This window comes from Mesocricetus auratus, unplaced genomic scaffold (assembly GCF_017639785.1).
Source record: "Mesocricetus auratus isolate SY011 unplaced genomic scaffold, BCM_Maur_2.0 Super-Scaffold_100006, whole genome shotgun sequence".
NCBI lineage: Eukaryota > Metazoa > Chordata > Mammalia > Rodentia > Cricetidae > Mesocricetus > Mesocricetus auratus.
Genome location: NW_024429190.1, coordinates 98959285 through 99009999, shown reverse-complemented (window position 1 = coordinate 99009999; position 50715 = coordinate 98959285). Strand labels below are relative to the sequence as shown.

The 50715-nt window shown below is 50.2% G+C and overlaps 1 protein-coding gene across 1 annotated transcript; it reads right to left on the bottom strand.

The window, feature by feature from the left end:
- Positions 1-10199: 10199 nt before the first annotated feature.
- Positions 10200-36654, bottom strand: CUNH10orf71 (chromosome unknown C10orf71 homolog). Its single transcript, XM_021231568.2, has 5 exons — positions 36397-36654; positions 36169-36274; positions 19903-19997; positions 19232-19355; positions 10200-15185 (listed from the first exon to the last, which is right to left on the bottom strand). The coding sequence occupies exon 5, from the start codon at positions 15036-15038 to the stop codon at positions 10809-10811; it is 4230 nt and encodes a 1409-aa protein (XP_021087227.1). The 5' UTR covers positions 15039-15185; positions 19232-19355; positions 19903-19997; positions 36169-36274; positions 36397-36654; the 3' UTR covers positions 10200-10808.
- Between the last annotated feature and the right edge of the window lie 14061 nt (positions 36655-50715).

Here is a 50715-nt window from a genome sequence, read left to right as displayed (position 1 = left end):
TGCATATCACAACTTAGTGAAAACTGGAGGAAATGGCTGTGCAGATTTCTAGTGCTTTCTTTCTGTAAAGTCCCCGTCTGTCTAGTATGTTACCTTGGTGATGCTGGTGTTCTTGGCCTCTTAGAACTCTTACCTCTGTGACCACTGACCCAGATTCCCAGATTCTACACTTCTGTTTGGAAACTGCTGCCAGACGATGACTTGGTTCATTCTCTTCAGGACCTCACACTGCCTGGTGTTCAGGGACTAGAGCTATGGATCCTTGTACAGAATGCTGGTTGTTAAGACGAAAGCTATAAGAAGTCTGTTTCCAGAGTGTGTAATTTAGCAGGGGGTGGTAACTAATTTAAGTTACTGGCAAACTCAATTAAGAGTTTGTGCATGGGTGTCTTAGTTAGGGTTTCTATTGCTGTGATAAAACACCACGATCATAAAGCAAGTTGGGGAGGAAAGGGTTTATTTAGCTTACACTTCAGCATTGCTGCTCAACACTGAAGGAAGTCAGGATAGGAATTCAAACAGGGCAGGATCCCTAAGACAGGAACTGATGCAGAAGTCATGGAGAGGAGCTGCTTACTGGCTTGCTCCCATGGCTTGCTCAACCCACCTTCTTATAGAACTTAGGGCCAGCAGCCAAGGGATGACACTACCCACTGTGGGCTAGACCCGCCCCATTGATGATTAAATGAGAAAATGCCTTACAGCTGGATTTCCTCAAGAAGACATTTCCTCAGCCGAGGCTCCTTCCTCTGATGACTCCAGCTTGTGTCAAGTTGGCACACAAAACCACCCAGTACAATGGGCTATCGTAAAATTATTTATAAGCATTTTTCCTTTGATAATGAGTGTCCCCTAACAGTCCAGAAAGCTTTGGTTTACTCAGAATAGAGTGAATGGATGGACTTACAGGTGCCATTAGTTTAGTCACATTTCATCTGCTGTGCTGGAATCATTGCCTGAATGACAGGAAGGAAGAGTCTCACTCAGTTACACTGGACCTGATAATTCTTCTCTAAGGCCATCTACACAGTGCTGGGATTTTTTTAAGAAGATACATATTTAGCATCTTCTACCAACAGCCTTCAGGAATTAGATTAGATGAAAATGCGATGATATATTTTTGGAGGTTGATTTCTTCTCTCCTTTCTTCTCTCCTTCCCTTCCTTTCCCTGGTTTTGGTGGCTTTTACCCTACCTTCCTGTGTAAAGAGTGGATGGGGCAAAGGTCTTTCCTGGGGCTTTCAGGAAAGATAAAATGCTGTAGGGTGACAGCATGGTCAGGGCCCTTTTAACAAATGTGCCCATTTGTGTCAACTGGTTTCAAGTGGTTGGAACCCTGAGAACATGTTGTAAGTATTTCAGTACATACTTGAAACCTAGTCCTTAGGAAGCTGGGGTGGAAAGACTGTAGTACAAAGGAAACCTGGGATACATTTTCAGAAAAACAAACAAACAAACAAACAAACAAACAAACAAACAGGAACAAGGAAACATGCTCAAAGGAAGCTTCCGGACCTTTCAGGACATCTGGATAATCTCCCAGTGCTGCTTTGAGTTCCTAGCAACCTTCAGAAGCACACGTCTCAAAAGCTCAGAAAAGTGGCCTAGGACGTTGGGATGGCGGCATTGTAAAGGTTCTCTGGGCTCTCCTAGAGCTCCCCTGTGCCCGATAGTGCGCCAACACTACCCCGGTTTAATTCTAGAGCTCCCCTGTGCCCGACAGTGCTCCAACACTACCCCGGTTTAATTCTAGAGCTCCCCTGTGCCCGACAGTGCTCCAACACTACCCCGGTTTAATTCTAGAGCTCCCCTGTGCCCGACAGTGCTCCAACACTACCCAGTTTAATTCTGGATGTGTGGGGAGGGTGTGACTTACCTTTTAGAACCATCCACATCTGTGGATCTTCTTAGGTGACATGAAAGTTGAAACTCACCTGCATTAACTGGCCTCCAAATGCTTGGCAACCAAATGCAAGAAATACTTTAGAAGACCGACTTCTGATGCAGAGGTCTCCCATGGTAATAAACACAAAACTCAGGCACATTTAACACTTTCACATAATGCAATTTGCCTAATGTCCTCATTAGTCCACTACCACAAAGCCAAATAATTATTTGGTTGTAATTTGGGTTTTGGATGTCATCTGGTTGCTGGGCAGGCTTTCTGGATTCCTTTCATTGGCTTGTATAGATTTCTCATCTAAGACCATTAGCAAAGTGTGAGTGCTTACAGGTTACATTGTGGAACATCTGTTCACGGACTTCGGGTCACTGAGACACCATTTCTGGGGTACAGGATGTATTGCTTGCTTTGTCATGGGCCTAGGGTTTATCTATATGATGCCAATGGACACTTTTCTAAAGGATTCTTTTCCTAGCTTCAACCCAACAATTTAAAAGAAGAATAGCACTAACTTCAGTGAGTTTTCCTGACAGGCTCCTTGTGGCAGATGAATCTGTCCCCGGGAGATGAAGCAGTAATGTGACAGTTTCCTCCCTTCAAAATTGACCACTGAGTAGGCAGTGTAAACACTTAACTTCCGAGATCAGAAGAGATCAGGCGTGTTTAGGATGGTATGGCCATAGATGTAGTGTAAACACTTATTACACACATCATTACAGTATTTGTGATGTGTGGGAAGTACATATTGCCTGCAGACCCAGGACATTAGGTATGGCTAGGAATTAGGCATCTGACAGGTTAAGGGATGCCTAATTCTTTAGGATGCCTAGGAAGGAGGTAAGAAAACGCTGGGAACTTAGGACACATAGGAAGCTGACAGGAAGTGGCTGTAGGATCAGGATCTGTAGGAATCTGGCAAGCAAGAACTGTAAGGTTAAGATCTATAGAAATATGTAAGAAAAGGTTTATATGCCAAGGCCACAGACAGCAGGAGGCAGTAATGGCGGGACACACAGGAAGCAGGCAGGGAGAAGCTTTGAGGATAGGACACACAGAAAGCAGATAGGAGGAGGCTACAATAAGCTAACTACGGGGTGTGTTTATAAGGACGGGACCCAGAGGAAGCAGACAGGGAGCTGGTATAGGTTATAACTCACAGGAAAGTGAGGTTAGACTCACAGGAAGTGGGCAGAAGCCTGGCAGGGAGAGGGTGAAGGCACAAAGGGAAGGCGGATTGGGAGAGAAGGCCTGCTCACCTGCTCTGTGTAACAACATTCCAAACCCCAGGGCCTTAAAAACAACATCACTCCCCAGGGGCTGGGGAGAAGGCTCAGCGGTTCAGAGCATTACTGCTCTTGCACTGGGCCTGGGTTCAGTTCCTAACGCCCACATTGGATCCTGACCACCTGTAAGTCCTGTTCCTGGAGACCCTCTTCTGGCCTCCTTCGGCACCGGCGAGTATGTGGTGCGCATTCATTTACGAAGGTACACACACATACACACACACAGAAAACTAATGAACAAACAAATCTCTGGAAAAAATAAGAATTCTTTAAGACCACATCACGTTATTATCTCTCATGGTTTTGTGACTGTGGACTCTGAGGAGGACCTGACCACCTCTACATGGAACTTGGCAGGAGGGTTAGCTCTTTTCCCTCTTTCACGATATGGTCTCAGGGTCTCTCAAGGCCATTTCTCCACAGAGGCTGCTGGACTTCTCTATAGGTGGGTGGCCTTGGACTGCGGACTGTCTTTGTGGCAGCCGAAAAGGTCCTGAGGGCCCCGGGAGTGGTATGGCGCTTTCCCCTTTCTCATAGAATGGGCCAAAAATGCAGGGACACGTATTAACATTTCAACAGGAAGAATTCTGCATATGGTCAGTCCAAAGAAGCTCAGGGAAGCTGGCATCTTGGATAGCCACAGGGACAGAGAGGTGTCAAGACTTGCATTCTTTCTTGAGGTAAGCATGAACATTCTGGAATTTTGGGGATCAGAGAACTGTGCTAGTTGGGACCTTGGGCTACCCTGTGGAACGTTTTAGAAGGCACACATTTTGAGTAGGGGCAGCGAGGAGTCCCAGCAGCTGGAGGAAGGAGTAGCTGTAAAGTTCAGATGATGAATGAAGATATTTATAGGCAGAAGGGATAGGTCTGGGGCTGGATTGGGCTGGGAGTGCCGGGAGGACCCCAGAAAGTGCAGCTGCTGAACATGGGGGCCAGGAAGAGGAAGACCTGGTGTGGAAGAGGGCCTTCTTCCTGTGTGTGCTCTGTGGAGTTAGGCCAGTCACCTCACTGTCACAAGAATGTGGCACTGAGCAGGCTCTCCCTCCTTATCTTCGCCTCAGAGACCTGAGTCTAGGCCTGCTCTGGCAACTTGCACTGCTCTTGGGAAGAAGTGGAGACAAGTTGGGGAAGGGGAGACTGTTTCTTTGAGGCTCTAGCCTGTGCTGGGGTGTTTCACATGAGTGAATGGAAAGCATTACAAAGGGCAAAAGACTTTATGCATGCGCATGGGTGTGTGTGTGTGTGTGTGTCTGCCTGTCTGTGTGTGTGTACATGTGTGTGTGTGTGTCTGCCTGTCTGTGTGTGTGTACATGTGTGTGTGTGTTGTTATTGTTCTTAACACAATGTTAAATATATAATCTAAGTTTTACTGTTTTATCATATTTTAGTGCAAATTAGATACCATTAACTACATCCACCCTTCTCTGTGCACATTTCTCATCTTCCCTAACGACATTATCTGCCTGTTAAGCAACTTTCATCTACTTTCTCTCCTGGTCCCTGGCAAACATCATTCTGTTTTCCCTATCTGTGAGTGTCACTGTCTTGGGTCTCCCATGTAAGTGGAATCTCACCCATTTGTCCCTTTGTGGCTGATTGGTTTCACAGGTCAGAAGGTTTTTGAGGTTGATGCATTTTATAGTCTGTATCAGGATTTCTTCCATTATGCAGGTTTAGTACTATTCTACTGCATGAGCAAACCATATTTTTTTGTCTACTCATTAACCAATGGATACTTGAATTGCTTTTGTCTTTTGCCAACAATACAGTAGTAAACATGAGTGGCCAAACATCTGTCTGTGTCCATTTTATTTGCCTGTGTAGACAGCCAACAGTGGAACTGCTGCACCATCTGGAAACCATGTACTCAAACTTCAGAGGAACAAGCATACTGTCCTGCCTAGTGGTCTCACTATTTGTGTTTTTCAGCTGTGTGTCGCTGTGATGGAATACGTGAGAGAAACAAGACCAACGGAGGAAAAGTTTACTTTGGCTCATGGTTTTAGAGGTGTCTACCCATGGTCACCCAACCTCAATGTTTTCAAAGCTATGGTAAGGCAGATCACGGTGGTAGGAGTGGGTGACAAAGGAAACTGCTCATGTCATGGGGGTCAGGATGAGGGGAGAGAGAGGTGGGAGGAGGACTTGGTCCCAACAGCTCCCTCAGTGTCGCCACCCCACACGGCAACCGATTTCTTCCAACCTATTTCTTCCAGGGTATTTAGTCTCATATCCTAAAGACTGAACAACCTCTTACCTTCACCACAGGCTAGAAACCAATAGCCTTTACCAGGTGGCCTTGGGGAACTTTTGTGACCACACACTGTTTCATATTCCCCCTGTGGAGCACAAGATCTCCAAGCCCTCCTCTTTCTGATGTTGTCTTGGTGGTAACTAAGACGGTGGGTAGGAGGGAGTATTTCCTTGTTGTTTTGACTTGCATTTTCTGATGATTAGTGATGATGAACACCGGTCAAAAGAAAATTATCCATCTTTTATAAAATCAGCATACTAGACAATGCCAGTATGATAACTGTGGGGGAGGGAGGGGCAGAGTTCCATTGAGTTCATATTGCCCTGTGCAGTGATTCCTTCCTAGTGAAATACCTAGCGGGGCCAGATGTGTTTAAGTGAGAACAGCCATGGCTCCTACTTGAGCAACCTTGGCTGGAATCCTATGGGACTCTGACTATTGGGGTGACTCTGGACTGGCCTGCTGATACTCTTAGTTTTATTCATGGAGGAACAGAGGGCTGTTAAAAAGCACAGAGATACATACCAAAGTCACTCAGAACACTCTGGGGGGTTAGAAATGAGAAAGAAGAGGTTTGGTGTAATGTTTCTAAATTCAGAAGAAAATAGAGCCATGGGCACAGAGGCAGAAAGGCAGGTGGGCAGGGGTCATCAAGGCCTCTAGAGAGTCTTCTGTAGGGTATAGAAGGAATGTAACACAAAGGGGGGATGAATATGAAAGACGGGAGTCAGATCCGAGAGGACCAATAACATAAAAACAAGGATAGTGTTGACAGTGCCACCTAAACTGGGAAATGTGCTGAGATAGTAAAACAATACAGGGTGAACTACATTTTAGCAAAGTAGAAACAATGCTTGGTGCGGCTTTTCCCCCATAGAATCACGTGCTTGAAGTCCTCATGGTGGGACTGAGATAACGGGACCTTTAAGAAGCGGACCTAAGAGGGGACGGTTAGGCCACCAGGGCAGCACACCCACTGAGGGCTTAATGCTGGTCTTGCAAGGGCATGCTAGTTTTGTCCCGAAGAATTGTTATAGAAGATGTGGCCCCTTGTTCTCTTATGCGACGGTTAATCTTGACTGTTGACTTCGTGGAACTTACATCACCATGGAAATAAATCTCTGGTGTGTCTTTGAGGGTGTTTCCAAAAAGGTTTAACCGAAGACCTGCCTTGAATGCAAGTGGCCCTTGGGTCCTGGACTTAATACAAGGGAAAATGTGAGTAGAGCAGCAGCTGGCATCTCTCTTTGCGTCCTGATTGCAGACGCAACGTGACCACCCGCCTCGTGCTCTTGCCGTCATGCCTTCCCTGACATGATGGACTGTACCTCCAAACTGTGAGCCAGAATTCACCCTCCCTTCCTCATGCTGCTCTTACCAAGCGTTTGGTCACAGCGGCAAGAGAGCTAAGTCATGCTTCGTGCCTCATGCACAGGCCTCTTCTGCATGCAGCCAGTTTCCAATGCCTCTCCCCTGGTTCTCCACCATGCTGTCAGTCAGGGATTCTCACGGGAACACTGTCTGGACAAACAGAACTCTTTGCTTTGTAAGGCACACAGCCTCAGGCTCTTCCTAAGGCATCGTGAGAATGAATGACTACACAGCCCTGCCTGGATGTGAGGTTAGTGGAATCCTTTCTTCTTCAAGCATCTGCTTGTGTTGGCCAGAATCTTGGGAAGGATTCTAACCCTGCCCCCAAGACACCTGGAAGAATGAAGGGAGGAGCCCTCTACTCAGAGGCCTCTGTAAATGTGAGGAGGCTTAAGTGGAGCTGAATGGTGACAAGCTCTGGTGGTGTGGCCCAGACTTGTCTGCTCAGCTGTTTCATACCTGCATGTTGCTGATGACCTACATGACAGTTGTGCTCAATTGCATGATCCTGAATGGGCTGAAATACCTTCTACACATAAACAATTCAGACTTTCCTTGAGATCTCTTTTATATGCAAACGATCCCCCATTATTTGCACAAGTCACTCTGCTTAGACTTTAGCTCCTTACAGATAGCTTGTGCTATGGAAAGCTTTAAGTAGGGTCCTTGTGAGATCCTGATCCATCCTTGTTCTAGCAAAGAGATTCTTGGCCTCTGTTGTCCGTCGCAGCCATAAGGAACCAATGATCCCAGCTGCTCATGTTAAGTAGGGGCAGCTCAGGTTGTTAGAGATGATGTTGTCCCACTGAGTGTAAACCAGCCTCACTGCCACTCTCTCACCAGGCTGGAGGCCAGTAAGCAGCCCTCTCTGTGCACCTGACTGGAAGGCAGCCCCCAATCCCCACTCTGTCCAGGATCATTAGGGGTTGCAGGCTTCTCAGAACTCATTGTGCAGATAAGCCATTGTCACCCAGGCTAGGGACGGTGCAAACTGGAATTCTAGGGTTCAGGTCAGCTCCCTGGTGAGGTACTGCTGGCAATTATGGGGACTACATTTACAGAAGTACCAATCAGGTGACAAGGATGTCCACCGAGAGATGAGAGAGGTTCAAGCCCTTGGCACAGGCCCTCCCTAGTGCCTCTGAGACTGTTTGCATTGTAGTAAAGTGAAGCCATTGAGGTGCCTTTTGGGGGACTGAGAGCAGGCTCAGAGGGGAGGACACACTACACCATGTAAACTCTTGGCCATTCTAGTCTAAACAGCCCTACGGTTTTCAGAGGTGCCTTGAGAGGTCTTCTCTATTTAGACTCTCTCTCAGGGGACTCCAGGAGCTCCAGCTCATAGAAGATGGCCATCCTTCTAAATAGGAGATGAGGCCACACCTGCAGTCTCCATAAACTACACCGCTTGTATTTCTCTCCACTTTCTTGTTAGAGAGTGGCAGAAGGAGGGGTATTTTGGGGCAACCAAGTGAGTGAAGTATCTGTTGCAAAGCTGGAGGATTATCCTATAGGTCTATCCCATGAGGCTATGACTTCAGCTCTTGCTCTGATTAGAAATAATAATGAATAATTAGCTAAGTCAATGTACTTTGATATGGTATGACAAATCTCTTAGTATTTGATCAGTGTCATCTTTGCTAAACAAATGCTGGTGGCGGCCTTCTGTCTTCATGGGCCGATGCGATACCTTGGGTGTCTTGACTTGGCTCAGATGCCATCTGCCCAAGGAAGCCCCCTTTCCTGCTGTGCTGAGCTAGGTGCTCCTCAGAGCTACCTCCAAATTACTGAACATACGGGATGGTAATTGTCTTCCTCGTCTGTTATGCTGGAACTCCAAGTGTGCAGAGACCAGATCTTACCGTGGTAATTTCGGTGTCCTATTGGAGTGTTTGTCATAGTGCAAAGGTTTGTAAAAAGGAAGGAGGGAGAGAAGAGAAGAAGGGAGGAAAGCAGGAGGAGAAGGAGGGATACAGGAAGGAAAGGGAGACAAAGTAAGCAACAAAAACAAGGAGAGCTTTGTCACTGACTGGCCAGTGAGTTGTTCTCATTGGGCGGGAACTTACCTTTTGTTCTCTGAGCTAGCCTCTGAATGTAGGACCACTGATGCTTTGCTTTAAGTGAGGACTGGCTTGTGGGGTCCAGGGACCCATGGCATCCTTGCTCCTCAATGTGAGTAGATGCCACCATCTGTGTGAAGCCTAGGTCCTCTGCTACATCCAGGAAGAGTTGACCCTGACCTCCAAACACCCTCCTGATGAGCTTTCTGTCTCTGTTTATGACCCTGCCAATATTACCTCCAAGACTTCTTTCCCAAACAAACTGCCCCAGGTATTTCCCCTTGTGGGAACAACATTTCTCTAACTACGGTAACTATTGAGCCTCAGAGCTCAACTTCCGTTAGGTATTTCTATTCTAGGGGCATCGAGACTTTCAAGATGAGATGATTTTTCATATTCTAGTCAGATAGCGGAGAGGACCCTGGGGTTGGTTTGGTAGCATCATAGGGACACAACCCCTGCCTTGTCTCTTGTCAGTGACTTGGAGGAGCCATATTTGTGGGACAAGTGACTTGAACTCCTGACCGGTTATCATCTGGCTGACAAGTGCAGCCAGATCAAGTGGCTTGGAGGGAATAGAGGTCTGTGGGGTATTTCCACTATGAAACCCAGGTGTGGCTTTACGTGCTAGGGACATAATTAGACGCACAGTCCTGAATTCAAATCCTGACTCAGAGTATGGCTCGGAGCCTGTTTTCAGACACGATGAGCTGTGCACACATCTCCCATCTCTAGGGTGGGAACGGCAACCCTGTGACCAGACCGGGGTTGGGGGCGGGGGGGGAGAGTGGAAGACTTGGTGCCTCCCATGCTCCCAGGATGTGGGAACACAATCTTGACAGCTGCTGATATTTTGAACACGAAAGGAGACTGACTTGATCCCCATCTATCCCCAGAATAGGAATTAAGCGCTGGTGGCCAGATGGAAACCCTGGAGCCTGGGCAGGCTTCCTCCTTGGCCTGGCTGCCTGCCGAGGGCGGGCGCTTCTCTCTGACTCACACACCACCCCCAGATCCCTCTGTAGATCAAGTTCCAAATCCCAGGAGGCCGGGGACTAAGGAATCCTCTGAGTTTTGAGTGCAGGACACAGGAGCCAGTACTGATTGGGTCACTGATAATCTGACTTAGTCTCCTCAGGTGGTCTCTTTTGCTGGACTCAGACCTTCATTTACATCCCCTGAAAGAGCAGCAGGCCCGGACTGAGTAGGCGGCGTTGCAGGAGGAAGGAGGTCCTGGCAGCTCTGGGGGTGGGGGAGGGGCTGCAGGGTCCATGACCCTTCACCTCCGGGCTGAGAGAGGGCACAGAAAAAAGACAAGAGTCCAGGGACAGGACCACACTGGCAAACTTGTTTCGCATTTTAAATGGTAGTCTTTGCTTTATCAGAAGGTCTTCAGAGACAACATTCCCGCCGTGAGGAAAAAAAAACACTGTACAGACGATCACTTCTGCAGGATTGCCCTGGGTCTGTCCCTAGCCAGTGCCACCTGAGGGACCTAAAACTTCTGCGACGTGCGTGCTACGCTTGACCCCAGGTTGGATGTAGTGGAGTCCACCAGGTGGGGTGCCTCCCGCCCACCGCAGGACTCAGCATTTCTGGGAACCTTGCTGAGGAAGCCCACCCTTGGGGGTGCCCTGAGCCCAGTAACTCTTAGGATGACTGATGACCCCTGCCGTATGCACCCCACTGTGGTATCAGAGAAGGACAGGGAATGGCTATGGGAGGAGACTGATGAGTCTTGGCTCTAGGGAACCCACAGGGATCTCCACTTCCTTTTGGACTCAAATGGCTAAATACGAGTTGAAGGTGTGTGTGTGTGTGTGTGTGTGTGTGTGTGTGTGTGTGTGTGTGTGTGGACAGAGGCACTGTTGGATAGGATCTGTGACTGTAAGCTTTTCTGATTTGGGGGAATTGGGGGACAGTCTGCTGCAATTCTCAGGAAACGCCCTCTGTGGCAAAGTCCTCTAGGTCGTCGGTGGAGATGATGCTCAGGCTTGGAGCTTCTGCACCCTCTTCCTCTGGGCTATGGGGAGGCCCACGGGGCCTCTGGGCAGAGGCATGCTGGGTGGACTCAGCCAGACTTTCAGGGCGAGGCTGCAGTCTGGCGCCCTGGGAGCTCTGTGGCCTGTGTCCTGGGCCCTGCCTGAGAAAGGTCGGAGCCGCGAGCTGAGAGGAACAACGCAGAGGCATTAAGGATGTTACGGGCACTGGCCGGAAGCCGGGGTACAGCAGGTAGGGAGCAGCCAGGGCATCCTGCACAGGTGGCTCAGAGGCCTCCTCCGAGGACGGGACAGAGACCTTGACATACTTGCCAGTCTCGGGGTCATAGAAAGTCTTGACTTTCACTAGGAGGGGTACATCGAAGACAAAGTATTGCCCTGACTGAGGATCCTGGAGCACCTTCTGGGTGGCGGGGTAAGGAGGTTGGGACGTGGGGGGCTGGAGTCCCCAAGGCCGCCTCCCCGCGGGCTCCCAGCCGCAGGACACCGAGTGGCGGTGCGTGGGCAGGGGTAAGGAGCGGACCGCAGGGAACCTGGGCCGGTGCCCCTTTCCCGGAGACACTGGCCTCCGCTCTGGCTCTGTCCCCTGCGTGTCCTCCGTGAAGGACTTGACTTCCCAGGCCTCGGTGTGCTTCTCGGGCGCCTGATCGCTCTTTCTCCTCTTGCTTGCCAGCTTCTTCGCCCGCCGCAGGGCCTTCTCAGTCTTGGGCGGGACTGCAGGGGGCTTCCCCGCTGCCGCCCTCTCCAGGGGCACAGAGGGCTCCGGTTTCTCCGCAGCGTCTGCCAGCAAGGTGCCTCTTGGAGAGAGGGTCCTGAGATTTGCCAGTCGCTCGAGTTGGGGATCAGAGCCTTCGGCCTCCCATGTGAGGCCGTGTGTCATGTCCTCCCTCCGGGTGAGCCTGGCCCGGCCCGGGCTGGCCCAGGGGCTGGGGCCTGGAGGCTCTTGGTGCAGCCACTGTTCCCCAGCAGCCTGGGAAGCTTCTTCCCAAACACTGCTGGCCACAGGAGAGCATGTGCTGCTCTCATCTAGAGAGCTGGGGTTGGGGGAAGTCGCTGCCTCACTGGGGACCAGCCTTCTTCCTGAAGGTCCTGCTCTGGGTGCAGACAGAAAGTGGCTTTGGAAACCTTGTTCTTCCCAACAGGTGGGGAGTGGCAGGGAGGGGGGCGGGTCTTCTAGGTCATCCGGGGGTAAAGCAATGGTGGGAATGGGCTGTGGGGCAGCCAGCTTCCCTGAGTCTGCAGATCTCTTACCACGCGCGGGCGCTTCGCCTCTTATATCCGGGGGTGGCTTCATCGCTCCCTCCTCTTCCACCAGTGGTGGAAAAGAGAAACTTCCCTTCCGGGCTTGCTGAGAAATTTCAGCAGCGTGGGCCGGGTCCTCTTCCCCGCCCTCGCACACCACACATGTCTGCTGTGTGCCCGGCACGTTGCCGGAAAGTGGGCTGTTACGCATTTCCTGGCTTTCTGAGGCACAGAGGCCACCAGCATCTTCGCCCCACTGTTGCCTTGGTAATTCATTCTCTTTGTGTGCACCACTAAGTGAGTCCTCTGAGGACACCGTCCTCAGGAGAGGCAAAATGATAGGTTTTATCACCGGGGTGGCCCTGAGCGTGTTGTCTTTAATTGGGAACAGTCTGTGCTTGTTGGCGGAGGCTGGCAAGGGAAACAAGTCCTTGCCATGTGGGAGGGCTGTACCCTTATCAGCCCCCACCCAAGAGCCTCTGACATTGACTTCCTCCACGGACGCCTTTCCCCGCCAGCCTTCAGCTGTCCCTTGTGTCTCCTCCTGTCCGAGTCCTTCCACACCCGCGCGCCCACTGCTTAAGGCCCTTTGCTGTGGCTCATCTGTCTCCATCACGGTCTCCTTCTCGTCCTTTTGATCGTCACCTGCACTCACACGACTCTTCCTATCTTCCCGGGGGCCTTCTGTAAACCACATCTTCTGCTGATCGTCAAAAGAAGCAAAGGATTGGTCTGAAGAGCTGGTGCTGAATTTAGGCTTGGTTTGGAGGCACGGGGTAAAATCAGATTGGCTGTCACTGTAAAACACATCCTCCTCCTCAGGGGAAAGGGGCCCTGGGGAGAACTTCTGGCTCAAGGGTAGGTTCTGGAGCCCCATTTCTTGCTCAGGCTCTGTCTCCTGGGAGATGGATCTTGAGAGCCCATTCTCCAGCTGGCGAGGCTTCGTTTTCTCTGTAGCCTGTCCTGTTTCAGACTCCTTGTTGCGGAGTTTCAGGGAGAGATGTTTCCGGGGAAGGTGTTCCCTGGCGTCTGGATGCCAGCCGGACTGGGAAGGACCCTGCTCTGACACTCCACTGGCATCTTCCTTCTCGTTAGGGCTCCTGTCTGCAGCCTCCCCATTGACGCTGAAGTGGGCTTTGGAGCTGGCTGAACCAAGGGCCGGGTGGCTGTCGGTAAAGGACTCACTGGAGTTGATAACAGGATCCCTCTGGGTACTGCTGTGCACGATGCTGGGGGCATCGGCTGGCATCTCCTTCAAAAGCTCGGCGGGGTTTCCTTCAAGCCCATTGGGAAGGGTGACCCCGTTGTTTACAGGCTCTTGCTTGCCGTCAGGGTTACCTCTGGTTTTCTCATCAAAGCTTTTTAAGAGAGGCAAGGGACTGTATGTACTCTTGACACGCTTCCTAACGTCCTTGAGGTTGAACAGCAGGCTGGGTGCTTTGGACTTGTAGCTCTCCTGAGACTGAGCTTCCCTGGCCTCCTTCTCTTGGTATCCATTTAGCTGTCCTGGAGGAGATGGGCTGATCTCCACTGGCTGCGTGTCTGAAGATTCCAGGACATGCTTGGTGGGTATAATTGGGGTGAGGAGTTTACTGATATTAAAGGGGGGGCTGTAATGGCCATTGGGGTCCTCTGGCATGTCCAAAACACCATTTTCTGGAAGTTGACCCTGAGGGTTGAGCTTTGAATACAGAGGTAGGCCTCTCCTGTTGGGCTGTTTCTTGTCTTCCAAAGTATCATGTGGGCCATCTGTTCCTCCTTTGCCAGTTTTTGGCTTCCTCCAGGGGGGCTGGCTCCGATTCGTCTGAGGGTCAATCTGTGAAGCATTTCCCTCCACAGGGAACACCTGGGATCCTGGAGCCCTGGCTCCCCAGGCCCCAGATGTGGATTGAGGACCAGACACTGACCTGGTCTCTTCCTGGGCACAGTTAGCCGGGCCTTGGCAGGGGGAGACTTTGGACTCAGAAGGGTGGGGCTCCTTTGGCAAGGGCATGTCCTCGTAGTGTTTGGGAGCTTTGCTTTCTGGGATTGTCTCAGCAATGTCCTTTCTCTCTGGGAGCTTTGGTTGGTGGCTAGCCCATGATTCAAAAGCACTGTTTTCACTGTGCAGGAAAGTCCCCCTGGGAGCCCACTCCTTGCCTCTTCCCGGCTCAGCTTGGGCTGGCTTGAGGGGGGGAGAGGGAAACCTTGGCTCAAATGAGTCAGTCCCACGGTCGGGCGTCCTGAGGCGGCTGTCTGAGCTGTGGCAGGCTACTTCTGGGTTCTTGGGAGACTCTCGTTCTCCAGGAACCCTGCCAGGCTGGTGGCTGCTCGGATGGGTGTTGGAGGCTTCAGCAGGAACCCTCCTCACCGTCAGAAAGGCAGAATCAAAGCAGAAGTTGACACCACCTTCTGGGGGAGGTGCAAACTTGGGGGGATTTTTGAGAGCCGGGGGCTTGCTGGGAGGAGGCCGGCTGTCACCAGGTTGACTCTCTGTCCTGTCAAAGGATCTGATCAGTGATGAGACCTTGGAGACGGGCTTGCTGCTGCTCCTCAGACCAGAAATGGGCACCTCCAGTCTCCTCTGGGCTGGTGTCGTCGGGGGACTGTTTTTGGGGTACTTTTCCTCCCCCTGAACATATTTGGGTTGCTGTTGGAAGGTGGCCGCCCAGCCAGAATGCTCTGTGCTTTGAGATGGAAGCTGGCTCCAAATCCCACTTTTCCTGTTGGTGTGGCTCACTGTTTCCTGATGAAAAGCCCCAAACCCCTGGCTGGTGATATCTGGGGACAGAGTCGGGTCAGAGTCGTGGAAGGCCTCTGAGATGCACAAACTCCGGAACGCGCGGTCTGTGAGGCTGCTCACCTCCCTGTCTGCGTCGTCCAGCACGCTTCCGATGCTGGAGGTGTCGCTGAACCCATCTGTGCACTTCTTGTTTCCCTGCATAGTCTGTTCGCTTTGGCAGGACTGTCCCCGCCAGCGGTTTGGTGTCTTTTGATGAGATTCTGGCCAGAGGTCAGAGAGACCCGCCTGTCACAAGGTAGATCTTGGAGTTGACCAGTTGCAGTTGCAAAGTGAGGGTTTTTTTTCTCTCTGTAAAAGGAAGAAGAACATGGTGTGAATAGGATACCCAGCTTAGTCAGTCTACGCAAGTCACACCCGAGTCCTAAGTGGTCAATAGTGTCTGTGTGTGGTTAATTTCCTGAGTTAACATGGCTAACCATGGTCACTAGTCTAGAAGCAGCCATGACAACATTTCTTAGATGTGAAGAGCACTAAAATCAGTAGACTTTGGGCAAAGTAGATTATCTTGTGTAATGCAAGTGAATGCTCTCTAGTCAGTTCAAGGTCTTAAGAGAAATATGGTTGAAGTGACAGTTAGCAAAGGCTAACATGACTGAGGGTGACTACAGAGGAAATAACCAACAAAATAAAAAGGCAGCTGTGTATCTCAGCATCTAAAATAGGTAAGGAATGCCTATAACTAAATAGCAAAATCCCAAACCTCAACACCCTAAAAAATGAAACCAAAGAACTAAATTTAAAAATTGGGAAAGATGGTCCACATTTTTAATCCCAGGGCTTGGGAGGCAGAGGCAGGCATATCTCTGTGAGTTCAAGGCCAGCCTGGTCTACATAGTCAGTTCTAGGACATCCTGGGCTATGTAGAGAGATTCTGTCTTACAAAAAAAAAATAAATGAACAAAAGGAAAGTAATTACATAGGTATTTCTTTAAAAGAAGTCATTCAAATAGTGACCAGGTATAAGAGCAGGTGTTCAATATCACTAACTGTCTGGGAAGTACAAATTAAGACTATAGTGAGAAACCAGGTTTGTTAGGTTACCTACTAAAAAACAAACCAACAGAAACAATAGGGTGTTGTGGGGAGATGGTTCAGCAGGTAAAATGACATGTTGACAAGGCTGGCAACCTGAGTTTGGTCCCCAGGGCCCATATGGTGAAAGGAGAGAATGGACTCTCACTAGTTACCCTATGACCACTATACTCAAACCATCACATTAGCATACCAACACACACACAGTACTCAAACAAAATGTAAAAAACTGTGATGGATCCTGAGTGAGGTAACCCAGTCACAAAAAGCAAACATGGTATGTACTTACTTATATATAGATTTTTAGAGATAGAACAAAGGATTACTAGCCTACGATCTTCACCTCTAGAGAAGACAGGAAACAAGGAAGACCCTAAGAGAGACATATATGGTCCCCTGGAGAAGGGGAAAGGGACAAGGTCTCCTGAGAGCCTTCATCCAGTAGCTGATGGAAGCAGATGCAGACACTGGGATGAACTCCTGGAATCCAGTTGCAGAGAGGGAGGAGTAATGAGCAAAGGGATCAAGACCAGGCTGGAGAAATCCACAGAAACAGCTGACCTGAACAAGGGGGAGCTCATGGACCCCAGACTGATAGCTGGGAAACCAGCATGGGGACTGATCCAGACCCCCTGAACATAGATGTCAGTTTGGAGGTCTGGTTAATCTATGGGGCCTCTGGTAGTGGATCAGTATTTATCCCTAGTACATGAATGGACTTTGGGAGCTCACTTCACACAGAGAGATACTCTCTCAACCTAGACACACGGGGGGGGGGGGAGGGAGGAGGTCTAGGATTGCTCCAAATGATATGACAGACTTTGAAGATCCCCCATGGAAGGTCTCACCCTCCCTGGGGAGCAGAAAGGGGATGGGATAGGGAGTTGATGGGGGGCAGGGGAGGGAAAGGGAACTGGGATTGACATGTAAAACAAGCTTGTTTCTAATTTAAATTAAAAAAGGGGAAATTTTGATGGAAAGAAGGAAAGTACACGCACACTGTTGTTAAAAGTGTAAGTCAGGGTCTGGAGAGATGGCTCAGTGGTTAAGAATATAGGTTGCACTAACAATGAACACAACTGCCTGTAACTCCAAATTCTGGGGATCTGATGCCCCTCTTCTGACCTCTGCAGGCACCAGGCAAAACACCCATATGCATAAAATAAGTACATTAAAATGTAAATTAGTCATTACAAGCACTATAACCATTACAATCACTATTATAAAAATTCCTCAACCCAGCCACGTGCATGTAACCAACGCAAGGCAGCCAGACCCTGCAGAGAGACTGCTCTCTGATGTTCTTGGCAGCGCTACTGCCAACAGCCTAAACAGGGAAGCTGCCTAGATCTGCACCGGTGGACGAATAGATAGAGGAAATGTGACGGGCACACAGCAGAATGTCGCTTGCGCTTAAAAACAAAGGAGAGTCCGTTGTTAGTGACACTGATGAATCTGGAGGGCATCGTGCTGAGTGTGATGAATCAGCCACAGAAGAATAAATGGGACGTGATGGCACTTACATGAGGGATCTGAAAGTTAAACCCCTTCCTTGAAAGAGAGGGCAGAAGGATAGGCACCAGGGCTGGGCTAAAGATGGGTAATGAATAACACAGAGAAACCCTGTCCCGTAAAACAAAACAAAACAAAACAAACAAACAAAAAAAAAAAGACGGGTAATGAGAAGGTGATGACAAATAATTCAACGTTTCTATTCTAATGAATTAGTTAATTAATGTGCGTGCGTGTGTGTGTGTGTGTGTGTGTGTGTGTGTGTGTGTGTGTGTGTGTGTGTGTGTGTAAGCGTATAGGTGCCACCGGGAATGTGTGGGGACTCGAGAACAAACTTTCAGTAGTCTTTTCTTTCCTTGTGTCACCTGGGTATGGGGATAAAACTCAGGTTGTCGGTCAGGCTTGGTGGCAAGCACCTTTACCTCCTGAACCATCTCGTCAACCTCCAAAGTTTCGGTTTTTTTCTTGTTAAGGTGAATAAGGAAGGCCTAGAGCTGCCCCATGGAGCACAGCGCCCACAGTAAACCATGCTGTGCTTCAAGACGTGCTGGGGGTAGCTCTCAGCTTGTGTTTCTATCACTTGGAGCCCTATTGCTTCTGTTCTGGAGAGCCCGAGGAATCAGGCAGCAGAAGCTCAGGTGGGTCACGTCCCTGACCTCCCAATGGCATGCTCCTGCTTAGTCTCTTCCCTGTTTCCTGTCCACGTGCTATACTGCATGGAGCTTAGGAGCGCAGGGTTGCCGCTGGTCTCAGAATCCCACCCAGAAGACACTCCTCCCTCCTGCCTCACCCCTGCAGGAGTTCTGACAGCACTGATGCCCTCTGTAACTCTGGCTCCTCCCTGGGCTCCAAAAGCATGGCTTCCCACCGCTGCCAGGAGACTGGCTTCCGTTTATTTTTTTCTGAGTCCACGATCCCTGGCTCTCCCTTATCCTGCCCGCTCCTCCATTAGACCATTGATTGCATTCTCTTCTTTATAAACTGTGGTGAAACATACACAATAGAAGGTCCACTTTTTAGTTGGGCGGCGGTGATGCACGCCTTTAACCCATACTTGGGGGGCAGAGGCAGAGGCAGGGGTAGCTCTGTGAGTTCGAGGCCAGCCTGGTCTACAGAGCTAGTTCTAGAGAGCGAAGACAGAGAAAGCCTCTCCCGGAAAACAGACGAAGTTTGCCATCTCAACCATTTCTAATACACACGTGGCTGTGCAACCCCGTCACTCTCCAGCATGGTTGAGTTATAAAGGGACACTGTCCGTTAAACACCAGCTTTGCGCTCATCTCTCTCCCGCCCCCCCGCCACATCCACCTGAATGCTGGGATTGCAGGAATCCGCCGCCTTTTTATTAGGCCAAGAGCGGTTTACTTTTTGTGGTGCTGGGTATTCAAAGGCAGGGGTTTCACCAGGCTAGGCCAGTGCTCTGCCACCCAGCTGGACTCCCAGCCCTCAGTTCTACTTTGTAGGCTCACAGCATTTGTCCTTTTGTTCCTGAGTTATTTCACTTAGCATGATGCCCTTGGGTTTGACGGTACAGTCAAGGTGACTGCTGAGCTCCTCTGGGGACAGACAAGCATCCATCGTAATTTCTCCTGTAGCTGCTCAGGTGCTAAGATGTGCAAGGGAAAATGCTCCAGGCACTCTCCATGAACCTCAGCCTCCACACTGAGAGCCTTACTCTGATTTTTTGAGACTGGGTCTCATATAGCCCAGGGTGACCATGAACCTCCTGCCTTGACACATTAAGTGCTGGGATTGCAGGTTCTGCTTCCGTGGCTAGCATGTAACCCTACCTGATCTTGGGTTCCGTGTGGTTCCAAACAGACAGGGAGAGATGCTCACTGATGGTCAGAAAATAGCCACATGACTTCTGCTTGCCAGCTTCATTCAGGTCGTTTCTTCAGTTCTGTATGATACCTGGAGTCAAATGGAATGGTCATAACATTAGCTTCATTCAGGTAGTTTCTTCAGTTCTGTATGATACCTGGAGTCAAATGGAATGGCCATAACATTAGCTTCATTCAGGTAGTTTCTTCAGTTCTGTATGATACCTGAAGTCAAATGGAATGGTCATAACATTAGCCTCGCCCTGGCCATCCCCAGTAGTTCCTTTGGCTCATCAATTACAGAAAGTAGTTCTGAATACTGGATTTCCAGTTGGTTCTACTGGGCTCTGGTTAGGGTCTGGGGTGTCCCCCTGAGATCCTCTGGAAGGCTTAGTCCCCAGCATGGAACGACTGGGAGATGTTAGGGACTCACAGAGGCGGGGGCTCTTCCCCAGTTCTTACAGGCTGCCATGAGCATCCGCCTCTACCAGTAACTTCCCCACGATACCCTCCTCCCTACAAGCTAAACCTCTGGGGCCCACTGTGTTTGTCCACTCAGGTGCACCAAAGCAGACCTTTCCCTTCTTGTGTGACCATCTCCGGAGTTGCAGCAATGGAGAGCTGACTTACACACCTACCTGTTGTGGCAGTGGGGGCTGGGGGAGTCTGCCTTTTAGGACCTGTGTTTTTCAAACATTCTTTGATGCTGAGACTTGGCGTCATCACTGCCCATCTATAATGAAGAGGAAAACATGTTTTCAGTGAAACTGGTTGCAGTCTTCAATAGAAAATCTGTCCTCCAATGTCAATAGCACAGTTTGTAAAGTAGCTGGCTGACAATCTCCTTTTCTAAATTCATACTTCAGTGCACTGAAATGCAAGTGTACACACTTTTTGTAAAAGCCAACACAAAGTTAATTTATGTCCTTCCTAATACTCATGAATTTGATGGTGGTCCAGGGAATCTCTCGGTACCCCTGGTAAGCTGGTGGGAGGGATTTCTAACAGGAATAGACCAGAGACAAACTTTTCCTTTCCTAGTAAAGTCTGAGCAAGGGCCCCTTCCTAACTAAATCAGTACCTTAGTTTTTGCGGTAAAGGGACGTGGAATTGGCAGTTCAAGTCCACTCAGCAGACAGCTGTGGTGCTCGAGTTATTGTTGGCAGGAAGTGTGAGTATCTATTTTGACAGCTAAAAGAACCCCAAAGCTGCCCAGGAGGGTTTCCAGAGAGCTCAGGATGAAGGTAAACTAATTAAAATAAAGCCACTACGCAAATCTTAAAGACAGACCCTTGGGGCTTCCTCCAGACCTTCTCCAGATTGTAGCTCCTGGATATTAATCTAGCCTAAGCTGGTTTATTAATATTATTAATAATCACAATAACTCAGATTTGGGAGCGTGTTTCTTTAGAGACTCCGAGAGGAGATTTGTGGCTGCTGCCATACGGCGAGGCCCATCCCGCCTCCCCAGCTGGCTTTGATGGGTCTCCCTCCTGTCCCCACAGCATGCTGCCATTACTTTTCCCAGAGCACACTGCGCTGTGGCAGATCAGATATCAGGGCCCATATGTTCTACAAATTGACGATTGATTCTTTCTCTCACAAGCTCGAAGGCTCCTTGAGCCTGGGAAGAGGGTCTTATGTGTCTGTATGCTGGGCATGTCAACAGTGATGAGGCAATGACTCCAACTGAGAATCTTTGTCATGACTTACACTCCCACCCAAGGCAAAGCAAGGCGCGCTCGCACACACACACACACACACACACACACACACACACACACACACACACACGGTTGGAGGAGCAAGACGAGAGAAAGTCTGGCGACAAAAGGCCCTGACTTTAGGCCTCAGGGTCGTCAGAAAAGTTTAGATCGACTAGTTTGCATCACCAAGTAAGAGGCGTCCCACCTCCAGAGGCTCTCCTGACACACCACAGGAATGGGCACCAGGGCCACTGGTGCCACCCGCAGACACCGCCTAGGTGAGAAGGACATGGTGGCATTTATTTTGAGGATGTTGAGGACCTGCCACTCTGTGCCCACGCCCTCCCCCTATCCACTTGCCTCATAGAGTCGTTGCCATTGCTGCTGGGACGGTCTCCACTGGTCACCTTGGCAACACCTTGCTCACTCCTATGCAGCTAGGCTCCTGAGTCCTCTGTCACACGGCTTAGCTGACAGGACACTTTGTGCAGGACTGAGCCATGTTGGAAACCGCCCTTAGGGTAGGCACTGACCAATGCATGAGCAACGTAAGTGGACATGTAACCAGGGCAGGGTGGGGTACCCCACGAGTCTCTGACCTTCTGAAGCGGCTCTGTTTTCCTGCACGATTCCTGCATATCGTCTTCTCCAGGAGTGCCTAAGCCTCTTGCTTTGCCTTTGGATCTTCTCCATTGCTCCTGGATGAATCTTCCAAGGGACTGGGACTGCTTCTCTGAACTTCTAGCTACAATTAAGACTATTGACCTCTGGACATAGGCTGTAACACACCTGTCTGGCATGGATGAATATATTCTAAGGAGATACATGCTCCCCTCTATGGCTATCAGACTATTGAAAGAATGGACCCCAAGTTTGCCCAGGAGTCTCCTGGAGGAAGAGGAAATGGCTAAGAGCTTGGGGTCAGCCATAGGAGAAGCTTGTCTCGTGGAGATAGATTTTGTCACTTGTCAAATGGACTTGCAGGAGAAACTTGGAGCTAAAGTGATGACAAGTAGGGTCACACCTGGCCACACTGTTCAGTCATGCATGTCTCTTGCTTTGTGCTGAAAGCCTACCTTCATGTCACGACCCCCTAAGATGGACTTGGGGAAGTTGCTGGATTTCTTTGTCACTCTTCCCAACATGCTACATTGAATACAACTCCATTTTCTTCTTTTTTTCACTACTGATGTGGTTCCCTTGATTGGCTTATTGAGGACGGGTGGCTGAGCTTGGCTTGTTGGGACACTGGCTATGACGCTGAACGTTTGGTAACTGTGACTTGACTCACACCTGAGTATCTGCATACCAAGACTGTGTCCAGGCCAGGTTGAGCAGCTGCAGCCCAAGTCTCCAGCCACCCGACATTCAGCTCCATGCTTGTGTCTTCTCCCTGCTTCCAAACTCACATGTTTCCAAAGCACCCAGCGGATGTCTGTAGCCACGGCTGTCTCTGGGGATCCCACTAAAGCTCAGAAACACAGAACACAGGCAACCTCCTTCTCTCCTTCTTCCTGAGTTCCTCATCCCCTCCATTTCTTAGCCTTGAGATTCGTGCGTGCGTGTGTGTGTGTGTGTGTGCGTGTGTGTGTGTGGGTGTGAGTGTGTGTGTGCGTGTGTGTGGGTGTGAGTGTGTGTGTGCGTGTGTGTGTGTGCGCGCGTGCGTGTGTGTGCGTGTGTGTGTGTGCGTGTGTGTGTGGGTGTGAGTGTGTGTGTGGTGTGTGTGTGCGCGTGTGTGTGTGTGTGGTGTGTGTGTGCGTGTGTGTGTGTGTGGTGTGTGTGTGCGTGTGTGTGTGAGTGTGTGTGTGTGAGTGTGTGTGTGTGTGGGTGTGAGTGTGTGTGTGTGGGTGTGGGTGTGTGGTGTGAGTGTGTAGATTTAGGTGTGTGAGAGCAGGTTGTGTGCTTGCCACAGAGCTCATACGGTGACAAGGGAGGACAACCCTAGGAGTCCGTCCGTTCTCACTTCCTGCCTCGTTTGAAGGGGTCTCTTGTTGGCTGCTTGTTCTGTGTGTGCCAGACTGGTCAGTCCCGGAACTCCTGGGGATTATCATGTCGTTACTTTCCCTACAGCAATGTAGGCACACTAGAACCACACCTCATCTTCCGTGGGTTCTGGGAATGTGAACTCAGATTCTCCCTTACCCACTGCGCTGGTTCCTCAACCCCTGAGATTCCTTTCAGAGATCTTCCCCCATTTGCCCTTATCTGTCCCCATGCTGCTACCGGGCTCCAGGTGCTATCATGGCTCTTGTGGGTGACTGCAGGAGAAAACAATAATCCTCCACTCCACCCAGCTTCTAGGGATCAAGTCCGATAGAAGCCTCAGGAGCTACCAAGTTTCCAGGGATTCTCAGGCTGGACTCTCCACCCAGCCCCGCCCTTCCTCAGCTTCCCCACACCATGTGATGCTCTACCCCAAGGGCTTTGAATTACTTTCTTTTCTTCTGGTGCCTGATGCACGTGCCTCAGAGCCCAGTATCCCTTCAACAAGTCAGTGTCATGCCCCACGCTACCCACAGCTGAGACAGGCTCTGTGTGTCTCTGTCACAGCACTATGCAGCTGCTGCCTCTCGTGCCCCGCTGTTTAACTTGTGTCTGTCCTGTCCGTCTGTGCGCTTCACCACTGCTGCCTCTGTCTGGCTTCCCCAGCCGTCACCCTGACATCAACTGCACGGGCCGTCCGCTGAGCAAGCCAGCAGGTTTCCGCTCCCACCACGACTCTGTGTACACTGCCAATCCACTTGCATGGATCTCTCTCAGTGACTCACTGATAATGCTGAAAATCTCCAAAGTCCCACGGGTTCCAGAATAGAGGATTTTTAATCCAAGCGTTTGTTTGTTTGTTTTCACTTCAAGCCTCCAAATGCACAAAGTTTATTTGTGGCCAAAGACAGAACATTAACTGTGTTATTCCTAGAGGTCAGTCACAGGCTGATTGGGTTCCAGGCACCCATTCACAATGTGTAGGTCAGGACTGAGTTAGAAGAAACCCCTGATCTCACCTACTCTCTGCTTCCAGTGCTCCAAGCTGGGGGTAGCTTTGATGTCCTTGGCGTAGCCAGTGTCTGGCAGCTCCCTCTGAATACACGTCACAGTCATCCAGCGATACAGATAAGATGGTGGGACATCTGCCCTGCATGGCACAGCCAACCCTGAAACATTCCACACAATGGGAAAACAGGCACATTGCTGACACACCCCTGGCCAACATGGAGACGGGTGTGCAATGTACCAAGCCTAGATGGTGAGAAGCGCATTCAAGGGTGTAGTTTGTCTTTTCCTTCTGGCGGGTTGTCTCTGAAAAAGAATGTATCAAACAAGCATGCTCTGGACCAGCCTTCTCCGGAGCTGAGCGCCAAGATCCTCTCTGCGGGCACAGTGCACCTTAATTATGGGATGCTCTTCATCTTGTCTCAAGGTGAGTTGTCACCGTACCACTGCGTTCTGAAGACGGGCTTGTGGCCTCCTGCCTCCTCCCTTGCACACTCTGGAAGGACAAGTGTGACTTCCCTCCTATGTGCCTCTGCCTGCCCTGGCCTGCCACCCACAGGCTGAGGAATCTACAGACAACACATGTCTGGGGTGGGTTCCTCTGAGTGCGTGTCCCTCTGCAGAGCATGTCTCTCTTTGTCCCTGGCCACACTGCCTGACATATCCCCATCTGACCTACTCCTTGTAGGATCCATTCTGTTTCTTTAACACACTGACTGCTTTATTCTATATTTTCTGTGTGAATCTGCCCCTCCAGCTGTATTTTGAGATCTTTGGAGTGAGTCCAATTTGCCTACATTCCCTCTTCCCTAGGCCCAGGGCCTGCTCGCCTTGTGCAAAAGCTGTCAGCTGCTGTGGTGGGGAGCATGGCTGGGGCCACAAGGATGTGGTGACAAGTGTACCGGAGTGTGTGGTACACAGATAGGGGGCAGGCTAAGAGCTCAGACACCTCATGCTCTCCCTATGTCCTTAAGGGATCAGGCCAGCTGCTAACTCAGGGCTGAGAGTGCCACACAGCCCAGATCTGTGGTGTGCCCTGATCTCCCTGAATCCCAGATGGGGAACCCAAGAGGTGGCCAGACTTGAGTGTGTCAACCTTGAGTCCCAGAAGCTCCACATGTAGCTAGCCACTCTTTTATCCCCACAACGCAGAGCACCACTGTCCTTCCCATCAGTCGGAGCCCTGATGGGTGACTCTGGGGTGGGATCCCAGCTTGGGCCTTCATCGCTGATAGGAATTATCAGCATCACTTCTGAGATTAGACAGCCTCAGTGAGGCAACACAGACATTCTGTGTCTTCCAGCTGGTGAGAGATAGAGCTAGGCTGGGCACCCAGGCCACGTGACCCTGAGGTCCACACACAGCAGTGGGGATGGGGACGAGGGAGTGCATAGCGGGGAGTCTGACATGCTCAGGTGATGAGCAATGCGGAATGAGCGAATTGAATGCACGGTATGACTGGCGAAATGCGAATTTCTTTCCGTTGGTAAACTCCTTCTAAAGTGTAAGTATATCCGTGTGGGAAATAGTTCTAACAAAAGTTATTCTGAAATTCAAATTCCACTGACCTCTTGTTTTTTCAGTCTGGCAACTTGGGGTCTTACAGCTCTTAGCTCCCAAAGTGGATGACACTCAGAGGAACCAGTGGACGTCAGTCCTAATGACCCAGAGACGACATGGCCCAGTCCTGCCATGTGGGTCTTGGCTCTCTTTGGCACCCATTATCTTGTCTGATTCTTACAACTGTTTTGAGGAGGCTTGAGTAGACCTTGTCACCACTTTTTAGGTGGAGAAAGAAGGATCGGGGAGGTGCAGAACAGAGCTAAGAATAGCACAGCATGTAAAGAAAAGGACGAATTCAGGCTGGGATTCAGCTCCAGACAGCACTGGACTCCTCTGTGTTTTCTACGGTACAGACCTCAGAACATGCGGCCCAGGCTCTTGAGGATTGGATGTATCCTGGGACTTTCCTGATACTCTGGGCTCCTGGGATAGGTAGGACTCACGGAAGAACTGAAGGCGTGGGTGGAGAATGGGGGTGGGATGGGGTGTTCATCTCACTTTCCTGACATTCTCAGCTTTTTATTTTTCTTTTTGTGGAAGCCACAGGAATAGAACTTCTGGTAGGGCTGGGGACACGGGTCCTTCTGTTTGTCTGGAGAAGGCTCGTGCTATGGGTCACTGGTGCGGTACTCTCTGTCCAGCTGGGGCTGGGGCTGACTCCATTGGAGCTGCTATCGTCTGTTCCCCAGGCTTGCTGCTTGCCGCTTACCACAGGAGGCCTCTGGGGTCTGTCCTACCACCAGTCTGACCACTTGCCTGTGGTGTGGTTTTCAAGCCCAACATCTTGGGGAGGATGTAATCGCCTTAATTGAATGGTGTTTTCCGTTCTGAGTAAGGGGAAGCAGGAAGAGAGAAGAGATGACAGGTTGACTTTATCACACCCAGAAGGCCCTAGGAAATTGGAATTGATGCCTCTTGCTGGGCTGTTTTGGAGGTATCCAGTCACACACTCCACAAGGAGCCATTTAGAGAAGTCAACTGTGGCAGTTCCCTCGTCTGTGTCCGGCCCAGAAGCCTCTCTCATTCCAGCCAAAAATGAATGCACAGCTTCCGCCATTCCATCCTGGGCCTGCATTCTGGGCCACGACTATCTGCTCAGCCTTCAGCCAGTCTCTTGGAGTCTCTGTGGGATGCTCGACAGCCCTACTTCTTCAGAGGTCTTTGTCTATGTTCTACATGCTTGGAGGGGACTGTCTTAGTTGGCTTGGCTGTTCTGGTGGGAGCAACACGTGGGTGCTTTAAGGGAAGTTCAGGTTCAGGGTACTGGAAGACATGTCGTCTGGGAAGGTTCCATTCCTGGTTTTTGAATGGGTATCCTCTCACCACGTCTAAACACACAAGGGTGGGGGTGGGGGTGAGAAGGTTGCTATGGTCTCTTTTAAGGGTACCCATATGGACTCTACCCTCCTAACTAAATTATCTCTTGCAGACCTGCCTCTGAATACTAGCCCATAGGGAATTGGGGTTTTAACATACAAACTCTGGGGACGCAAGCATCCAGTCTGTAGCAGAGACTGATAAAAGGACCAAACAGCTTCTTTGGGGTAGGCTCCACTTTGGGTGGGCAAGCAGGGTGCTCACAGGGTGGGAGGTCTAGGGCATCTCGTGTATTCACCAAGTCACTGATAGGCCTCCTTAGGGTGGGCTGCCTCTCCATCTTACGGAGGCTTCCGGGGTTCCTGCTTGTCCCTTGTAAGGCTCCTGAGTTCCGGAGCTGACTAATACCTTGTCTTTAGCCTTGGGGTCTTTCTCTCTGGAGTCATGGTGCTTCTCCTCCACTATCAGCCTAACGTCACAATGGCTGTGTCCTTGTCATCCCTTTCAACCTTTGAAAAGCAGAGGCTTAGGCTCTGCTGAGAGAAGCCATGAATGGGACTTCAAGCTTTCCCACGCATCCATCCCATTCGTGCTGGTTGAGACGTGCTCTGTGCCCCATAACTGGTGCTGGAGACGACGTCTGCGCAGGGCTGATCTGAGATCAGGGTCCTTTCCCTGTGAAACAGGGAATCTTGGGAGGGTTGCTTTCCCTTCAGATGGATTAGACTGGTCTCTGTCTCTCAGGCTCTCTCTCTCTCTCTCTCTCTCTCTCTCTCTCTCTCTCTCTCTCTGGGGTTGTCACTTACATGTGTTAAAAACACAGCTTTGATTGTAGAAGAGTCTTTGTACACCTGGGTTAGCCATTTTGGCTCCCTGGAGCAGACACTTGTTAAATGTGCTGGTTGGTTGTTTTTTGGTTTTTTTGTTTTGTTTTTGTCAACTAAACACACATTTGAGTTGTCTGGGAGGAGGAAACCTCAGTTAAGAAAATGCCTCCATCAGACTGACTTGAATAATGATTTCAGTGGGAGCGTGGGAAGTGCCACCCCTCGGAGGTGGTCCCACGTTGTATAAGGTAGTAGGCTGAACAGCCATTAAGGTGGTCCCGAGTTGCATAAGGTAGTAGGCTGAACAAGCTATTAAGCAGAATCCCTCTATGCTTCAGTTCCAGCCTCCAGGTTCCTACCGTGAATTCACGCTCCGATTTCCCACAGCGATAGACTGTGACCTGAGAGTTGTGAGACGAAACAGTCCCTTTCCTCCCTAAGTTGTTTTTCATTGTGGTGTTTATCACAACAAAATCAGACTAACTACAGTAATCAAGGCCTGGTTTGAGTAGTCCTTAAACTAGGAGACTGGTAGGGAAAGCCAAGCGCTCTCAAACGGCCCCGGGTGGAGTACAGAGCCGCTCTCCCCTGCCCTGGAAGATGTAGTGTTTGCATCAGGTCCCAATGGCGGCGCTGGCTTAGCCGAAGTTTGACTCTTCCGCTCACCACATCGCCCATGAAGGGGGCCAGTTTCCCAGAAACTCCTGATCATTGCCTGGTCCCGAGGCTGAGTCTATGCAGACATTGCAGACACTGGTTCTGGGCATCACAGACCCAAGGAAGGATCCAGCTTCAAGAGAGATGAGAAGTTAGGGGGAAAGAAGGGAGCACTAGGCTGGACTTGAGGGGTTTCCAGCAGCCTGTCCCCTTACAGATCCTGCCCTGGATCCCCGACGACCATGGTGACTATGGCAGGCCTAACGGTGTTTATCAACCGGCCCTCTAGGGTGTATGCATTGGCTCATTTTCTGATGCCAGCCTGATGTCCCCGAGGTAGAGTTGGGACCAGGTGTGCACAGCAGACTTTGCAAGGTGCAGGGGACCCTGAAATACTTCTGAATCCCAACAGGCTCCAGCTGTGCTTGCTTTTGAGCGAAAAATCTCGTATGCAAAAGCTTGCCCTCCAGCTAGCAGCTGCTGTCTTCACGCTGCTCTTGCCCACCCCAGACAGGGCAGCAGCGGACATTACTCCTCCGAGTGCCTAGTAGACTTGGCTAGAGCAGAGTCTCTGTACTCTTCCCGCACTGGGGGAAGGAGGGGCTCATGACTGGCATTGCCAGTGTATCCGCAGTGCACCCCCAGACTTCTCTGCAGATGCAGATGCCGAGCCTGAGGGACGGCCACTCCCTTCAGACCCAGTGGTGCTGTCAACCTTCACAAGAGCGGTGGTGCTAAAACCAGGGGTGGGGCCGAAAGGCTTCTGGACCTTCTGTGACCAGTGCTTTCTCAAGAGGACCCGATCACCTTGCCACTCACCCAAACTGCAGGGCCATGCGTGATGCCAGGGAAGCCAGCAGGGGAGGGCCACACAGCTTCTAAGACACGCGGGCTCCAGGAGTGCAGGCCTCTGCATAAGACCTGGGCTCACACCAAGATCCCATGCTATGCAAGCGTAACTGTGATCAAGAGACGGCAAGCCTTAGAGCAGCCGTTCTCAACCTGTGCGTCGCGGCCCCTTTGGTGCCAGATGACCCTTTCACAGGCGTCGCCTAAGACCATCAGAAAACACAGAAAACTTTTGCATTGTGATTCACAACAGTAGCAAAATCAGAGTTTTGAAGTAGCAATGACATAATTTCATGGTGGGGCGTCACCACAGCGTGAGGTACCGTATTAGAGGGTCGCGGCATGAGGGCGGTTGAGAAGCCCTGCCACAGAGTCTTGGGCTTCTCCCAGGATGGGTGTTGTGGAGGCGTCCCTAGCAGACTCCTGCCACTGCAGACACAGCCAAAGTCCCCTGGGGGTGGTTTCCAGCTCTGCTAATGTATTCATTCCACACTCTTCTACACTTCCCCTTCTCCTTCTCCACAGGCATCCTGCCCCGGACTCAGAAAGTTCAGGAATTGGCGTTAGAAGGAGCTGCAGTTCTTGGCCACAGGAAGAGCTGGAAGCCCGGTTCTATGACAGGGTTATTCTGGACATGTCTCTCAGCTGCCACCGTACAACAGTCCATACCAACCCTGTTTATAGGGATTTTCATAGGAGCGAGGACTAGAAACCCGAGTTCTGAGCCCCATAACTGACAGGGTCAGACACGATTCACTGGGAAGGAGCTGGCTTCCTCTGGCTGGTAGTCAGTCTACAGACGGGTTTGTGTACTCACAGTCCCCACAGTAAATGTGCCAGGACAGGGACAAGGTACTCACTTGTCAATGCAATGAATGGATGATACGTTCCCTAGCATACGATTAACACTTTGTGGCCTAATATCACCAATATTTATTGTCATTTAATACAACAACAGCACAAGGCAGGAACCCCTCTTATTTATGGAGAAGGAATGCGGAGTCTAGGTCTTAGCACCTGGCAGTATGGGGTTTGGACCTGGTATTGCTGAGGCAGAGGCTCCTGCATGTGGACATATTCAGCAGCTTTGGGGATGCCCACTTAGGCCAAGTTCCTTTCCCAAGTGCCCCTCTTAGCTCCATGTTCTGGGTTTCACACTTGAGTCTCCTAGAGCTGATTTTAGGACCTCTGGGCACAGGATGTCCTTCTGTTCCCTGCAAGTACCCTCCAGACTTGAAACTATGGCATGCGATGACCCTGAAGCCCTCTGGCATCCCATACAGACAGCAACGCTACTGGATTACAGTTTCAGAATGCAACGGATTTCGGACAAACTGCTGTTTCGGACAAACTCTAATCCTTATTTGGTGCTGGCTTGCTGGCAGCCCCAGCATCCTGGCGCTCACGGGAAGTACTTGTGACTCTGTAGAGGTTGTACAGAGGGGTCCCACACCCCAGAACCTCGTTCATGCAGGTGCCATTCCCCAGCACAGCCATATGCAAATGGGGATGATCCCTCAGGAGAGGCATGTGGCCGTATTGGGAAATGGCTACTACTCACCAACCATCCTCCCTCCAGCCCCCCAGACAGCAGCCAGACAAGGTGGGGTGGGACCCATGAAAGAACCTGGAGTGTTCCAGGTTGGACAGAAAAGCCAGCTCAGGCAGTGCCTCTTCAGGGAAGCGAAGGGGAGTCAGGCAGTCCTCCATACCCTTCTGGAGAACAATTGCTTTACCCAGAAAATGGTACCCTTGGGCTGGGTGACACAGCAGGGAAGTACAGGTGAGAGAGCCAGCCGCCATTGACCCCCTTACCCCAGGATGCTCCCTGAGCACCTGCCGCCATTGACCACCCTTACCCCAGGATGCTCACTGAGCACCTGCCGCCATTGACCACCCTTACCCCAGGATGCTCACTGAGCACCTGCCGCCATTGACCACCCTTACCCCAGGATGCTCACTGAGCACCTGCCGCCATTGACCACCCTTACCCCAGGATGCTCACTGAGCACCAGCACTCCAAGGGAGCACTTCCAGGCCATCTGTCCTTGAACTTGTCCATTTAGCTCCTGACCTCACCACACACTTTACATATGTGACCTGGCTTGGATTTCCAATGGGAAGGTTAGGTTAGGTTCGGTGTCAACAATTTTGACATGGAGAAATTGAGGCCCGGAGAGGTTGGTTGAACTCCCTGAAGGCCGTGACCAGGAAGTAGAGGGGAAGATGCTGACCCAAAGCTCTGTCTGTGCCTCCATCTCCCAGCCCTGGCAGAACTTGACAAGTTACCCGTCTGCTTCACCTCTCCACTCCAAACCTCTGCCCGGCCAGCTGCAGTGATTGTTAGATCACTGGGAGGTCGTGAGGAGAACGGGGAAACTGGAAGACCACGGGTAGACTTGGGGGAAACTGCAAGAACAAGGATGGCCTTCCATGGAGTGAGGATTCATGGGAATTCTTACCACGGACACAACCATGGCCTGCATGTGCATCTCAAGTTCGAGTGTCTCACCATGGATCAGGGTGTAGGAGGTGAGTAGGTCATGTGGGCGGATCTCTGTAAATGGGATTGGCGTTTTTTATAGAAGTACCCTACTGCTTCCTTGCTCTACAGCAGGAAGGTACTACATGTGAGGACTTGGTTCTTGGGCAGGCTTGGTGCTTTGAACTCAAACTTCACAGCTGCCAGAACTGTGTTATTTTAAGCCATTTGTGTATTTTTCTGATGGCATCCTGAGTAGACTAAGACGGGGACCCTGGGGTCTTGGAACAGACAGCGCCAGGAAGAGATTTCCTATTCAGTGGTAGCAATCACATCCACCCGCAGAAGGCCAAGTGTGTCAGAGGAGCTCGTATCTACAAAGCATGTAGTAGGTGTCCACTCAATGGTGCTCCCAACACTGATAATCTCCAGACAGGGGCAGTATAATCCAAAAGGAGGAGCATGGATGGAAACCATACTTCCTTGGCCTTGGATCCTGGCTGAACTAGCTGTGTGTGACCCTCAACAAATTACAAAGACAAATAAATACATAAACCATTCTTCATGCCGCAGTTTCTTTCTATGTGACACATGAAACACGCCTGCCTCGTGTGGTTACTGTGAAGATGAGGTAGATTCTCGGGTCTGTGAAGCGGAGATGGCATGGTCATCACTGCCGGGCAACTTGGCTAATTAAGGCCTGCCATCAGTCATTGGTCACTGGGAGGGCTTTGCCTTTCCCCAACACAAAGGGAGATGGCAGTGACAAAGAGCTCCTCCATTGGCTTAGGGCTGACCAGACCTCCCGAAGCTTCCCTGGTCTTGAGGCAACCTCCTTCTCTGGCCTGATTGCTCTGTCCTTCCTTAGCTGCCATGCTTGGGCAAGTTACTTAATCTCTCTAAGCCTCAATGTCTGCATCTACGAAGGAGTTCCCAATACTTTTCGTGCTGGGAGACCTCAACCATAAACCCAGACATGCTATGGCCTTGTCTACAGGGAGTATGTAGCTAGCCACGGAGGCCGTGGTGTGGGAACGAGGATGGGGTATAGTCTTTGACTTCGGCCTCCAAGTTCTGGAGCTTCTGGGCCCTTCCTCCTGTGAGAATCAGACAAGGCCAGACTGTGGACAGGGGTGAGCTGATGAGCGAAGATATTCTAAAGAGAAAGACACCTCTGCTCTTTCTTCGGCTATCAGAATAATGAAACAAAGGTCTCTAGGGAGTTGAAGTTTCCCCAGAAATCTCATGCTAGTGGAAGGGAAGGGTTGAGGCCTGGTCTCTCAGGGAGTGTTCACGGGTATGACAACTTAGACTGCCTTAGCGGACAGAGCTAGACAATAATGATCAATGGTTTTCATCCTTAGCTTTAGATGTAGGAGTCTCTTGCTCTCCTGACTGAGTTAGTGGGGCATGCACATAATGTTTAAACTTAAACTTCACATCAGGACTCCCCAAAGATGGCTTTGGGGCTCACTGGGTCTCTGTGTTCCTCTTTCTAGTATGGTCACATGGACTAAATTTCTGCACTTGTCTCTCTAGTTGCCCTATTGAGGACAGGTGGCCAAGCCTAGCTTGTTAGAGCTGCCAAGGCCCAGGTTTTGATCCCCAAAACACAATGCTGCGTGTGACCTGGTAGTCTCAGACACAGCCAAGGGGCTGCTCCAATGTCACCTGCTCCTCAAAGGTGGGGCTTAGCATTACTGGATGTGAAAGCAGCTTCCAGTCGGGAAAGAGAGACTGGAGGAGGATCTGAGCTGCCTCAGAAACCCTGCTCCTAGATGCTTTTACTGAATCCCAGTACCCCTTCCTTCCTTTGGGCAAAGGCTTTAAAATGGGAAATGGCTGAGGCCCTATCTGTCTCTCCATCTAGCTGGACAGTTCCTGAAGAAAGGGCCCTCTCAAAGAAAAAAACGGACTGTCTGGGGCTGAGAAGAGCCTGGGGCTCCCACTGAAGCTGAGTATGAGCTCTGGGAACTGTTATTTGGGACCCTTCCTGGGTACCCTCTGTTCACATCCTGTCTGAGCTAGGCCTTGGACAGCTGGGTGAGAACAGTCTCCCAAGTCCTTAGAGAAGTCACTGATACTTGTTGGGTTCTCCAAACTCTTCTGCTGTCAGATTCCTCTAAGGTCAGCTTACACAGGCCCAGATCAGGGTGTGTTTCGCCCCACCTCAGCTCCAACTGCCACTTGAGGCTGGTCCTCAAGCCAAGAACATGCTCCACCTTCCCCTGACTCCAGAAGGCAGTGTGTTACTCACGCTGCACTAGCCCCAACTGCAGCTGTGCTCCACACAGACCCCGTGGCTTATACATCGTGTGATGTGCCTCAGCACCGGCGTGCACTCCACAGGTTCCCTGTTGGGTCCCGAGCCCTGACCTCCATTGATCCTTTGGCTTCCCCTCCAGCCATCCCCGCCAGCTCGTGTCGGATAGGGTCCTGGGAAACAAGCAGAGGCCAAGAGGCACTCAGAGCTTTCTTACCTAACTGAAATCTTAGATGAGCAGGGTATGGCGGCACACTCCTGTACCCTCAGAACTTGGCACTTTGGATACAGAGACAGATGATGGAGAGTTCAAGACCAGCCTGTGCTTAAACACAAAAAAGAATCGAAAACCTTCGTGGAATTACAAGGATGTGGATCGGCTAGACTTGGTGAAATGTGGTTAAATCCACCAATGGAAACAAGGCCTAGGCACTCTAACCTGCTTGGATCTTACTGGTGAATGCCAACCCTGTGCACCTTCCCCCAGGGACATCCCTTAAAGCCCCTCCAATATCCCTTCAGTCACTCTGGGCAGATAAAAACCCCAAGAGGCAAGAAGCAAGGCCTTGGTGTCATGGGCAGTGCTCAGTTACTGAGATTGCCTGCGGCTGGAGGAGTAAGCTATTTTAGAACGTGGGGCTTCCCCCTGTTAGTCAGGGTCAAGAGCAGAGAGGCAGGGAGCTCAGACGCTTGCAGAGGGAGCCAGCCAGAGAGATGGACTCTTCCTCTGAGGCCACAAGGCTGCCTCTGCTCCTGTTACTTCCTCACAGCTCCCTCTGCCTGGGTTTCCTGGTCCCTGTCTCAATGGTCCAGCATCCCATCACCCCCTTCCTCTTTAATGTGAGCATTTGCCCCATCCCTTCCAGCTTCTGATGACCAAAAAAAAAAAAAAAAAAAAAAAAAAAACTAGGCACACTTGTTCTCAGCCCACAGATCCATCCAGGGACAGACACAGGTTGGACTTGGGTCACCCGAGATGACTATTTATAAACTCCCCAATAAGCATAATCCACTCTGGTCAACTGACTACACAGATACTCCACGTGACTGGTTACTCTAAGGCTAAGGAAACCTCAGACCCACAGGGCAAAACTGAACACTTCCGGTGTGACCCTGAACTGACGAACAGGCCGACCATCCTCCTCCCAAGCCTTTCTTTATTCTTTCTGAATTTGTTTTTATTTTTTATCCTTTGATTTCTTCTACCTCTGTTACCCTCTGTCATTCCTCTTCCAACCCAACCGGCCCCTTCCCCTACCTTCATGCCTCAAACTTCCTACGTGCTTGTCTTTTTGGTTTGGTTTGTTTTCGGGTGAGCCCCAGGGTTTAGACTGGATTTGAACTGAATTGCCCTTGTGGGTGTACGTAGATTAGAATTCTACTTAGCTCTGGGAGGACTGCTGGGCAGTCAGCAACCTTTTTCTGTAAAAGATCACACAGTTGATTTCAGTTTTTCTCGCTGCACGGTCTGGGCAGGTGTGTAAAAGCTGCCTGGCTGTATGCAAATGAATCTACTGGGCAGGGTGCCGACAAAGCTTTATTTACAAATCCAGGCTCCCAGTCACGGGGCATTCAATCACCACTGTTTCCAAATGCTGGCAAAGCAGACGCCCCGTTTAACATGCACAGACGATTCCTGTATTTGGGGAGGCATTTTAAAGGCTAAATAATATTTCTTAATTCTATTAAATTCTCATATTTTTATATTCAAAAGTGTTCTCATCACTTACCAATTCTTCTCCATCAGGGGGGAAAAAAGGATGGCTTTCCACTGGACAAGCCTGACTGTAGGGAGTCTGGTTGGGCTCCCTGGGGTGCATGAGGACAGGCAGTCCGCTGAGGGCTTTGTGTTGGAGTTCCACGGGCTTTCAAAGCCCTTAAGTCAGAAGGCCAGAAAGTGCCCCACAGCCAGTGCCTCTTTCTGTTGTAGCTGGGAGTGACAAAGGAGCCGTCTCCTTCAACTCTGCTCTAAAACCCGGTCCCATGCAGCAATGCAAGGATCAGACATGTTCACCCTGCCACGTGGGAGCCGGGACAAAGTCACACATACACACTCTAAGTCTTATGTTACACAGAGCACACTCAGCCCCGACGGCCCAAGCCCTTGGTGTGCTCTTACCCCGTAGACGCCATCCTACACACCTCAACACTTACAGCTCCCCCCGGGCCCCAGAGCAGACACCCCGTCTCCTGTCAGCTTGAGACTCCCTGGACTGAGCCAAGGAGCGAGCAAGTGTGCAGACAGTACCTTCCTCCTCCACGTGCGTCCCCGCTGCCGGCTTCACAGACCTTCCCGGGTTCTGGAGGGTATCCGGCTCTGCCTAGTTGCCCCAACGTCTTCCCCTTTAGCCAGGCTGCCCAGAGAGGAGAGGAAAGAGGATTCAAAACCCAGACTGCCTGCGTGTCACACCGAGTTACCCACTTGAGCAAAATCAGTGGCCAGAAGCTGCCAGACGCAGAAGGCCCAGAAGCTTACCCAAGCAGAGACTGGCCTGGGGAAACTTGGTGGGGAAGAGGCACACAGTCCGCTGCTCTGCAACACCCGTGTGGTGTCAAGTAACAGTCAGATTAAACAAGCAGCCTCAGAGGCTATTTTTACATCCAGATCAGCCACGAGTAATAGATAACTTGGGGAGTGAAAATTGTTTGCCGATTAGCTGGACCCTCACCACGCTTCCAGCTCTAGTCCAGGATGAGTTCTGAAGCTACCCCAGAACCCAGATTCAAATAAAAATGTCTCAAGGTGGGAAGGAAAGCATTTCTCTCAAGAAATGCTAAGAACATGATAGTGTGTGTCTTGGAGCCAGCGACGGTGGCCTGCTGATGTCCCAGAGCAGAAATAGCCCGTTTCATCATCGGCGCTGACAACCACGGCCTGCATTCCTCGAGTAAGGAACCATCCTCTGCTATGCTTTTGGAGCAAAATAATCTGGCCAGCCGCAGACTGGGGAAAGGCTGGGCTGGGTTTCAAGGGGAGAGGTTCAGAAGTGCGTGAAATAATCAGGGAAGATGCAAGGTAAGTGTCCACTCGGCAACTTGGCCCTGGGGTTTGCAAAATCTGGGCACCCAAGGCCAATCTTTTCTGTCAGCCCAGGGCTCTCCTCCCCTTCTCTGGGAAGGGCCCCCACCCTAAAGTCCCAAGATGAGTTCACATCTTCCCTCTCTATGACTGCATCCTAGATTGGCCTAGGGTCATCTGCCCTACCCCTAAATGGCCTTCTTCCTCTCAGCCCAGGCTGTACTAGATCCTGGGCCTCCTCACTCTCCCCTTCTGTGTCCTGTGAAAGCTCACTTAACTGCCAAGGTTCAACGCAAGAATTTCTTCTCTTTTGCATAAAGCCCCCCTTTTAGGTTCCCTTGGTCTGTGGCCTGGGGATTCAAATTGTACGGCCCTGCCAGAGAGCTGGCTTCCTACAGAGCTCAATGCCTTGGGGAGCCCTGCACAGAACTATACCTCTGGATCTATTTGTGGACTGCCCATCCTGATTCTGTGGGCACCTCAAGGGCAGCCACTCTGCCCCAGCCTTGAACCCTAGTCTGTGACCATGAGGTCCTCTTGGCGCTGGACGAGGCTGTGCTTTTCCTGGTTCAGCATTTAGACATGGTTTGAAGAAGACTCAAAATGAACGTTTCAATGTTATCCCTCCCACCAAAGACAAATAACTTGAAATGAGAGTGAAAACATTATGCAGGCCCCAGGGAGCCCTGTTCCCATTAATTCCTAGCTTTCTGACACCAGCCAAACCACTCTTCCTTGCTGACCCTCAGTTCATTTACTTCTAAACTGGGAAGAGTACCCATTGCTCTGTGGGGTTAAAGGTCAATGGAGTGACTATATATATATATATATATACATATACATATACATATATATGTACATATATATGATCATATTGTCAAGTTTCCCAAATCTAGTCATTTATTTATTATTTTTACACAATTTTTGTGACATCTTGAGCCATCTGACTTATCATTTACTAGTTTCCTTTAAATAAAACTTAAGCCAACTTACTTTTTTTTAAAAAAATAGCTCTTCCTATTAAACAATATCCAAGAAATCACAGAGCTGGTATTTTAGTGATTGTTTTCCCCTGTGACACATGTAAATGAAGTCACCATCAGTTCCATGCCATCTGTGTGTGGCCAGCATCACTTTGTCCCAACTCTAGGCAGCCCTGCATCACTAAGCCTCATTGTCGGTGGAATTTGCTTTGGGTGAGTAACAGGAGCTGGACAGTTCAGCGGGGCTTCTGATTTCCTAACTCTCTTCACCGTCCTCCTCCATGTCGTTCTTCCCAGCTTCCCCTTAATGCCTCACAGGTGGCAAGCATGACCTCATGTCTGGTTTGGGATCACAGAACGGCGATCTGTGTTCCGAGGCAAGAGCTGATACTGTTTGTTTGAAGTGGCTGACTGACGAGAGACCAGGGGGATCTTCAGGGGGCCGGGGAGTAGCAGGCAGCTTTGTCAACAGCGGTGGGAGAGCAATAAGCACCCGCCTGGCAGGAGCCTCGGAGCAAGCTACCCAGACCACAGCACCCCAGAATCCGGTTGCCCCAGAAAAGGCTTCCACCTTCCACAAGCCACGGATCCCACATCTGCATTAGGTACCATGGGCACACTGACACAGACCACCCCCAGCAAAGACGACAGTTGGGCTTTGGATCAGGAACGCAGGATCTGCAGATTCCAGAGCCGGCATGGTTCCTGGGGTCTGGCCAAGCAGAAGTGACCACTGTCTTCCAGCCCGGAGCCATGAGCTGCATGGAAAGAATGTGAATGAAGACACGATTCTAAATGTGGACTCATGGGTGCCATGTGAGCCACAGTGCTCTGAATGGTCTAGAAAAACAAGGCCCGTTTGTCCGCTCAGCAGGAACATAAATAAAGCTGTCCTCAGGCAGTGTGTTACCGTGTCCCATCCCTGCAATGACAGCTCTCAGCAGGCCTCTGGAACATAGCAGGGCAGAGTGCCTGCTTAATGGCAGGAGCAAAAATGGCCGGGCTGTGGCCTTGATGCGTATGGTGATCGCTAGCTTCATTTTACACCAGCTTTAATCTGTGCTACGTCTGTATAACCAAACGAGTTAAAAAGCGGGGAGCGAGGGCAGTGCGCAACGGCTCCTTAGCTGGTTTCTGACTCTGGTTGTTTTGAAGCTCAAATCCCTGCAAAGATCATGAGGTAACTCACCTGATTCTTCCACCCTTGTGACCCGGACATAGGTGACATTGCTTTGCCAGCACCAAGATGCCATTGGGAGTCATTTTTGTCAACATCTTTGGGAGCCTGGTGCACCTTCTTTGCTTGGCAATAAGACAAAAAGGCCAGCCGGAACACGCAGAGCACTTCCTCTGTGCCCTGTCATTAACTGCCCTTACACTAGTGAGCCTACTAGCCTTTCATTCCACTTCAATGAGTTGCTCTCTACCCCAGAGCTTCAGGAGGAGGAGATAAGTAGGCTCACAAGGTTAAGGTCTGCCTGGGCTACAGAATGAGTTCAAGTCTAGCTTAGGCAACTTAGTGAGATGCTGTCTCAAAACTAAAAACAAGCAAACAAATAAACAAAAACCCACAAAAAATGCTGTACCTAGGATGTATGAGGCCCTAGATCCAACCCCTAGCACAGGAGCAGGGGCTACATACACTAAACAGCAGGGATAGGAGGCTCAAAATGTGAGCCTCTGTGGTGCATTCAGATCTAGACTGTAACAGTCTATCAGGACATAGGGTCTGTGTGTATGTAAGGGGATGTTATCTGCTTATTAGTTCAGTGACTCGCTAAACTCAAGAAGAGTGCTCTATTAGTGACTCAGTCTGGAAACAAGAGACCCATGTGGCTGGAGACACTTCCATGTGACTGGGGACATTTCCATGTGACTGGGGACATGTCTATGTGGCTGGGGACATGTCTATGTGGCTGGGGACACGTCTATGTGGCTGGGGACATGTCTATGTGGCTGGGGACACGTCTATGTGGCTGGGGACACGTCTATGTGGCTGGGGACATGTCTATGTGGCTGGGGACATGTCTATGTGGCTGGGGACACGTCTATGTGGCTGGGGACATGTCTATGTGGCTCGGGACATGTCTATGTGGCTGGGGACATATCTATGTGGCTGGGGACACTTCCATGTGGCTGGGGACACTTCCATGTGACTGGGGACACTTCCATGTGGCTGGGGACACTTCCATGTGACTGGGGACACTTCTATGTGACTGGGGACACTTCTTTGTGACTGGGGACACTTCCATGTGACTGGGGACACTTCCATGTGACTGGGGACATGTCTATGTGGCTGGGGACACGTCTATGTGGCTGGGGACACGTCTATGTGGCTGGGGACACGTCTATGTGGCTGAGGACACGTCTATGTGGCTGGGGACATGTCTATGTGGCTGGGGACACGTCTATGTGGCTGGGGACATGTCTATGTGGCTGGGGACACGTCTATGTGCCTGGGGACACGTCTATGTGGCTGGGGACATGTCTATGTGGCTGGGGACATGTCTATGTGGCTGGGGACACTTCCATGTGACTGGGGACACTTCCATGTGGCTGGGGACACTTCCATGTGGCTGGGGACACTTCCATGTGACTGGGGACACTTCCATGTGGCTGGGGACACTTCTGTGTAGCTGCTGTTTTTCCTGTCTGGACACAGTTGGGGCTTGTCATCATTGATGGTGGGGCATCCTGGCTTGAGGGAAAGACAGCTTCCCTGAGGGTTAACCTCCAGGGTTTCTTGGTAAAGACTTCACAATGAAAGTTTGTGAAATGTGTGTGTATGTCATATAGGCATGTCAGTCATGCCCTGTACTGATCATGTGTTGGGATGATAGTGTAGATGATCTACAACTTCCAGGGCCCCTGCTTGGGATTTTCCACTTAATATCTGCGATAACGAGGCACGTATCTGATGGTCAGCCTCACAGTACGAATGCTGATCTTTTCCAGGCTGGTAGTATCTGGTCTCATAATTCTGGAGGTTCTGGGCAGGGACCAGAAGCTGTGCCTCTCAGCCAGTCATGAAAGGAGCAACCCGCATGACAATGTCCTGCTAAGCTTGCTCTTTTGCATCTGATGAATTTCCAACTTACCACATGTTTGTTGGGCCCTGACTTCATTGTAAGTTGGGGAGCATCATACTTTGGATACTGCATGCTTAAAAAACATTATCATTGGGTTTTGTTTCCATGCAGCCAGTACAAACCTGATCCCACAGCATCCGAGGCTGCCTGCACAAGACTGGACCTGACAACAGTCAATCATGGGAAAGGAGGGTTCATGGGGCTCTATTCCTCTCTGCTGAACTACTTGCTACTGACAGATTCTGGGAGGGGAGCAGCCCCTGTCTTCAGCTGGTACCCATGGCTGGGTCAGGCTTGAGTGGGCAGCTCCAACCCCGTGACCATACAGCTGACTTTGGTAAAGCTCTGTGAATTTGAAACAAAGACATAACTGAGGGAAAGGGACCTGTAGGGAAGAGGAGGTGGAGTGCAATAGGGGTGGGGGAGATAAGGCGGGGCCAAGGTAACAATACCCAGAATGCACTATGGACGTGCATGTAACTGTCAAACAGTAACTTTAATAAAAGTCATTCAAAAATTGCTTTTGCGCTTTTTTTTTCCACTTGTTAGGCTCATGGAAGGTTTCAGATGACCCTTGTGACTTGCACTGTATTTGTGTTGCACAGTGTTTGGCCAGCTGGTCTCTGGGTCACAGACTTTCAACTAGCCCCATCTGGCTGACTCATCTTGGGGTGTGGTGCTAAGATATGGTTAATGTCTTGGTTGCCCATACAGCACTGGTTCTAATTCCAGACTTCAAGCAAGAACCCTATTTCCCCTGGGGTGCATCGCTCTCACACCCATGGAATCAGGGCCTTCCTAGAGTAAATGATCTTCTTCCAGTGCAGAGGCCATGGAGGGATCCATTGAGCAGCCTGGGTTGAGGGTTGGCTGCCCTCACAGGCGGTGTTCTGCCAGAATAGCTGTAGAGAGGGAAAAGCTACTGTCTGACCCATCTCTACGGCCACAGGATTTTATTTTATTTTATTTTTCAAGACAGGGTTTCTCCGTGTAGCTTTGTAGACCAGGCAGGCCTTGAGCTCACAGAGATCCGCCTGCCTCTGCCTCCCGAGTGCTGGGATTAAAGGCTGCACCACCACTGCCCGGCTGACAGGATTGTTTTAACTTCTGTTTGCCTCAGAACTTTGTGTCCAGTAGTTCTCTGCTTAAAGCCATTTTCCTCGATCTCAATTGTATAGTTTTTGCAGAGCCCTTGGGAAGCTCCCAGGGGTATTCATAGCCAAGCTACCAGTGTTGTAGGTTTTGGCCTCAGAGATTTAAGGCATTTCTTTCCAGGACTCCAACTGCTGACAAATCTACGTTTTGATTTCTTCTCAACTTGGTACCTCCAGAACTCTGCAAGTACTTGATGAGAGGGATCATGGGTTTACACTGGCATAAAAGCATGGCTAGGGAAGTCAGACCATGACATTATGTTGTCATGATAAGACTGCTTTGGCTATGTCCTAGTTAGGGTGACAGCGGATGGACAGTAATTGGCAACCGTAGGAGTTTTGTGCTGGGGAATTATCAAGAAACTGCATGCCTCCTTGTCATGGAGCACTACACAGCTGTAGAGAGATATATGGGCCTCTTCTCTGTCCTTGTGGCTTGCAATTCTGAGAACGAGGGGGAGAAATGTAGGTACAGTATGTTTACTATCTATTCAAGGAGGGGCTGCAAATGAATGCATGCTTTCTGTTGTTGTTCTAAAAGGAAGCCGTAAATAGACAACAACCAGAAATGGCTACCTATGGGGAAGAAATGGAGCAGGATGTGTGGAAAGGGTCAAATCTGCCCTTTCTTAGGTCTCTTGGGTTTGGAACCATGAAAACATTTTATGGGATTATACTCTAAATTGTATTTTTTTTTTTAGGTAGAAAACAACAGACCTGCAAAACTTAGGAAAATTTGTTTCAGTAAAGTGAAACAAACGGGAGAGCTTAGGATTTAGCCTAGAAGTAGGGTGTTGCCTTAGTGTGAATAGTCCCGGGACTTTGTACCTAGCCTTAGAAGTCAAATGAGTAAGCACACCAAAATCAAAACAAATGATCATAGTGTGCAGGTGGCACATTGGGGGAAAGACAGCAAGTGGTTTTAAAACACAGTATTTGAGTTAGTGTGTATGAGACTCTATCTATCAAATAAAATATAAAAATAAAGCCATGGGCTGTTCTTAGAAACATGCACGCATGCAAAGGCTAAGTGCACCAGGAGGCATGAAGATGCCCTTAGAAGGTAAGGCTGCCTTTTTTTTTTTGTAGTAGAGAAAGGAGATGAACATGATGAGAAATGAAAGTATTATTATTGAGCATAGCTCCTAGTTCCTGCTGTGGGATATCAGCGATGATTCTTAACTACTGTCTTTTAAGAAAGCATCTACTAGTGGACATATTAGCAGTGCTCATGATCTATGGCGAGGTTTTTGCTTCAATCACCCTTTCTTATCTAAAAAGAAAAAAAATAGGCAAATAAATGAACAAGAAAGCGTGTAAGCAGATCCTGGAACACCCTGTCACATCAGGAAGACAGGTGGGCCATCCAAAACCCTTCAGGGTCACATGAAAGAGCCCAGGGCTTGGCTTGGAGAGGCTCTCACCGGGACAGGAAGCAGCGTGTCTATGCTGTTAAGAAAGAAATGATCAGCGAATAAAAAGCACATCAAGTGTGTTTAAAGTGACCAGCTCACGATGACTGGAAGAAAAAAGGCTATCCATACAGCCCTCCATCACCTTGAGGACACACGGAGCAACTTACCCTTCTGAAAAATGGGACAAGGCAGCAGACACAGCCTGGCCCACACCATGAACTGTATCAAATAGTCTGAAGCAGCAAGCGATGGGGGAGGGGACGTCTCTCTAATAATGGGAGGGTGGAAATGGAGTATTACAAATGTCAAACACAATGAAACCTCTGCTCAGGAGGAGGCTGCCTGTGGAAACACAGCGAGGATCCTTTTCTTCACTAGAAGAAGCCCCCAAGTCTAGTTTAACCCCCCTCCCCCGTGGTGGATACAGGTAGAGAAAACTAAGTACAACCATGAGGCTGCAGTCAGCGAGATGTGCTTGGGACAGCAAGACATCTGGTAAAGAGACCAGTATCTTACATGTATGGAAATGCCGTAACAGAGCCCATGCCTTTGCTCGCTGACCTAAAATTCAATGCCCATTCCCCAGAAAAGAAACGGTGGGGTGAGGAAAGGCGGCTGACTTATATAGCAAAGTGTTAGAGCAAAGCCGTCAGGATGCCTGGATTAAAGGGTGCTGGAAGAACAATGAGCTTGTACTATGTAGACATCACTCTACACCAGACTCCCAGACTTCTCAAACGGGGGCTGACGACCCTGCTGGGAGATTTGATATGAAAGCGTTGCTGAGGTTAGGCATGATAATAGCAGGAAGCATGCAGAAGCACCCGTGGACGGAACCTCCTGGTATCTGGGACTTCCAAGTTATACAGGGCCTGGGGCGCATGAGAAGGTCTGAATTTGGCCACTTGGCTTGCTTGTCTTCAGAGATTTGTGCACATTCATTTGAAATACCCCAAATGAAGAAGAAAAGAAAAATCCCCAAGGCGGTGGGAACAGAACAGACACGATCTGAGTAGGGGGGGGTGCTGAGGGCTCAGGGAGGGAGAGGCAATCAGGCAACCAGAAACACAGGCAGACCTTAATGGGGCAGAGTGGTGTCTGTTCCTCTCGCCACGTGGCAGAGACGGTGGCACCTGGGCCCGTCCCGCAGACTCCAGGCTGTCTGGTAACCTCACTTAGGGTTATCTGATACTAAGTGGCTTCAGGGAGGCCAGCATCTCCACAAATATTGGCAGGTCCACAAACATCAGAAATAGTTAAACGTCCAAGCTGGTAGTGTGGCTGACTGAGGCTGTCCTTCCAAATCAGAAAACTGAAACTGGAGAAAATCACTAATGTGGATTGTTATATAACCATGTAAAAATTGACTACATATGCTAATATGAATTCTACGTACCCATGTAAAGAAAGAAAGCCCACACACACACACACACACACACACACACACACACACACACACACACACACACACACGAACACCAAAAGACAAAAGACTGTCTCGAGTACTTTACTGTCTTGTAGTAAATAAAAAGATAACCTGAAACCAGCAGGTACTGTTCTGTAAGCTGTGCATGCCATGTGCATGTGTGTTCAGTGCTGTATATGTCATGCAGACGACTTGAAGCAGGGTAATTCAGACAGGTCCTACTCTTAACAAGAGGCTCTTTGCCATCTTTACCCCACGTGCCTCCCTGGGCTGAAGCCACACAGGGCGAGTGGCTAATGTCACTGTGAAAAGCAAAGTCTCTTTGAATGGTGGGGTGTCGTGAGGCAGCCCTGTGCTGTCTGCTTGCTCTCAAGGGCCAGTCAAGGATTCCTCCAGCGCAGGGGCTCCTGGGACTCTGGGAGGGCGGTGAGTGCTCAGGTTCCCAGGCAACTGCTCAGAGCAGCCATCCACCTTGTTGTCAGAGGTGCAGCAAAGTCAGGATGTGTGTTCTTAGAAGAAGGGGTTTTGCTTCCAGGGCTGGTATCTGGCATGCAGATCCATGCCCCTGAAGCCTAGCTCTGCTTCTGGAAGCTTCCAGAGACTTCTGTATAACTTGGTGGAGTGTGGTGCTGGTGAGCACGCAGATGACTCCCTGTCATTGCAGCACTTCCTGGTTCCAGCAGAGCCCCACAGTCTCATCAGTACCCCGCTTGAAGCAGAGGAGCAGGGCAGACCACGGGGAATCCCATGGTGGGCACAGTAGGTAACGGCCGGTGCCATCCCACCCTGGAGTGGGTGACTCTAGGCCAAGATCTTCCCTGCCCTTGTCTGCTGCTGGTGTCCACAGAAGGAACAGCGCTGGCTCCCAGCCCTAGCCTCTGATGTCATCGCCTCCAGTCCAGGGCCAGCGGAGGCCCATACAGCCACAGGCAGTGGGGTCTAGAGGGACATGGATTGATGAGTAGCATTTAGAAGTGAAGAGGTTTGTGTGGCCATAGCTGTACTTCTGGCTTTTAAACGGGGGAACTGAACACCTCTGGGTGTTATTCCTCACAGGGCAGTGGCTGGAGCTGTGTGAGGCCACCCCTTCAGGCAGGGTCTGCCTCTACTGCCGGCCATTGCTTCATTCCTTCTCTTATAGAACCTTCTGGAAGGCTGCTGGAAGACCTCTGGGCTTGGGGCTGTGTCTGAAGACCCAGCTTAGGCTGCAATGTCATTTGATCACCTTTGCCCCTCTGCAGTACAGATGCTCTGGCACTGCCCTTGCCACCCTCCTTGGCGCTGGCTGCGAGCGCCTCTGACCCATGTTGAGTTGGACATGAGTATGCAAAACCAGGCAACCAGGAAGCATTCTGCACGTATGAATGCTAAATAAGTCTTATCTTCAGAAATGTTCACATGCGGTGAGCGGAGACCTCTTCATGAAATATGAAATCCACCCAAATTTATTGAGACCTCCTGTGTAGCGGTGGGAGTTCAAACGGCTCAGCCCTCCATGAGTGCCTCGTTATTATGGTGGCATTATTTATTTATATCCTACCCTAAGACAGACATGATGTAATCCAGTAATTAAGATTGTTATGATCGAATATTTATTAAGCACCTTCAATAAGCCAGACACTGATCCACATAAAACGAGTCTATCCCCTCAAGACCTCCCATCTCACCGGTATGGGGGTTCAGTGCCTCTCACAGGGGAGCAGGGAGGTTTAATGGATCTTGTCTTCCCTGAGTGAGCCTTAAAAATTAATTTGATCAGAAATTGGACCTGGTTTAGTCTTTTCAGAACAAAAACGGTCCATAGTTGGCTTAGAAGAGATAGACAAATGGGAAGACACTATCTCCCAAAATGGCCTCCTACAGGGAACTAGACATCCCCGGAGGCCAGCAGGGCAAAGACCAGACTGGGGTGGAGATACACTTCTTGTAAAAGCAGCCCCACTGTGGTATGTTGCAAACTGCCATTTGTTTGTTCCCTACTGTGACAGGGCTAGGGCTATAGAGGAGAAGCTATTACAGCCAGCGTCTCTGGAAAGCAGTTCCCAGGCCCAGGCGAAAACAGAAGTTCGTCTGTCTAGCGTCTCCTCCACTAGCTCTGGGGGTGTGCAGCCACTCCTGCCCCCTGCTTTTCTCTTTCTAGTCCTGCTTCTTCTGTCTCCTGGGCCCCTGCCTGTGCTGCCCTTCCATAGCTGAGAGCCTGGCCACTGTCAGGGGAGACAAAGGGGAACGCGTGATTGACATTCGTGGGAGCCAATGAAAGCGTTGTTCTCGTGGGCACCCCGAAGTTCTGTGACCCACTTCTTCACTTGCAATGATCCCCTAGTAGGTTATTGCTGGGTTTGGGAAGAGAGCAAGATGCCCCCTGGATGCTCTGCATCTTTGGTAGGAGCTTTTTTTTGAAAACTGACACACAAAGGCCCAGTGTCAAACATTTGGTTCAGAAAAGCAAAACACTAACAAAAACCCTGCATCGAGAGAGAATACAATCGTTCCCACACTGTATCAAGTTTATACTGTAGTGCTGTGCTTCTCTTCACGAATTCTGATAGATTACATCCGACACAAAATGTGCCGCCTTAGCCATACTCCGTGCATGGTGCAATGTTGCACACATTCCCTGTGTTGTGGATCTGGGTTCCAGAGTTTCTCATTTTGCAAAATTGAACTATTACTCTATCCAACAGTGACTCTCCATCCCTTCACTTCCTGCTCAATATCTGGGAAACTTCCATTCTTCTTCCTTTTTTATGGATTTGATTCCCATTTTGTTTTTTTCCCTCCTACAAGTGGGATAATATAGTCTTTTTATTTCTAGTGTATTTCACTTTCACAATGCCTAATAATCTAAGCAATAATCGAGAGCCTACCTTAAATGCCCTTCTCTGATAATGAGATGATGACTACATTATATACCAGCCTAGAACCTTCATCCGGTAGCTAATGGAAGCAGAAGCAAACACCCAGCTAAACACTGAGCTGAACTCTGGAATCCAGGTGCAGAGAGGGAGGAGTGATGAGCAAAGGGGTCAAGACCAGGCTGGAGAAACCCACAGAAACAGCTGACCTGAACAAGGGGTTGTGCATGGACCCCAGACTGATAGCTGGGAAACCAGCATAGGACTGTTCCAGACCCCTGAACATAGATGTCAGTTTGGAGATTTGGTTAAGCTATGGGACCTCTGGTAGTAGATCAGTATTTATCCCTAGTGCATGAATGGACTTTGGGAGCCCACTCCACATAGAGGGATACTCTTTAAGCCTAGACACACGGGGGAGGGGCTAGGCCCTGCTCTAAATGATATGACAGACTTTGAAGATCCCCCTTGGAAGGCCTCACCCTCCCTGGGGAGCAGAAAGGGGATGGGATGGGGGGGCCAGTGGAGAGGGGCAGGGGAGGAAGGAGGGAGAGGGAACTGGGATTGACATGTAAAACAAGCTTGTTTCTAATTTAAATAAAAAAGATTTGTTCATGTCATAGCATGTGCCAGAACTTCCCTCTGCTTACAAGCAGAAGAGTGCCTCATTCCCCGTGCCATCTACATGCTGCTCACCCACTCATCTGTGGGTGGGCTACCTGGGGCTGCTGGGAATGATGTTGCTACAAATACCTGAGGGCCCGTTTGCAACACACACACACACACACACACACACACACACACACACACACACACACACACACTGTAGTATTCAGGCATCTGTACTGGCCTGCCCTTGGGGTTCTGACAGGACACGCCCTCAGCTGCAGCCACTGAGACACCACCTGTGCACATTCACTATGTTCCTTTTTAATAGGGCCCTGCCCACCTCCCATCTCCCCCCCCCTCTCTTCCACCACAGTTATCCCCAGGGACCAGTCTCTACCCCTCTCTGCCCTCTTTTCTGCCCCTTCTCTCTCCTCTTCCGATAAACCTCCCAAGTGAATCACACACACACACACACACACACACACACACACACACACACACACACACACACGGAAAAATGAATGGTGAAATTGCTAGCTAGACTAGCTCATGTGTGGATTCGTTTCTATGTTTAACTTTTTGAGTACCGACTGACTATTTTTTGTAACATGGCCCCACTTTCTGTTCCACCAGCGCTGCATGGGGACTTTTGTTTTTCCACCTCTGTTATTTTCCATCCTAATGGGAGAGAGGTGGTAAGTCACTGTGGTTTTGATTTGCATCTTCCTAATCATTAGTAGTGCTGAGCATATTTTTTCAAAGCAGGTTTTAAAGATGCAGCCAAACCTGACTTAATAGTTTCATTTAAAGTGACAGTTCTTGTGCAAACGCGGCGTGTCTTGCTCTGTGCTGACGGGAGGCATCAGGTGCCCCGGGATGTGAGTCCCTCCTTTTAGTGTGGACCTGGCTTCTCAGCCAGGGTTGTGCACAGTGGTTGTTCACGGAGCGTTGGACATCTGCAGATGTTGCGTCCACCCTGTGTTTCTGGGCAATGGGTGAGGGCTGATGCTCACTTTAGGTGGAGGAGTTATGGTGCCTCCCAGGGGAGTCTGGTGCACGTTCCTGGTTTCTTCTGTGTGGAATACTGTGAATAAGCTTTGCTTTGGGCAGTTTCTCCTGTGCTGGCAGTGAGGTTCCTCAAGGAAGTTCACCTCAGGCCTGCCTATTTCTTAGATACTTTACTTGATTTCACCACAAACATTCCAGAGAAGTTTTGCTTCTAGCCTCAGGAGGTCTTCATTCACAGGTTCTCTTCCTCAGGTAAACCCTGCTATGGTTTCTTAGTCAGATTCCTATGTGGAAAGAAGATGGGTGGCTTCCTACCTCCTACAGTTGCTGCCCACAGAATGAGGTGTGGGCCTGCGGTGTTCCTCTGTGTGGCTGAGATGTGGGTCTGCGGTGTTCCTCTGTGTGGCTGAGGTGTGGGCCTGCGGTGTTCCTCTGTGTGGCTGAGGTGTGGGCCTGCGGTGTTCCTCTGTGTGGCTGAGGTGTGGGTCTGCAGTGTTCCTCTGTGTGGCTGAGGTGTGGGCCTGCAGTGTTCCCGGGCACGGCTGATGGGCACTCTCTCCCAGAGGCCCATCACCATGAGGATTACCAGCTATCTCCCTTGGGACACTCAGTTGCCTGGGTCTGGACAGAGGCCTAATCATCTGCTCTAGTTTGTTTTGTTTTTAAGCAAGCGCGGGAGCCGGTGCTTATCAGGGGTCAGGAAACACTTCCTGGGTGAAGTGGGGATATTTGGGTTGCTTCCTCTGGTGGCTGGCTGCCCACGGTCCTGCCCTACAAGAAAGGGTGCCTCTCGGCACGGGGCACTGCGTGTGCTCAACCAGTTCTCTATAGGAACTTGGAGCTGGCTGGAAATGCAGTTTCTCAGGCTCAGAGCATCAGAGAACCCTGCTTCGATGAGCCCTTGCAGGGGACTGATTGTCCTATAGTAAATAGACTGAACCAAGCATTTCCGTACGTTATCTCCTTCGACCACCATGGTGCATAGATGGGGAAACTGAGGTCTAGAATGCCACAACCTACCAAAGCCAGAGAGCAAAGGAGAGGCAGAGACAGAAGTCAAGTGCGCGTAGAGCAGTTCCAAGGAAGAAGGCGTCGAGACCTCCTTTCCAACGAACACACACTCTGTGGAGAGAGGCTTGAAGCTGAGGATAGTCATAAGGGCCTTGACCCTGGTTCTGACTTTGCTGGAAGGCCTGTGGAGACCTAGGAATGAGAGCGATGGGAAACATTCCACGTA

Excerpts from the sequence above, each read along its gene's own strand:
- CUNH10orf71 (XM_021231568.2), bottom strand. The coding sequence starts at position 15,038 with ATGCAGGGAAACAAGAAGTGCACAGATGGGTTCAGCGACACCTCCAGC.